The sequence below is a fragment of the Urocitellus parryii genome, chromosome 2 (genome assembly GCF_045843805.1).
Source record: "Urocitellus parryii isolate mUroPar1 chromosome 2, mUroPar1.hap1, whole genome shotgun sequence".
Classification (NCBI taxonomy): domain Eukaryota; kingdom Metazoa; phylum Chordata; class Mammalia; order Rodentia; family Sciuridae; genus Urocitellus; species Urocitellus parryii.
The window spans coordinates 179,495,192-179,567,280 of NC_135532.1; the positions used below are offsets into that span (position 1 = coordinate 179,495,192).

A 72,089-nucleotide genomic window follows, 5' to 3' on the forward strand; every position below is an offset into this window, starting at 1 on the left:
GTAATGAGAACTCTGTAGTATTTTTTTGTTCCCATTGACTAAAGAAGAAATGTCTAGCAAATATTTAAAAATATGTGCTTTCATTAAATATGTTTATTTAAATGAGAAGCAGTGATGAATTACTCTACTTTGAATGAAATAGTAGTAGAGATGCTCTAATAAATTCATTTGCTTCAATGAGTGAAAGTAATTCTAAAAGCATATCATGATCCTGAATTTTAGTAATCAGAATTTGACAGTGTCATTTCTCATTTTACAGCAAGTAAGATTATAGGGAATAACTTTTGAAACTTGAAAAAATAAGGATGTATTTTCTGTAACTTAAATATTCCAAGTTCTTTATTTTAAAGTTGTAATATATGCAAATATGCATTTATATAACTACTAAAGTTGGAATGAAAAAAATATTAGAGCCATGAAAAATCTTAATGTAGACTCATAAACTGTTATAAAAGGTAGGACTGAAAACAATGGTAATATATATATACAGAACCCTTGTGAGCCCAAAAGTGTGGATATAAGTATGGAAGTAAACAGAAAATTTCAACTAATAAAAGAAGATTAAAGAATGCTTGTGAAAATAATTATAAATAAGATTAAGATACCAGCTCATTATTTTAAATAATGCTAATCATAGACGATTATGATTTTGTTGTTGTAGTTCATATTTTTGCTCAGAGGAAATCCTCTTGTGAAGCAATCTAAGAATTTTGGACAATGCAAAGATTAGGGCAGAAAAACTCAAGATTTAAATATCCACCAAACCTAGGTTACTGTTCCTTACGAGTTTAGTATCAGCTTGAGATCTAATTTCATTGTCAATTACATAATCTCTGCTATTATATTAAATAACCATTGAGGTTGGCAATGTACTCAGGGGTCTTGTCAGAATGACATGTGGCTTAAAGTGAATTAAGATATGGCTTGGGACCAGGGAATTAGAAAACATAAGTCAAAGGGAAAATGCAGAAACCACAGACTGGTACAAGTTACAGGTAATTTTCTTAATAACTCCCTTTACAATAATGTTATACAAGCTATGTCAAGCGTCTTCCCTATCCTCTATGGGACAAATCAGTTAACAATCACAGCCACATGCCTGCTTTCACAGACAAGTGTCATACTAAAAAAAAAAAAAAACATATATTTTATAACTTAATTGTTACTAAGCAAATAACACTTATTTAAAACAAGAACAATCTGATAAAAAATGCCCACAGATTAATACATTTATTTCTCCAGTTTAATCTCTCCAAATTTTCAAATATGACATTCTAATTAAAATAAAGCCTGATTCAACTAAAAAATGCAGTCTCATTTTCATAGCCAAGGGTTTTATTTACAATTCCATAGTAGGAGGTCTTTATTTAGCTTTCAATGTGATTAACTTTTAAAATGAGATTTAACTTATAGCAAGTATTCTACTTAAGGAATATGAAGATATGCAGATTGGAAATAGGAAGCAATGTTGATTAGATATTGAAAATTGATTTTGAGGAGTCTTAAAATATTTAGGCCTACTGAAATAATAGTGAACCACTGAACAACAGATCATGGTGATCTAATATGATGAGCAGAACACTTAACACAAAACCAAGCAGCAATGTGCAGTGCAGATTGGAAGAAAATAAGATGCATGTTGAAGAGGTGGGTTCCAAGTTAGTGCTGAGCACCTGGTCAAGACAGTGTGAATGGAACTAGATAGGGAGATGACATTAGATATATTAAAGACTGACTCAGATGGTTGCAGACAATGAAAGAGGGAAATGCAAGACAATAATGCCTCAATTTTGTTGAAAAAAAAAAAAGAGTGGCAAAATGATGTGAAGGCAAGGAGGGCAGAGCTCAGTTTTTTCGACTTGGAAAATGATGAGTCTAGTTTTAAACTGGATTTGAGGAGTGATTTGTGCAATAGGAATGACCCCCTGGCAGGATAGAGCCCTGATGATCAGAGGGAGGACATCAGTTTGGAGGCCAGCATGGAGGTACACACCTATAATCCCAGGGGATTGAGAGGCTGAAGCAGGAGGATCACAATTTCAAAGCCAGCCTTAGCAATTTAGCAAGGCCCTAAGCAACTTAGCAAGACCCTTTCTCTAAATAAAATATTAAAAAGGGCTGGGGATGTGGCTCAGTGGTTAAACACCCCTGGGTTCAATCCCTGGTACAGAGAGAGAGGGACAGAGATAGGAAGGGAGGGAGAGAGAGAGGAGGAGGAAAAGAGAGAGAAAGAATATCAGTAGTTTGAGAGTTATCAGTGCAATGCCCAGGAGTGTATACAGGGGAAATACTGGGCTTTCTGAGGCAGAGAATGTGAATCCAGAAACAACAGGTCAAGCCCAGTGTGTTTTATTCCCAAAATAAAGGGGCCCAGGGAAAGAAGTCAAGGATGAGAACACAGGAAGAGTGTTAGGAAAAGAGTCAGATAAGAGAATCTACAAGATAATAAAATTTTACAGAACAAGAGAAAGTAAAAACGTCTTGTGGAGATAAGAGGTCAAGTGTGAAGAAAATAGTTAACAAAACAAGTAAACTCAAACAGCAGAGAAACTTCAAAAAGCTGCTTTTCAAATTTTGATATGAAGTTTCCACAAGGTTATGAAATAAATTGAGACATGTTTCTTTGTTTCTGTGCCCTTATTCTCAACAAAAAATTAAGATTATTATTTGAAAGTTTGATTAAAAACTAATTTATAAAAACATCCCAGTTTATACTTTGGAGGAAGAATTTCAATGATTCAGTTTGTTAAAGTATTCTCATAATATTTTATTTATTAGTTTATCTTGAGTTTTTTCATCTATAAGATTGATCAAAATCACCTACAGTACTAAATTCATTAAATTTTATTACTTACTGATTAATATTAATATTTAACCTTTTTCTCCTCATAATTAAATGATCTATATGCGTGGCTATTTGATAGCCTCATTGAAAAATAATTAAATAATTTCATTTATTAGTTACATATTTTTTAAGTTCCATTTGCAATTATTCCCATTCTTTCACTATTGTTTCATTTTTTACCGATTTTTAAATCCCGTTTTTCTCCTAGTTTCTCATATTAATAATTGATATTTGACTTTTCTTGTTAACTAGTATTTTTATTGAAGTTCATAAATCACCATTATAAATTCATTTTGCATGAATTTTTATACAAACCTTCATTTTATATATTTCTAAACATTTTATGACATTCAATGTAGTTTTCTTTAACATGTTAATTATTTAGGCATTTTAACATTGATTTTTAATTTTTTCACTTGTATTCACTTTGTTTTACATTATTGACCTTCAAACTTCATTAAGAGGTCAGTAAATTACCAGATACTACTTACTAATCTCTGAATTCTGCAATAATTTAGTGATGTTTCCTGTAAGAATAGCCCAAGACAAAAATTTATGAAAGCTAAGAGTATGGTGATAAGGCGGGGATGGAAATAATCAGAGAACAAGGGACAAATTTTTCAGATTAAGACTTCCTGTATGACTGTGAGGAAGGTGATAGTGAGAGAGCAGTGAAGTATGGCCATAGGGTGGTGGCATTGCCATTACTGATACGAAGACTGAGTGCTTGCCATGATACAACAAGGGTGATAAGCAACTATACCAATTTAACTTTGATAATCATAGGTTTGGAATTTGATTTTCTATAATATATTAAGAATCCATATGGTTTTCAGTCATCCACTTAACTTCATTGTTAATGACAATAGTTTGAGGCAATTGTTGCCTGTGTTGCCGGTGAGAGAAAAGAAGGGGATTACAAGAATATATAAATATAATGATCTTTCCTTAAAATAGAAAAGTTTAGGCTAAGTATACAAATTGTGAACCATCAAGATATAGAAAGTAATTGAAATTATGACAGTGGATCAACTTGGCCATGAAACATCTGCAGCATAAGGAAAAGAACAAGGCTAAAACCTTGAGCAATTCCCATGGTCTTTAGGAAGAATAAGAGTTGATAAAGGGGATTCTGAAGCCACAGGAGAAGACTGAGGATAAAAAGAGGCATGTGATACCTGGTAAGACAAGAGACTGGACTATTTGAAGAAAAGGGAATCATGATGAGAAAATTGAATTCTTAAACTATGATATCCAAACTGTAATCTCCATTAAAACCATTACTAATAATACTTACAGGGATTTTGATACAGCAGGTAGTTCTATGAAGTATATACATTTTCTGCTGATAAGATTGAAAGGCACTGTCAATACACTAAGACTGGATAAGATTGAAAGGCACTGTCACTACACTAAGACTGGTAGAAATCAAAATAACAAACTTCCATGTATTGAGTGCCTACCTTGCTCCAACAAGGGTGATAGGCATCTCATAGAAAATAAACTCTGAAAAATTGGTAATTTCCATCTAGAACACAACATGCTTTAGACAAATGTGTCCTTTAATAAACATATCAATGAATGATTCAGTTTTGTTTGCAATTTATAATTTGTCCAGCAACCTTTTACATGGCCAATCATCACTATTGTAGAAGGGAAAAAAATTATCTTCTTTTCACAAATCTGACTTAATCTATAAAGAGGGACAGACATTTCTGTCTACCATTCTTTCTGTATTCCCTTATTAACCAATAAGGTTTCTGTCCACAGAAACACAGGATAATCTTTTGACTGTTCTGAATGGGAGTCTATTGGTTTGTACTTTGCTAGTAGAAGAAGTTCCATTTATATATGAAGCAGGGAAATGCTGTGCTTTCTGTTTATTTATTTATATTTTACTTTTGCACTCAGGTGCTGCAGTTTTCTTGGTGCTTCCTTCTCTGTCCAGAGCACAGGTAGCCACACAGCTGTCAGAGTCCATCCTTGCATGCAACCCCCTACTTCATACTTGGTCTGGTCCCATCTGTGTGCTACAAGGCAAGGGTTATTTAATTCGTTTATATAAGTATTGAGTTAATAGACTTGGAGTTTGCTCCAAAAATACTAGCCACTCCAGATTCAAAGGAAGATATCTCATTTGAACAACCAGGTAAGTATATTACTCCAACATATTATACCAGAGGAATCCTGCATTGGAGATTTTCAAATAAACACCCAACTTAACACCCACATACACATACCCACACACACACACACACACACACACACACACACACATGCACATTACTTATTGACATATTCTTTTTATATGTGTGCATACTCCTTTGGCAGGTTATTTCAGAGAAGAAGAGATAAATTAAGATTTGTATTTTATTAACATAAAAATGGGAGTCCAAAGACCTTGATACTCAACCAAGGTGAAACTCTTAAGATGTAGATCCAGGATTTAAATCCAAGTCTTCTCAGTTTTCTTTTGGTATTCTTTTACCCAACCTGTAATTTCACCTACCATATAGCCACACTGAAATTATGATATGTTAAATTTGAGTAGTTTAAATGTATGTAGCATTTTCCCTTTCATAAAATATTGATTATACTTTATTATACATTCATTATTAACTGCTTTAAAATAGCTTATCTGTTTCACTAACACCCAGTAATACATGGGTTATATGGATTTCAGAATTATTAAAATATTGCTCCAAACTAAAGGAAAAGGTTTTTGAAAATAAGAACAAGAACAAGAGACAAGAAGAGAGAAAATGTTAAATGTTAGCATATTTTCCACAGTTGCATAAAAAATACAATATCATCAGTTAAGTTAGTTGGCTTCTCATCTTTATATTGGCATTATCCAAATGTGGGTTTCTGGCTGATGTTGCCATAATAAAATTTTGATAGGTCAGAAAAGGCCAAGAAATAGAACAAGTACAGAGTACCACTTTGTCAGTGGATCAAAATAACATCTATACCAACCTTGTAATCCTTGTCTCAAAAGGCAGCTGATGGTCTCACAGAATGAAGATGAATTCACAGTAAAATTCCTTGAGCCTTTTGAGGAGCTTGAACACTCTGGCAGAGAACAATTGGACTATGTGTCAACTGGAAAGAACAGAGGTATTGGAACAGAGGAAGTACTGTTTAAAACGTATGGATTTAAATATTATCCTATATAAGGGAAGACGCTAGAATACAAGAAGACAGATCAGGAGCCAGGTGTGGTAGCAGACGCCTGTAATCTTAGCAACTCAGGAGACTGAGGCAGGAGGATTACAGGTTGAAGGCCAGCTTCAGCAATTTATCACGACCCTGTATTGGGCTGGGAATGTGGCTCAGTGGTTGAGTGTCCTTGGGTTCAACCCCTAGTACCCCCTCAAAAAATCAATTTGCAATTATGGTTGTAAAAATATTTAGCATGAAATTAAAATAAACTGAAAGGATTGAGTGGTTAATGGAATGCATGGAGCTAAATAAAGAAATGGAGGTTTGACAGATACTTACTAACACTGTGTGTTAAAAATGCCATAAATGAAAGAGAATGTAAATAAATAATTAATGAAAAGAATAATATGATACCAGATTAAAAGCTTTCTAGGGTTTCAAGCCCACGAGAGAAGAAAATTTCAACATCAAAAATGTACTTAAATGTAAGACTATCAATGATAATAAGTAATAGATTCCAAAATGAATAATAGTGCAAAAAAGAAGCAAAGAATCCAAGTAACTTGGACCCTTCTTCATTAGAAATATGTTGGACTATGTAATAATTTAAGAATGCAAACTAATCATTCATCTCAACCTGCATCACTCTGAGGATGATGAAAAAAAATCATTGTGTATTCTTTAAAAAACTTCCTGAACCTAATTGCCATGGAATTTAAGAGATGAATTCATAAGTTTATTGTAAAATGGGTCTTCATCAAATTGTATTTGTTTCCTTTTCTGAAAGAGATTCCTCACAAAGGACCACCACAACTCTCCTTTAACCATATTATTAAGCAATGAGTTTTCAGTTGAGGAAAAATCACCTTCAGAATACTAATCTCATAAATAGACTTCTCTTCCATCGATTTCTAGAAGTGCTTCCCCACGTTTTCATAAATGTAAACAGAGCATGGAAAAATTCTAGGATTGGTTGGCATTAAATTAAATTAGCCCCATACTACAAGTCATAATAATATAAATGATAGGTTTATTAAATTTACATTAGGGGCTGGGGATGTGAATCAAGCAGTAGCGCGCTCGATCCTTAGCACCACATACAAAGATGTTGTGTCCGCCCATAACTAAAAAATAAATATTAAAATTCTCTCTCTCTCTCTCCCTCTCTCTCTCTCTCTTTAAAAAAATAAAATAAATTTACATTAAATGAAAAAAGTGAAATCACAGTTCTTAATTAGAATTTGTGTTTAAAAATGTATACTGTCATCAAGAGAGATTCAACCTTTTCTTTATTCTGTGAAATGCTAGAAAAGCCTTCAGGAGCCCCCTCTAGTGTCTTTAGGATGCAATAGCTCATCAACAAAGGATTTGCTCAAAAGAAAAAGACAAGAATTCTTTGTCCTGCTAAAAAAGTCTATAGAGATCTTCAACTCCAACACCTATTCCATCCAGAAAATGGCAAGACTGAAGGTCCAGCAAGAAGGCTTTATTCTAAGGTTTGAAGTAGGTTAGTGGTAGGTCAAGCAGTAGGACTTGATTTCCTCTACTACTAGTTAACAGAACATTCCACTGTGCTCTGTGGACTTGGATTTGGGGCTAACAGATCCAAAATACAATAAAAACACAGAATTTGGAGGATATGAGGGGTTTTTTTTAAATGGAAGAAGAATTATAGATATAAGGGAAGAGTCATTGAGATAAAGGAGGAAACAGAAAGGGGAAAATGTTAGGGGTCCACAGTAATAGGAACTCAGAGACAGGGTAATTAAAGGATTGATTGGATTTGTGATACTTGAGAGGATACTGATAGATCAGAAACAGACTCGTAAAATGAGCATGTATAAAAGTATGTATTTTATTTGTAGTTTTCAAGGTGATTAATGAAGTTTAGCTACAAATTCCCCACTTATTAAAATCTGTTACTTAACTCTTATACCGTTATTCTTTTTATCTATATCAAAAGAAATTACATTACCAGCAATGCAGAATATGAAGTTTTCATTACAGAGCAATAAACCTTGATTTCTCACCCAACTCTAGTTCATGGTAACAGAGTAGCACTGGAGATGTTGGTTAAAACATCATGATATATTATCCTTAAATGCAGTGCATAAATTTCTGTCTCCCTTCCTTCCCCCAGAATGCATAAAAAGCAATACTCTCTGGAAAAAAGCTTTAAGTACTACCTCTCTCAAAAGACACAAATCCAAACAGCCTAGTTAATTTAAGTTGCGACTTTTATTTGCATAGCATTGTTAAGAAATAGTTTGTGAAGAATGTTCAGCTATTTCTTTTTCACAAGTATTGAATGTGGGAATTTGCCATACAGATAAGACATGCATTGAAGAGTTCATAGTCTGATGGGGAAAACCCAAAAGTAGAAAGGAAAGAGGGGACATATTATTTGAGTCACCTTTCAATTATCAGCCTTTAGTCATGTTAGCGATTGTAGAATGTGGAGCTGAAGGGCAGTGGAGATATGGTACGAAAGTACATGCTGCCAGGTGTTAAGGATACCTGATACCTGAACAACTCTTCATTCTCAAAATCAGTGTAGGAGATGAGACAGACAAAAATGCTTTAGACAAGAAGCTCTCTATGGAATAACACAGTGTGAGCATTGAATTAAGAAGGTGCTGAGAATGCTGGGGAATAATTAAGTAGATGAGAATTCCTGCATTTATGTTGTTTAAAGGAAGGAATCACAAAACTCCTCAAGACTAACTTGTTCAGTCATTAATTGAACAGTTCTGTGCCAGACAGGAATGGTAAGGGATTTGGAAATAAATTTCTATGAGGTCACTTTTTAAAAGTGAGAAGACTTCATAGAAATCAAATACTCTTTCTCATCAATTTTCATGACTTTCATCATAAATGAAGGTTCAAATACCTAATAAGCTAAAATATATTGAGAACCAAATTTTCAAAATGCACTATTCTTAGTGTTTTTACAAGCATTATCTCATTGAATTTTTACAAGACACCTTCATCCCTGGGGCATTCCTGTTGGGCCACCAGCCTGGGAAATGGCCAAAGCATTACAGCATTCTCATAAAATTTCTTCATCATTTCCTTCAAGATGTTTTTATATTTAAAGGAGTATAAATGATGTTAGATGTTTCATTGTTCTTTGTATTTTATTTCATTTGAACCGTTGGAAATCAAACTCAGGGTCTCATGCATGCTATGCAGGTACTCTATCACTGAGCTACACCTCCATCCTGATTTTTTTGAGACATTTAATTGTTGCTCAAAGTACTATACTTAGAAAAGTTTCATAAAACTAATGGAGATGCTGTTAAACTTAAAATGATGGTAATGTTCTAACTGTTGTAAATATTTTCCAACCAATGAACCTGAAATTGATTGATTCAAGAAATTGGATACTTAATAGTGAATGCATTGGGTAAATGTAAATTGGGTGAACCATAGTAGTGATAGAAAACTGGACACAAAAGAGATCTAAGTTCCACTTGTGATTTTCTATATGTATTAGAGCTGTTCTCCAAGGCATTCTATAAAAGCTCTAATTATACAAAGTAGTGTTGCTAGTTTTAACACTTGGCCACATTCCCTTTTTCTTTCCCCATTCACCGTACTACCCAGGAGTATTCTACCACTCCTAAGAGGGCCCGCAGTCCAGTGAATCCTACACTGTATCCAAGAGGAAGGGATCTAAAGACATCTTAGGAACTTTGGGATTCCATTCCCAAGTCTACCTTGTTCCACTATCTGTCGATAAGCCACCATCCAGTAATTTGCTCACTTGACTATTTCATTTCCCCTGATTCTTGCAACCCTTTTGAAATTTCTTTCCTTTTTTACCCAGCATACTACTACTCCTTTACAAAAGCCTTCAAATCTTTCTCTCCATTGAAGTTCCTTTAAAACATCTCAGCAGATCCTAAAACACAGGTCAACCCTGATCATCTTCTTTTCTCTCTTTACCTCTATGGTTCTGATCACATAATTCAGTTACCACATCCACAGGCTTTCTCTTCATTTGAATTATTGGAGCTGATGGTCCATTCTCTCTTTTTCTTTCCTCTGTGACAATTTCAAACTTCATAGCAGTCTACAAGCCCTACTTTTGTCCCTCAATGGAGAAAAATTGAAATTATCAAGTGAATATTTCCTCAATTCTTTACCAAAATATGTGTCACAGAAAACCTTCCACAACTTCTTATCATCACTTAGTCTCTCTTCCTGTAGTATATGATCTCTATTCCTTGTCTTGATGTTGAATCTTTTATACTTTTGTCTCTGAGGGTAGATATCTATTTATTATTTTTTTGCATTTGGAATAACCAAACTCATGGTTATAAAACTCAATGTTTGAGATATTAATTCTTCCAAAGATGATATATAAATGTACTATAATTCCAACTAAAACCCAGAAGGCTTTGGTGAAAATGGACAGGCTAAAACTGAAAATGATGCTTAAGAAAATGATAAGATTTTAATACTTAATATAAAACCATACTGAGTATGACTGCATGGTATTGGAGAAAACTATCAAATGAAATGAACAGAACAGAATAGGATGCACAAAGTAGACTCAAATATATGATCATCTTCCTTATAACAATGGTGACACTGTCAAGCAGTAGAGAAAATGAATATCTATTTCATTAAGAATCCTCTATAAGGGAAAAGATGCATGGGAAGATGAAACTTAGCATCTACACCAAACAATATAAAACTCATACCTAGATGAACCACAGACATTAATGCACAAAGTAAAACAATAACAAACCTCAGAAGAAAAAGCAGGTGACTATCTTTCTTGGAGTAACTGAAGATTTCTAAAATAGGGCGCAGAAAGAATTAATCATGAAGGAAATATTGGTTAATTGAACTATTTTAAATTTAGAATTTTAGGGCACCAGAAGATACCTATAAGAGTACAAGGCAAACTATTTTTGTTTATTATGAAGAACGGTACTCGATAAGCTTTCGATAAGTTAAATGTATGATAGATAAGTTCTTGGTTCTTAATAAATATTTGATTATTTTTGGAACTATGTTTCAAGTGACTACAAAACACCAGGAACTATGTAGTGGTCTATTTACATATATTATTTAATCTATTCTTTACCACAACTGTGCAAAGTATGTAGTAATATTTACAGATAAAGAAATCAGTGCCCAGAAAGATTTAGCAATTTACTCATACTCACTTCTAATGGGAGAGAGAGCTACAGTTTAAGCCAGAAACTTCTCTAAAATCCAAATTCTCTCTACATTCTGTCCAGATTTTCTTAAGTCAGTACCTACAGGCAAACATATTTTATGTGATCTACTCAGTATTTATAGTTCATTGTAAGTTTGAATAGAAAGATCTAAGTATCATCTTTAAATCCCAGAACCTTTCAGTGGATTCTTGAATTTGACTAATCTAGCATCTAAGCAAGCTAGAGGCAACACTGAAGAGGAAGCAGAAGAGGAAAGGAGACCTCTGATAGAAAAGAAGTAAAGAGGACTCAGCAGGAGTCTGAGTAAGGAGTCATGGAAATGAAGAGGTAGACATCAGGTTACCCTGAGGCGGAGCAAAGTTAATTCTGTGAAATGCAAAGAGCCCGCTGGTCCAGAAATTTGTAGAATTTGTTCAAGAAAGAACTCTGCTAAGTTCTCTAGTGTGACCCTGGAGGAGTTCCAGAGTTTCTCTTCTACTCAGTTGCTCTCTGAGAGAATTACTCCAAGGGTCTGAAATCTTTTTCCACCTCTGATATTAAACAAATCTCCCTGTGATTCTACAGGAGGTCCATGTATTGAGCCCAAGAATACTCAGCCTTTGCAAAATAGCTGATACCGAATAACTGTTAGCATTTAACTGACACCACATTTATCTACAGCTAATGATTTTTTTCTGTTTATTTTCCAAAATATTGATTAGCTACACTGCAGTCAATGCTTTAAAGAGCTGAACTTATTTAAATCACAAAACTCTTCTTTTTCATTTTCTGTGAACTTCAGGTTTCATTTCTACCAGGTATGTGTGTTATAAATCAAATTCAAGTTGGTTGAATATTACTAGACCAGTAGCACTAATTCAGTGCTCCATGTGACTCTGTTGGCCATTTTAGCATATATTCCTTTTACATATGCACCTTACCCATATGTTTCTTTTTTTTAAAGAGAGAGCAAGAGGGAGAGAGAGAAGAGAGAGAAAGTGTTTTTAATATTAATTTTTAGTTTTTGGCGGACACAACATCTTTGTATGTGGTGCTGAGGATCAAACCCAGTGCCCCGCGCATGCCAGGCAAGTGCGTTACCGCTTGAGCCACATCCCCAGCCCCCATATGTTTCTTTTATGTAACTAAATACATTGTGCAACCTCTGCTCCACTCTTTTTTTTTTTTTTAAAAAGAAAGTTGTGAATCAACCAAAGTCCCACAGAGGGCAGTATGGTTCTAGCTGTTTCAGAAGAAATCCTATTTCATAGTAAAGAATATAACTCTAGTCAAATAAATGAATACAAAATGAAACAGTGATATGAAAATGTGAGATATAGAGATATAGGTTGAAAGATAATAAAAGAGTAGGGTAGAAGACTTCTGATTGTAAATTAATAAATAAGAATCATAAAATTTTTAGAAATTAATGAAATAAAAGTTAATTTAAAATTATCCATTATCCCTAAGGTCAGACAGAATCATTCTGATGTCTGTGTATGTGTGTGTGTGTGTGTGTGTGTGTGTATACACATACACATATATTCATAAATATATATACATATAACTTCTATCAGATTAGTTTTGCATTCTTATATTCTTTATGTCATTTAAGATTTTTCTAGATTGTGTAATTTGTATACTATTTTAAATGGATGGATAAAATTTCTTCATAGTTATATATGTTAACTAACCATTTAGTTCTTTTTTAAAAATTATTTATTTATTTATTTTAACCAGGAATATATGAGAGCAGAATGCATTTTGATTCATTGTACACAATTGCAACACAACTGTTCATTTCTCTGGTTGTATATAATGTATCATCACACCATATGTGCAGTCACACATGTACATAGGGTAATGATGTCCATCTCATTCCATAATCTTTTCTGCCCCATGCCCCCTCACCATTTAGCTCATGATTCAACTTTAGATATATTAAATGTTTTTTATAGATTAATGCTATGATAAATATTTTTGCTTAAATTTATATATTAATTTTTAATGTTTCCTTGTAACATGTTCTCCTAGCATAATGAATAGTTAATACCTATTTAGGTACTAACATGTAACTATTCCTTATATCTGTCACCAAATTCTTTACAGACATATACTCATTTATGCTGTGTAACTATAGATAGCTTCGACAACATGCAATTATACTCATAATTTTATTTAATACTAGAAAAATGATACTTCAGTTTGATTTTTGATATGATAAAACATTGGTTGGGAAAGATAGTCCAGAACTCAAAATTATAAATTATATCTGAAAAATCTTGGAATAAGTGGTGTTGAAATAAGAGTATAAAATCATTTCAAAGATCTCCTAGGAGAAGCAAATGAGAGAAGGGAGGTGAAAATAATTTTAAAATATTGTCTTATCTAAATGGAAGGAAACAATAAAGAAATAGAATACTTTTCCAAGATAAATAATTAAGTCTATAAGGTAATATATAAAAATGGAGTTTTGAAACTTTGTTTCGACTCGAAAATACTGAATCCTTTTCTTACTATTTGCATAACACTGGGTAAATGCCTTGATTTCTCTGGACAGATTATGCCCACTTTAGAAGAATGTTGTGAGGACTTAATTAGATACTATAGATTATTATTAACACTTGACAGGTACATAACATATACTCCATAAATATTATTAACATTATTTTCTTTTAGTCAATTATCAATAGAGAGACACATGTCTAAGTGTGAGCACCAGGAAGAAAAATTCATTAAGTAATGAAAAATATAGTATGATTTCCAAATTAACAAGGTAATAATATGGAACATATTCCAACTGTATCAAACTCACAGAATAAGAATTGAAAGGGGAAAAAGATATAGTAAAGTTAAAACTAAGACAGATATATAAAAATAGTTAATGAAAGAAAAGAATGCAAAGCAAGGGGATTTTTGAGCAGTGAAATTATTCTGAGTGATACTCTAAAAGTGGATATATGCCATCATGCATTGACCAAAACTCACAGGTTACAGCAAATCATAGAACTCAATAGCAACATATCAATTTTGGCTTATCAATTTTAACAAATGCTGCCTAATTAAAGATTCTAATAATGGGGAAAAATTGGGGATGGATAAAGTAAGCTTGTAGAAATTCTGTGTTTTCCACTCAACTTTTCTGTAAAGCTAAAAGTGCTCAAAAAGTAGTATATTAAGTTTAAAAAAATCTATACAAATCTCTGCTACACGAGAGACACTATTTACAACATATTTTTGTCAACTATGAAATATAATAAATTTATATTAGCTTTAATATGTTAATTGTTTTGAAATTAATGTTTCCATAGGGTATTATTAAGACCTTATGAATTTTAAACAATTCATATGTATGTAAATTTTTTTGTCATTATAATCTCAAGGAGATATTAAAGGAAAATATTGTGTTCATGCCTTATGAAAAAATGGCTAACTTTACAGAAAAAATAAGTTGTTGAGTGAAGATACAGAGTAATTCTTCTGATTATTTTTTGGATCCTGGAAAGAGTCATTGTTGATCAAGATGCAAAAAATGTTAAAAACAAAAAAAAAATCAAATAAATAAAAACATAAATGAAGACATAAAATAGTTTATCAATCATGACAGAAATTGAGGGTGAACTATAATCCATAAAAAGGTCTATGTCCTTAAACTTGGTTTGGAAAATGATAGTTCATTACTATTTATAAGAATCAAAATGAAGCCAGTCTCAGGAAGTCAGGGTCACATATTTCCTCTTATGTGCAGAAGCTGTGAAGAAAAATAGGAAAGAAAAAGAAACCACTTGGAAACAGAAGAGAGAGTGGTAGAATGGAGAAAGGAGGTGAGGAGGGAGTAGAGGAGAGAAAGGGGAGGTATTGAGAAAGGAAATACAGCATTGTATGCTGTCATACATCAATTAAATTTTTTAAAAAGAAACTATGAAATCTGAAAGTAGGTGCAAAAGAGAAAGAGAGGAGTAACAACATTAGTATCGGAAGGCTGACTGTAGGGTTGAAAGACCTACATGAATGCAAAGTAGGGATCCATGTATTGATAAAAGGGACATTTGTGAAGAAGTTATGCAATTGTCAACTTCTGTATGACAAACTATACAGTAGCTAAACATTAAAGGTAAGAACACCAATTAGTACAAATTTGATGAGAATGTAATTAAATGAAAACTTTTAATGTTTCTTTTCAAATTTGAGTAATCTAAGTACTTCATGAAAATTAACTCAGTCTTCACCCTAATAACCCTGTAAAGTTAGCATGATTATAAGATGTATTTTCAACCGAGGAAAAGAAAAATTATAAATAAATCACAGCTTGTTGTTTTAGAAGTTCCATTGAAAATGATGACTTCCTCATAAGTCAAAAGAAAGGGAGTAAAATACACAAGATTAGATAAAACTTAACCACAGAGAATATTAATAGAAAAATAAATGTTGTGCTACAAAATTTTAGGGAACACATTTGCAAATCAAAAGAAATGTATGATTTTTTTTGGGGGGGGGGAGAAATAATAAATACCACAAAAGACTAAAAAAATTGAAAATTTTTAAATGTACACTTTGAAAAATTTGAAGAAACAGATTCACAGGCAATTTCTCTCTAATATCTAAAAAAAAAGATACTTCAGCTGCATTAAGGCAAGAAAGTAGTATTCACTACCAAAAAACCTATAGAGATATCAAATAAGCACTTGATAAAATAGACTTAGCCATTCCTAACAATAACACTAAATAAAAAACAGACTGAAAAGAAACTATTTAAATTTAATACTTGGGTATTTGCAAATCACACAATAAGTATTATTGCTATAAATAGTAAATGTTTAAATAATTAATGATAAATAGCAAAGGCTGAAAGCAATGTCATTTTAAGGTCAAAAATTGGACAGAGAAGACTGCTTTTAAGATTAGATTTCAATATTGGCTGGAGGTACCCTGAAAGCAGTAGGGTAAAGATCAAATTAGCGTTGGTATTGGAAGACAGAATTTCATTTCTTTCTTCTCTTAATATAATTTTGTACAACTGAGGAGATTCTAGAAAAATCTATCAAAGTTAATATGGGAAAAAAGAATCTAGATACAAGACACACATTCAAAAATCGGTAGTTTTCTCTTTATCTTGCCGTCACCTTTCAATGAAAAATCTTTAGACTCATTTATAGGGTGTAAACACACAAGCGAAAATACTTAGAAACTAGCAGAGTGAAATTGATTATATAAATAAAAATATGCATATATAAATTTACCAATGTACATAATAATTTGTATAATACATTATATAAAAATATGTGAAAAATCTTATAGGGCCATAAAAATGTTCTAAATAAATGAAAGAAGTTGTATAGTGCTGGTTAAAATTGCAGCCAATTTAAATGAAGTCTGTCAACATCTGTTAATATTATAAAACCTTTAATTAACTCAGTATTCTCCTGAAAATCTTATACTAAATAAATAACCATTATGGATATATACGGAGAAATATTTTGTTATATAATATTTATGGAAATTAAAAGAATGGAAATAATCTAAGCATTCATTAGGAAAATGAATTGTTGACTATATTATGTAATATTATGTAGTCAATATAATATTTTAGACAATGTATGGTGTTGCAATCAACAAAAATAGAATGCTTTGAAGTTGTTCCAGTGTTCTTATTAGTACCTTGGAAACTTGATGAAAATATATTTACAATGAGAACTTTTAATATGTTTCTTTTGAAATTTGAACAATCTAAAAACTACATAGACAATTATGGAGTACCTTTCTATTCCTTTGTAAAATGATGTTATAAAAAAGTCCCACAGGAAAGGGAGGAACAAATTATCATGTGCTGCATCACAACTGACATCAAAACCTAGTGGCCTAAAGAAATGGTTCTTACATGAATTAAATTGCTTCTTGAGGAAAATTTTTGATTATCAAATTATGTGCCTGACACAAGTTAGTATATCAAATTAGTACCACAACCCAGACATTCTGCTTGTCTTGTCCACACAGTACTTGTCAAGTCAATAAAATACACAATGAGGACTGAGATGGAGCATGACAGCAATATGGTAACTGAGCTTCATAATAAATCAAGACTTAAGAAGACTGCCATCTATAGCCCACATGGCAACAGATTTTTTAGTAAAGGGCTAAAATTTGCTGCTTCCTCTTCCTCCTTCTCCACCTATATACCAATACTTTTTTTCATTAAAGACTTGGTCTGAGACAATAAAAACTATATTTTGATCATTTGTCATCTATTCTAATATAAAAGGGTTTGAATGGAACAGGGTCTGGAGAGGGGTCTTGTTGCCTTAATTAAAGGACCATTGGGTGGGTCTATCAGGGATGGCACACTTCTTTAGGGAACTCTGTTTCAATTCTTAGTGAGATGAAAAAAGTATATATTTTCTCTCCGATTTTCTGAGATGTATCCAGTTTAGAGTGGTGGTTGATGGGGAGTATCAAGTACCCACACTCTAGATCTAGGGTATTGTTAAGCATCCTACAATGTAAGATTAACCTTTTACAACAAAGAATTGTCCTGTCCGAATTGTCACTAGGACAATGTGAAGAAACTCTTAAAGAAATGACAGTGTTTATTAAATAAAATACAGAGCTATAATTTGGGCAGGTCAGGGTTGGGTAAGAAAGCCCCACTCTCCTCTACTCAGTGTCAGGATAGAGGGCTTACCTGAAATCATGTGAGGCTTCTCTGTTGGAGTTTAATACTAGTTGCAAATGAGACCTGGGCCTGTCAACTGGAACAATCCGCAGTTACCTTCTCCTTGTGGTCTTACTTTTGTCTTAAGGATGTAGCTAGACTCCGAGGTTGAGATTTCAAAAGAGTAAAAGAAAGAGAAAAAGAGACAAGCCATGTGACCTTTAAGAATGAGCTGCAGAAATTCACATGGGTCTACCAGATTCTTCTTGATTGGGTTAGTCACAAAGCTTCGTGCCATTCAAGAGGAAGGGAAATAGACCCCACCTGTCAATGGGCATAGCAAGGTTGTGGAAATGTGAGAACCGAAATACTGCTATAGCCATTTTGAATGTCTTTTTAAAATTTCTTACTGGCATATTATAATGAATTATGATTGTGGGATTAATTATGTTACATTCATAAATACACATATTTATTTGATCCATATCATTCCTCAGTACCTTTCAGTTCCCCACAGACTCCTTCCACTGATCCACTTGCTTTATTCTACTTGCTGTAGCCAGTTTTGAAAAAACTGACTTCCTATTTAAAATGAGACTAATAGTGTTTAGTACTAGAGTTATTAAAATTTCTAATCATCCATTAAAGAATAACATGGATTAATAACAAGTTTGGACAGGAGTTCAATGTTCCAGTTAATAGTTCTAGCTTTTTGCTAAAAAAATTAACAGCCTTGGTGTGGACCTCCTAAAAGTCAAAGGGAAATCAATGGAGGAAAATGACTAAGGTACGGGAGGAGGGGGGGAGGGAGGAAGTGCTGGGGAGTGATATTGGACAACTTATATACTGTGTTCATGTATAAATATGTAACGACAACTCCATTCATTATATACAACTGTAATGCACCAACAAAAAATGTGGGAAAAAACAAATACAGAAGTGTTGGAAATGTTAAAATTGGAGAGAATTTTAAAATACTATTACACAGACAAGGTACAGATGCTTAATGACTTAAAAGGTGGGTGTGATGAGTAAAGAGATGAGAAATATTGGTGGAAAAATGCAAATATCAGGGGCTGGGGATGTGGCTCAAGCGGTAGCGCGCTCGCCTGGCATGCGTGCGGCCCAGGTTCGATCCTCCAGCACCACATACAAACAAAGATGTTGTGTCCACCAATAACAAATAAATAAATAAATATTTAAAAAAATGCAAATATCAAGGAAATCCAGATGGAAATTCTAAAAGAGGAAAAATATGAGATTGTGGGGCTGCAGATGTTGCTCAGTGGTAGAGCATACAGTTAGCATAAGGAAGACCCTGGATTCACTTGCAAGTACTGAAAACAAGTAGGGAAAAAAAGAAGGAGGAGGAGGATGTGGAGGAGGAGAAGGAGGAAGGGAAAAAATATATAAGATCTGAATTGAAAATGTCAAAGGATAGATTTCATAGAATCATAGAATATTTAAAATCAAAGAAGAAATGATCAGTAAAATTGACTATAGGGTAACAAATAACAATTCAAACATAAGCTCAGAGGCAAAAAAAACAAAAACAAAAACAAAAACAAAAACAAAAACAAAAAAAAAACCACAAAACTGTCTTGGGAGAGCTCAGGAGATAAGGGGAATCAAATGAATCCATAGAGTCTAAAACTTTGGAAATAATACAGGATCAATGAAAAAGAAAATAGTGTAGTTCTGCACAAAGTCAAGGGACCTGTATTATTGCCCAAGGTACAATTTATTGGAGAAATTATCTTACTCAATTTTGTAAACTCAAGCATCTGGAAGGTCATGATATCACTAAGTAATTGATGATTTGAAAATAAATATGACTTCACTTACCTCATTAAGACCCTTTCATGTCTTTGAATTCCTCTTAACATAATGCCTAAATGATCTCAACTCAGTCTGTCTCTCCAGCCTCATCATGTTATCTGTTTCTCACGTGTGTACCAGGGCCTTTGCATGTGCTCTTTGTCATTCCCGATGCATACTTCCCTCTACTCTTCACCTGTAGAACTGTTTTTCTTCAAGTCTTGGCTAAAATGTCATTTTCTCAAGCAATATAGCCTTAACAGTTTAAACACAAGTCAAAGAGGGTAGCAATATACATGCAGAAGCCCACAGTGTTCTAAATTCTCCTTCCATTTCACTTACCAAAGTCTCCGTTTACATGACTAAGTGTGCAATATTTCCTCCAAAATATATAAACACCATTAAGGCAGGAATCACATTTGTTTTGTTCAGTGTTTTATCCCCAGTACTTATATAGCATAGTATAAAATGGAAGAGGAGAGTCTTGGAATGAATGTGTTTTTCTAAAAAATTAGTCACTTTATCACTTTTGATGGAACACTTCCAGGGGTGGACATCCTACTACTCCTGAAGGAAAGTCATTTTTTTTTAACAATTACATTAAAAATGCCTTTAATTATTGGCCATAAATCTGTGTCCTTCTAATTTTGGTTCTTTGGTTTCCAATTTTACATAACAAACAAGTGATTCTTGAGGGTCTTGAGGATCATATGAGACTTTTCTTGTTGAATACATTCATTTTCGAAAGATCAGAGTCACTTTCCACCGTGACAAGAGGGATATTACATGCTGATGCTTGCAAAGAAAAAGCTAAAGAGCCTGAGGTCAGCTCCGGCTCCAGGACGCACTTCCGCCCTCACTCGGCTGGACTGCCCCGCGCCTAAGCAATTCGCGCCCTCGGACCATGCCCGTGGGCGTGCCCATGACCACTTACCTGAAAATGTTCCCAGCTAGCCTCCTGGCCATGTTCGCGGGGGCCGAAGTGGTGCACAGGTACTACCGGCCTGACCTGACCATACCTGATATTCCACCAAAGCCTGGAGAACTCAAAACCGAGCTTTTGGGACTGAAAGAGAGAGAGCGCATTAAGCATGAACCTCAAATTTCTCAGCAATAGAAATTTCAAAATACAACTGTGCTAAGTACTCTGAGAATATTGTCTTAAATATGTATTTTTTTAAATTTATTGAGTCAAACTACTTGTCCTTAAGTACCTACCAATGCCAACTTCAGAAAGAGGTACTCAGTAAATATTGACTGATATGGTGACATTTTTATATTTGACCAGACTCTATTGTAAACTGCCAAAGTATACATCATCAGCTTCTTGAACATGGTTTAGAAGATACTGAGCCTTGGATATAATTATGCCTTAATTATAATGGCAACGTGTCCTGACATTATAATTCTGGTTTGTTTTTCTGAATAAGCTTCACTGCAGTAGTAAAATGGGAAATATAAAGTAAATATAATAAAAGCCATATTGGGAATGAATGCTTATGGAGTCTAAGTTAATTAACAGTTTCTAAATATTGGAAAGTACCATTTTTCGAATTTGTCAGTAGTTCAAAATTGACACAGATGCACTAAAATTGGTTAGGAATCACAGTCTTATTTTTATTAATGTTAATACTATTTTATTACAGTATTATTGCTTTATAGTTTTATTACTATTATATAATTATTACACTGTATCCTGTATTTCAGTTCTTACAGGTATTTGACATCTGTAATGATGGGACAAAATGGCTTAAGTCAAAACACTTAAAATTATTTTGGAATTGTATATGTAACAAAATTTGTAATATTTGTGATGGTCTTTCATAAGGTTCTTAATCCCCAATTGAGAAACCAAATTAAAATTTAAAAATAACTGGAAAACTTAAATGAGCATTATTACGGGTTGAATTATTCCCAGAATAATTGTTGCAGTCTTAGTCCTAGTACCTGTCAATGTGGCCTTGTTTAAAACTAATACAACCAAATTAAGGTGAGAGCCTAATCTGATACTACTGGTGCCTTCCTAAGAGGAAAATGCCATGTAAAGACAAACACAGGGAGGACACTGCACAACAAGAGAGACAGAGTGCGTGATGTGCAGCAAGCCAAGGACCACCAGGATTGAAGGCCACCACCACAGGAAGAGGGATGATTATACAGAGCATGTCCCTGCAAATGACACCTGAATTTGAAATTTCTGGCCTCCAGAACTGAGAAAATAGTTTCTGTTGTTTTAAGGTACTTAGAGGTACCTTGCTAGATATGTCAGCCCTAATAGATTAATACAAATATTTCAATCTAGGGGCTGGGGATGTGGCTCAGGCGCGCTCGCCTGGCATGTGTGCGGCCTGGGTTTGATCCTCAGCTCCACATACAAGGATGTTGTGTCTGCTGATAATTAAAAAAAAAAAATAAAATAAAAGTTAAAATTCTAAAAAAAAAAAAAGAAAGAAAAAGCTAAAAAGCTAGATAAATGGGAGGAAAGGATAAAGGCAGAGACGTTTCACACAGAGTAAAAGTAAACTATTGCATTTGTGGTTCCTTAGTCTCAATAAAAGAAAGACTTCATTGAAGTAGCCTTCACATTTTCCTTCTCTTCTGATTGCTCTCCTTTTAGCCCATCTTCTCCTCGTATATTTCGATTTTATATATTTATGACATTTAACATATGACTGAGGGTATTGACATCCACTATTCACTATGTTATTTTTTTTATTTTCTGGAAATATGGCTGTGCTCACACTCTGCAGTCCCCACAGGCATAAACAGAGCACCTTAGAAATAGAAATATATATAGAAATAAGGCTGAACTTGGTGACTTTAAACTTCTTCTTGGACCCTAAAGAGTTACCACCCAGTGTGACATAATCTATGAAGGTCTTGCACTCCCAAATCTTCATTGTTTGCCTCTAAAGCTTGAGCCCTTAATATCTGGGGTGGACGCTATATACCGTCTCTTTTATTATGCTGCTCCCATCTTTTCATGAAAAGTGCTATGGTTCCAGTGACTCATAAAATGAAGAAAAGACTCCACAGGAATGAGGATTTACAGTCACTTAGCCCTGCCACTAGCCTCCTCATACACGGCTGCTTTATCCTGTTTACTTGATCACTGTTATTCTACTAAATTTCAGCAATTATAATTTCATATATATATATATATATATATATCTTTAAACATGCATTCAAGTTAATTACAAAGACTTCTAATCTCAGAATTACATTGAATTGTGAGTTCTTTGCATTGGAAATAATTTTAAGGACTGTGTTTTCCTGGTAGTAGCACTGTATGAACAAGCAATAAAACATCTTGATAGTCTCAGTAATCCATCCACTCTGTGCTTGTCTAGTAACTAAGAGTTCACTTCTTATGGGATAGCACATTTTATATTTACACATTACTGAGCATTACAAATACCCTTATTTATTTTACACTAACATTTTACAGTTGGTTAGTGCTAACTAATGGGACTAGGTCTATTTACTCTCTTCAACAATTTTGTATTAATTTGAAGATTATAATCACACTCTATTTAATTTTCTACATCTAAGCAAAGCCTTCTTGTATTTTTTTTGCACCTTGATGTCAAAGCCCCACAAAATCTTATATATAAAGTACTTTTCCACTTTTATACAGATTTGCATAATTTTTAAAAACATAATTTTGAGTTTTGGGGTAAGAATGAAATGGAACATTTACCTTCTACCACAATCACCCCTCACCATGCAAATCTAACAACAGTAGGAACATACAAAATATAATCTGTCATTACTCTTCAAGGCACTCAGCTTTAACTATGTTTTTACTCCACAAAAATATATTACTTCTAATCAATTCTCTGTTTTTATATATATATAATTTCCATTTTTAAGACCTTAAAAGCAAAACATCATTCATATAAAGTTTCAGGAATGTACAGGATTATGAAGAATAGAATCATAATCACACTTCTCTTATGAAACAAGAAACATTATTTTAATGTCATTATGTTTATGCCTGTTTTTAAAATTTGTTTTAATACACTCATATACATTTCAATATAGTTAACATCATGCTATTTTTCTAGGTTTTTAGTTTAAAAATATTTTCAATGAATACACAATCCATACTATAGACATGCTCTAATTTACTGAAGCAATCTCTTATTGTCAAAACAATTTCTTATTGGCCATACTACCAAAAGCACTATACAGATTCTATGTGATTCCAATTAAAATTCCAATGTCATTCGTTATAGAAATAGAAAAGGTAATCATGAAATTCATTTGAAAAAAATGAGAGACCCAGAATAGCAAAAGCAATCCTTAGTAAGAAGAGTAAAGCAGGAGACATCACCATATCAGACCTAAACTGTAATACAAAGCTATAGTAATGAAAACAGCATGGTATTGGCACCAAAAATAGACAGGTAGACCAATGGTACAGAATAGAAAACACAGAGACAAACCCAGATAAATATAGTTATCTTATACTAGACAAAGGCACCAAAAACAAACAGTGGAGAAAAGATAACCTCTTCAACAGTAGTGCTGGAAATCCATATGCAGCAAAATAAAAATATTCTTGAACATTTTCTTATGTTTACAAATGTCCCTTATATTGATGTGATGAACTCAGTTGTAAATCGTGCTTAAATTTGTTTGCTTCATGAATTAATTTCTTTTGTGCTTGCTGGCTTAAAAGGATGGATGTTTTAAAGTTCTTAAAATATCTGTAATCCCAGTGGCTCAGGAGGCTGAGGTAAGATGTTCATAAGTTCAAAGCCAGCTTCAGCAACTTAGCAAGACCCTTTTATAAAATATAAAAAGGGCTGGGGATGGAGCATATATATACATATATATATATATATATATGTATATATATGTATGTTTGCGTAAAACTGAATGTCAAATATATTATAGTTTTTCTCCTGATTACTTTTACTTTTTTATGACAAAGTATTTGATTGTTTTGTATATAAATATGTTACCTTTAGCATTAAAACACAAAACTTTATGGTGAAGCTTTACTTGCATGTATACTTTTAAATAGGCTTCCTAATATGCATTTCTTATTAATATAGAATTTAATTTATTGTGAGTGATGCTGGGAGTACAACACAACTCCAACTGGCACAGAGCTACTTGAAACTTTCCACAGGAGAAGCAGACAGCCCGTCATGTAGACACTGACATTAGTGTGGGACCAAATGCTCCTTTCCTTCACCAATCAAAGAAATTTGCATTTATGTGAATTATTGTTGCTTTATAAAAAATATAAGATTGAAGAATAACTCTTTATTTGTCAACATCTGAACATTTCCAGGTGTAAGTGTTTTAAAGCCTTGGGTATCACTGACTGCTCCAGATGCCTGAATTTGTATATATGTAAAAACATAAATAGGCACATACAATCAAGATATATTAATAAATGCCAAATAATTCATAAAATCAATTACAAATAAAAGTTTTTAAAAGATGCACATTATGCAATTTGAGTTCTTCTCAGTTGTACTCATGAACAAAAACCACTTTTTTTTTCCTTTGCTTGTCTTTCAGTGCTTCCTTCCCCCAAAGGAAGCTATTAAAATGTATTGGTTTGTGTAAAATCATCAGCTATGATTCAGTCATGCAATGCTGATACTACCTAGAAGTGGCAGCTGGGAGGCTTCTGGTTAGATAAAGAAAAAATAAAAATTATATGTACTACTGTCACCAAAACATCATTTATCTCATGTCATAGAGGATATTTGGAATTTTACTTTATTGTTGATAGGGTACTTTCTTCATCTTATAATACTTTAATCCATTCTAATTTTAGTAAGCAGTATTAGTTTCATAACAATAAAAATTCTCTATATTTTTCACAGATTGCTTTAGAATATATAAATGATTCCACCGGCTATAGATTGACATTATGCTTTCATTTTCTAAAAAAGAAATATGGCAAACAGAAGTTGACTAGAAACATCCAAATTGTATTAATACCAGTATCAAGTAAGTTTCTTTGATTTGATTGTAAATAAGATGAACTTGTCAAAAATTTGTTAACTTCACAGATTTTATAGATTACAAAAATACAGAATTATACCTTTACTATAGCTGAACATTTGTATTTAAATACATTTACTTGTCTTATTTTCATGAAAGAAGTCAACTTATTTCAGGTTCGCTAATAATTCCAAGGCTAGAAGGAACCAGATCCCAGTTGTCCTATTTTAGTATTGAAATCTTAAGCTTTTTGACAAAAAAGGAAGCCTGACTTCCTTTTTCAGCATCTTCTAGACACACTTAGATATCACAGTCACTGCTGATTCACCATTCAGGCCTTTACTGCCTGATCAGCAAGTTATCCAAAAACCTCTGCGTCAGAAATCCTTGGGAGGAATCACTTGAGCAATGAAGGCACAGAAGCTCAGTTTGTGAAGATACTGCTCATGAAGCAGAGATTTATTGTATTTTAAGTTACAGCTGCACTAGCATAACTCTGATGTATATCAATCCTAATACCTGTTTTAATCATTTTCTACTACGGTTGAGTAAAGTGTCGGGGTTGAGATGTATCTGTCTTGTTTTGTTTGAAGTTCCACATCTATAACCTTGGTCACAATACAAGGTTCATTTCAATGTTTTGAACATATTTTCATAGTGGTATTGATATTATTTCATTCCATTTGAGCCAGATAGGTCACATGGAGCAGACTTTCCCAACTGTTTTACCCATGCATAATAGGTAACAGGCCTGTGAGATAATGATATCCTCTGTTCTCAGGGTGCCCTGGTGAGGCCTGGGGGAAATGAGAACTCCCATAACTATCAACAGCCAGGAGAAGCCTTAACAATTTATTCTAACTTGCCACAAATGTTATTTTGAAGTGCTATATTATGAGAAAAGCCAGAAAGCAATACTAGCAAGTACAGAAAAGGTTTGTCTCACTTTGCAATGAATACAGATTGGCATATATTTCCTAGTTATCTCTCAAAGATGAAGTGAATAGTTACCATTTGAAAGATATGCCCTTAGGCTGAAAATATTTTAAACTTGTGAGGATTACTATAGTATGTGATTTGCCTTGATAAAATAAATAAAGAGCTGAAGGTAGTTATAAAGATATTAAAGTAAATTCTGACTGAAACTTCCAATAAAACAATATCACAAATCTCTCTCTCTCTCTCTCTCTCTCTCTCTCTCTCTCTCTCTCTCTCTCTCTCTCTCTCACACACACACACACACACACACACACACGAGTGCACATGTGCATACATGTTTCCATACAGAGCTGATCTGACTCAGTTCCAAACTGAATATTTTATTCCTGAATGCATCCAAGGCCTTTCTCTTTTCTATCTAGTAAACTGCTAGAAGTTTTTCAGATTTATTATTTTTTACATTTTTGTTACTAGGATTAACAATTGACTCTATTTTTCATGCCTTTTGTTCAAGTAGAAACAGTTTTTATCACTGCATAGGTTACTGCATATATACTGGCTACTATGCAGACAAGGCAAGTAGTAAGTCTCTATCTATATTAAAATTATTGATTTCTGCATATTATTCTGGAGGGGTGAAATTCAAACTATGCTTCAACAAATGAAATATGTCAGATTCTTCAGACATTCTAAAAATTCAAATGTTAAATTTTCCAATGTAAAACATCTTCTCTAAATATACTTTATCTAAATATAATAATTTTCTTTACAAACAGGTGAAATAAGAAATATTATCTTTATCATTACCTGGAGATTCAACCATTGAATCAATGGGAAAAGCTGTATTTATAGAAAAAAAATTAGAAATTGTTTATTACATTTACTATCGAATCCACTAATGGGATAATCATGGAGTTAAACAAAAGAATATTCCATATGCCAACCTATTTATCTCCTGACCAAACTCTGCTCACGCTCTAACCTTCTCTGTCTGCAGACTTGTTTTTTTGTGCAAAATAAGAGGTCAAATTACCTCTTATTTTGTTATATCTTTGCCCAGACAGGAGGTGGTACCCTGATTCAACAACTGGGCTGTTTGGAGCCACATTCCCTTTAATGCCATTGCTTTAGGCACAACACAAAAGGCAGTTTTAACTAATCTTATTATTAGCAGAAGAAAAACCATCTATGTGGGTTACATTGACATCACTAAGAAATGTGAACCTCCTTCTTTCATAAATGTGGATAAATAAGTGCCATAGGGTTTCCCATTATGGTTTACGGGATGCAGGTTTCAAAATACTAGTCATCATCATAATAGTAACAATTAAGTTTATACCTTAGTAGTGGATGTTAAGTAAGATGTCATGCATAAATCAAATCTTAATAATTAGTTTTTTTCCCTTAGTTTTTGATTTGAGAATAGATTTATGATCTTATTTATGTTTAATTGTCAATAGCTCTTTGCTGTTTAGGGGTTCTCCACCATCATGTATACTCCCAACCTACCAAGATAAAGTATTAATGATTTGCCAAATATTGTTGTGCTTAAAACCAATCAAAAACTTCTTAAAATTATGTCTTACCCTCAGAAAACAAAAACACTGTTTTATAAATGTAGCATTCTTTTTCAGTTACTTTAATAAACAAGACACAGGAGCATATGTGTGTTCAAAGGCAGAGTCCCTCACCCCTAATAGTAAAAAGAGATACTATCCATTATTTAGTCAACAAATTAGGAAATAATTAAGCATTAATAAAAATGGCTGGTTTTTCAAGTAACTTCTAATGCATGTATTACTATGCTAATTTCCCAAATAAGAGGCTTAAGATAACCCCAAGTGACTCAATCTGAAGCTGAAATACTGAAGTGACTCAATACTGAAGCTGAAATCTGGGTATATTTTGATGCAAAGCTTATAGTCCTTTTTTGCATACCATGTTTAGTCAATTACCTACTTTGTATCATTTTGGGAGCCAAAAGAAAATCTATCTTGCAGAGGCTCTTGTGTCATTTGTGAAAGTTTCCAAAAACACAACTCCATCCTCCTTTTTCTGTCCCTGCTGCTCATCACAAAATGAATGAGGGTTTTGCCAAACAGATTGTGTTGCTGGCAGGACTAAAAGCATGAACAGTTCTTTGCCTTGAAAAAGATCACTGATTCTTACAAATTAAATACATTTTGATATGTTCTCCTTACCCATCATCTCAGGGCCTTACAGCCATTACATCTTTTTTTCTTGTTACAGTTAGAGCAGAGATGGACCAGTCCTTCATGTCACATACTGAAATGAGTCAGTGTTGACTGATCCAGTTCATCCACAATCCAGGCAGGGATCCCCAAACCTATTACTATTAATCTGAAAGTGTTTTTCAAATAAATGTCATTGAAGCAGGAGAAAAGGACTGCTCCAAGAGAAGCAGATTCCCCCTCCTTTCCTTTCTTAATTTTGGATATACAGTACTTAATTAACATCCATTCTGTCCTAGTCATTTTGCTGAGTGCTAAGGGTCATGAGTAGAGTACAAAGAAGAATGAAGAAAGGTCAAAGCCAGAGTAGAGAAGGGGCTGTGCAAGCCAGAATCAGACATTATTTTCAGTTCCTACACCTGTCTTGAAATACAGTAACATTGGGTATAGGGCTTCAACATATGACTTATGGGGAACACAACCCAGTCCATAACCATGCCCACTGATCAACAGCAATAACACGCAATAGAGAGAAGTTAAAGTCAAAAGCCATAGGCATAGTAGTTAGTCAGAGGTTTAAATCCAAAGCCTGCCACTTCCCAATTGTGTTAACATTGGTGAGTTTTCTTAACCTTAGTGCTTCCTTCCTTAGTGGATGTAACAAGGACAATAAGTATCCTTTCTCCTATGGCTATCATCAAGTATTTTATATCTAATTAGAAGGTAAATTGAAATGAGAAGCTACTATTAGTTGTAGATAAATAGTTTCAAGATGTTGTTACTCTTCTTTCTATGGTAGGCATGGTATTTTAGGAATTGTGAGAATCAAATGTAAGAGAAAAGACAGGAAATTAAATGCTTACACTATTTTTTCTTAATGAATTTATTTTATATAAATATAGTTGTGAGGCTAGGCCTACACAGAGAAAGATGCTTTAGATTTCAGAAATGTGTAGCTTAATTCATTCTTTTAAACAAATCTTTACTGAGCATTTATTATGTGTCAGAAATTGTGCCAGGCATTTTGGAGACAGCAGTGAGCAGAAATCGCTATTCTTGGGGAATTTATATTCTAGAATTGAAATATGTCACCTCCACTTCCAGAATTGGGCAAAATAAGGTCCATCAAATAGGGAAAATAAATTAATTAAAATAAATTTACAACATAATACAAGTTGGCATTACATTGTTATCATGTGGTCAAAAGATAGATAGGTATAATACTAGCTCTGGGGCTGTAGGACTGGCTTCCACAAGTGCCACCCCATCCCTGAAATACAGGTTTGAGACCTGCCATCCCTCACCATTGCCCAGGCAGACTTTCCGCCCCGCCCTGCCTGGCTGCGCGTGTGGCGCAGGAGGAAGCGCTGGCCTTAGGGTCCCTCAGGGCTGCGCTGCCACCACCAGCCTCTGACGTCCCGCGCCAGGTGCGCAGCCAGCGCGCATAGGCGCGCGGGTTTTGAAGCGGCGCAGCATACCCGGTAGCCAAGAGCAGGCCGGGAGCCCACCCGCAGGTCCCAGATCTTGCTGTCGTGGTCGCCAGAGTGAGAGTGACTCTGGCTTCAGCTGGTGTCTGCAAGCTCACGTCACCTGTTTGACAGCCTCCCACCAAATCAGAGGGCAGCGCTCGCCAGGAACCCCGAGCGTCACCGGCTCCCGCAGATTAGAACTCGCCTCTCATAGTTCCTCCCTTCATTCCATTTAAAGCTCCCACTGGCTTTAATAAAAAGTTAAGTGTGAGCTCAGTTTCTTCAGCGCTTTCTTCCACTGCAAGATGGTAAGTGAGGAACCGGCGTTTGCTAGTCCTCTGGCAAAACCTGGGGCTCTGAAAGCTAATAAACTTTGCACTGAGAAATTATTCCATTTTTAGAGCAAGCTTTCTTTGCTATCTACCAATTAAAATAGGTCCTCTCCTGTCTCCTTTTTATTATCATCTGTCTTCTCTTTCTCCCTTCCTTTCCCACTGCCTTTCTCCCTGTTATTTTTATCCTTCATATTTCCCCCAAATTTCACCTATTCACCTGCACTTACTTTTCATTCCTCCTCTTCTTCCAGATTATGCACATATTTGCAAACACTTGGAGTTGAACTACTGTAAGAGTATTTGGGGTTTGTTTTCTTCTCAGGTGTCAATTGCCTAATAGTTTAGCTCCGATTCCAATAATAACCTCAAGGAAGGAGTCTGCAAACATGCTTTTAAAATGAAAACAAGAAAAATAGCTCTTGATAAACTTTTGGCTTAACTTCTTTGGTCTGCACTCCCCAAGCTGCACTTGCTTCTGAACTGGTTTTTTTTTTTTTTTCTTTTCTTTTTCTTTTCCAAGACTTAACTCACTGGGAACATTAACAAAGTGTGACTTAATTGACTCATTTACCCCCTTTCTGTTTATGTTATGACCAAGAAAGTACTCAAGCCAACAAAAGATTCGTAGTAGTCAAAAAGAGTTTATCTAAACCTAGGCTCTGCTTGAATAAATGGTTTTTACCTGATTAAACATTGACAAATAATTAGGAATGGACTGTTGTACAAATTAACCCAGGAAGGCTGCATACTTGTCCTTGTTTGGAGATTTGGAAAGAGTGTATGTTTGAGGTTTAAGAAGTGGCAAGCAGGAAGGTACTCCCTGGATCAGAACACAGTGAGAACACACGCCAGGCAGTTAGTGGTGGCAGGATAACTTTGCAAGGACATTGAGCCCTAGTGATGGAGAGATCTAGAGCTTGCAGTCTTTGCTTATTTCTTTCAGCTTTTAGATGTTTACTTGGAGTGATGTTATGCTCCTCTGACTGGAGCTGGGGCAAAGTTTGTTTAATCACCTACAAGGAACAAGGTTTATTTAATTATCTATAGAACAGAGAGAGAGAGAACATAGGTATACATATGCACTTATGTCTATATATGTATATATCTATATGTATGTATATTATACAAGTATGTATGTACATAACTATATGTATGTGTATGTATATATATGCATATAACATATATATATTATATATGTATATATATATATATATATATATATATTTGCATATACATTATGCATGTGTTTGTGTGTATCTCTATTCAGATTCCCATAAGATCCAACAGAATGTTAGTTTGGAGGAGAAGAGGAAGGGAAGTATAAGACAATTATTGATTCAGAAGTTAGTCTATAAGATGCCATATTCTGCTTTTTCATCCTTTATAATGGGTTCTTTGTCTTCCAAGGTGATTAGAAATAGAAATATAATTAAGATAGTTCTGACTGGCTTATTAGGTGAGCTAGGCATTACAACAGAAAATATAAATATGATTCATCCAATAGTAGTCTATTCTTTGTTCAAGAGACCTGTGGAAATGTTAGGAAAGTCATAAGAGCTGATGCCTTTTAAGTTATTATAATTAAATCACCCAAAATTTAATCTGGATCTAAATTTAACACCTTCACTGTTTCTTGATTAACTGCATGTAATTTCTGTGTGTTTCTCCCACCCTTCTCTCCCTCCACATCTCCATCGCCCAATCTCCTGGGACACCCCCCTCCACCCCAACTCCTTATACTGAATTTCACAGAACACCATTCTGCCTTGCCAAGACCAGTATTTTGCAGGAGACCAGAGTTGTAATTGCCCGTATTCCACTACACCGTCAGAAACTAGTGTTGACGTTTCCACGGAGACTTGGGTCTCTTTCTGGGCTGCTGGTCTCCTGGACAACAGTGAGCCCCAACAAGCACCACAGGCAAAGGGTAAGTTCAGCTCTTCTGCTTTAGTGGTAGACCTGGAGCCCTTTTCAAGCAATGTGACTGCAAAGGATCATGGTCCGGGACTCTGGAAAAAGAGATGTTATAAACAATTTAAGTTAGTCCAAAGAGTCTTGAATTTTACAACCTTAACTTCTTCTATTTGTACTTGCCAAATAGTGAAAATGGGATTCTTCCTCTTTCTTGCTGGACAACACATGTTTCTCCCTCTACTTTATTGTACTTGGAGATTCCCAACTCACTGAAAGAAACTTTCTGGGTCATATTTTATAAACAACATCCTAGTAGAATGTTTTTGGAGTCAAGATACTAGTTACAACTTTTTTTTTTTTTGAAATTCAGGAAAGTTTCCAAAGTATGATAAACAAACAAGAATGAATAACTTCATCTTTTATTTCATAGAGGAGATTCTATAGACAATGCCTTATAAGTAGAAACAATTATTCTCTTACACACACACACACACACACATACACAGAATTTCAAAGTGGGAGGGAAGTATAATATTGATGGAAAATTATGGATGTATTAATCTTGACTTGAAGGTTAGTGAACATTTTTATAAAATTAAGTGAATTTCTGTATAAATAGTTAAGTTTCTCTAAAAAGTTTCAGATGTCTTAGAATTAAATACCTATACTATTATTTGCCATATGCTCCTTTGGTGGACACAGGGGTTAAGGAAAGGCACACAAAAAATGAAAACCTAAAAATGTTGAAGCACACTTACATATCATGGATAAAGTTGTTCAGTTTTATTTTTTCACTATAAGCAACAGCAAAGATAAAATGCCCAAAATCTGAACCCAAACTGTTTATAAAATTGGATTCCTGTTTTCTTACTCATTACTCTATTTTAATAAAAAATACTTCAGTAACAGCAGTTTAAGTAGAACAGGGAAAAAGAATGGTATTAATGAGGGGGAATAAAGTAAAAAACCAATTAAGCATGCCCAAATGCTTTTGATTAACAGGCATAGCTTGCTGTCGAATATGAAAAAAAAATTCTTTGTAAAAGCATAAAAAAATACAGATTGAAACAGAGAAGGTAGAATTTTTCAATTTTTATCATGGTCTTCAGAGAAACAAGGTGCAAATTATTTAAAAGTAGAAATTGCTACTACATCAAATTCTGAATTCTATCCATTAGATTTAACAGGTAGGCAGACAGAAAGGGAAATAATAGCATAAAAATGTTATTAGATTATCAAGCCAAACACTATATTATTAAGTGTTGAAGCTTAGAAAATAAAATAAAAATTATAAAAAGATAGTGGGATTGCAATATTATGGCTAGTGGGAGGGAAAGGTTAATAAACATTTGAATGAATTAATGATGCAGCTGAGAGAGTCTTTATTAATTTAACCAACAAGAATATACATATAAAGGGAAGAATGTGACCACTTAGTTCCAAAAAGAAAAAAAAAATCCCACCTCTTTAACCACTTTGGCATAGATTGTATAAATATTTGTCTGTCACAGCTTGCTTCCTTCTTCTGAAAGCTTTAAATATTTTGTTCTATTGTAAGAAGCAATAGCTATTTTTAGAAAGGTAATTGAACCTATTGCACTTTGGGAATGGTTTGGTGAGTTCATTGCATATAAGTCAAAAGTGTGTTTCTATGCTACCCATTTTGTATTTTCTCATAGAGTCATCTTCTAATTCAAGTTTTCCTATTCTGAACTCATGTTCCTGGGAAGAAGCTCAGCTTTCCTCACAGCTCTACAGAAATAAACAGGTATGTGTGGATAGTCAGAACATTGAGACTGGCCATGTACCCTGCAGTCCATTCTCCACTTGCATCCTCCCTTAAGTTCACGCTGCTCCTTTTTTCTTTTAAAATTCACATTAACTCACTTTAGAACTAAAATGAGCATATGGAGAGAGAGAGAGAGAAAGAGAGAGAGAGAGAGAGAGAGAGAGAGAGAGAGAGAGAGAGGTGTTAGATGAACAATCTCTTCCCTCCCTCCTTCTTTATTTTCCTCTCCCCCTCTCTCTCTCTCTCTCTCTCTCTCTCTCTCTCTCTCTCTCACACACACACACACACACACACACACACACACACACACACACCAATAAACACACACACTCATATACACAAATGACACTTTAGGAAGACATGAAGTCAGGCTCTCACTATATCACATTTTAGCTGTGTGACCTATCACGTCCACCTTTTCCTCATCCATGAAATTGGAATATTTATGCGGCATATCTCAGAGGGCTAATGGAAAGACCAAATGGAATCATGTCAGTATTTTAAAATGATAAACATGGATAATTGCCTGGAGAATTAATGATGATGAAAAAGGTTTTTTTCCAGATATTGTTTCATTTTCCATATTTTATTCTTATTTGTTCCCCCAAAGTAATATGATCTACTGAACATACAGACAGATCAATCAGAGTGTGGCACAAGTCAACTATCTTTTTCTTTCTTTCTTTCTTTCTTTCTTTCTTTCTTTCTTTCTTTCTTTTTTTTTTTTTTTTGATGTGCAAGGAAGGAGTCCAGGTAAACGTTTCTAAACACCTTTTTCTATATTTAAACAGTTGAATGCTGCTCATTTTCCTTTACACCTACCTGACTCCCTTGTGGTTAAAATTTTAAAAGTCATATAATACCCTCAAATACTTTGTAATGAATGAAAAATTCAGAGCACAAAACTGAACAATCAGGTGGTAGGGGGTTGTTGATTTCAGTCTTGGAGGATGAGAACTCCCTGAAATTGTGTTCATAAAACAAACAGAAGAATAATCAAGTTTAAGAAGGCTGAGGCACAGTGGCATTATTATAAAGTTACAAAGTCAATACAGTGGAGCAACCTTCACCATTGTCTGCTTTTTGCAGCTCCAAGATACTCTGGTTCAGAAGGAAGAAGAACTTGCTAGGCTACATGAAGAGAATAATCACCTCAGACAATACCTGAATTCTACTTTGGTTAAATGTCTTGAAGAAAAGGCCAAGGTGTGTAATAATCTTTTTTATAAGGTCATGGCAGTGATTTAAGAAAGGAAACCATTTATGTAAAATTTCTTAATTAAAAGCAAGAAGTGTACTCAACAACATGTCGTGGGATATGTGAACAGAATGGATACTATTTCTTAAGAAAGTACATGACTTTCACTAGAACTTTTATGTATTGTTTCTTAGAAGTATCTAGATTGCAGATTCTTTCCAGACATTATTACAAAAGGAGTTTCTTATATATCAAAAGCTAGGGGATTGCTGAGGAAACAGGTTGATCAAAAGGAGAGTTAGGTGGAAGTCAGAGATTTAAAAACTCAGTTGTTTCAATTATCTTCTGACTTTAGGAAAATCATTCTCAATTAGGGATTTGGTTACCTTTAGCTACAAAAACTAAAAATCTGTGAAAAATCTCTCTCAATCTAAGATGCTATGATTATTACTGGAGCCTAGTATCTTGAGCACCAATTCAGTATATACAATTACATTATCTTTTATTCACATTTTCTTATACTTTTAAATGAGCTATTTCTAACTCAAAGATAGCTTGCCTATAGTTTCTTTGTGTTCTTTTTTTCTTTAGTTTTATGGTTTTTTTTAGTATGTGTTTGCCATTATGTTATCATTATTGTTTCTATGACCAATTTCTACTTTACTCTTAGACAAACTATTATTTGATATTATGTAATCTAAATTGATTATGTGTCTGATGCCTTTACTGAATCTAATAGTTCAGAGAAGAAAAGATATTAGATTTGACTACTGTATAGTAAGCTTTTTTTTAAAAAGGACTAGCCTGGGCTTCTAACTCCAGCCAACATTCCTTGAAAAAGACATTATTAAATTATTAAGTGACATTAATTAGCTTTACCTTTCTTGACCTCAGTTCTCCAAGATTTAAAATAACTTTTGTCAAGGGATTGCTTTGAAAGTTAATGAAATAACATAAAGAATGTTGTATAGTGTTTAAACAAGAGTTTTGTCTATATTCAGATAACTTAGGTTTAATTCTAGGCTAAGGGATACTTAGCAAGTCACAAATATGTCTGTGCCTTAGTTTCCTCATTAATAGAGATTTTTAAGAGTATCTATATCCAAAGAAATAGTGCATGTGATCAATTATTCATAAATTATAACAAATGATAATTTGTTTACTTTATCAGTAATAGTTCAATAAACAATTGCTTTTATTGTCATCATTGTAAAAATTATTACTTCCCTGATTTGAAATCTTCAAGACATTATCTGCTTTTTTCAAGTTTCAAACTGAGAGTAAGAAATGAATTCAGGTTCCTAAGAAATAAGATGTTATCATGGATTTTACTTTAGTAACAGACACTAATCTAATCCATTTTACTTGTATGTGAAAAAATATTAGAAATTTAACCTATTTTTTCTAAAGAATGAGGGTAACTAGTAGATACTTAAAGGAAGTATAATTTTCAAATGTCACTTCTTCAGAAATTGTTGTCATCAGATGAGTTCTCCAAAGTGTGTGGAAAATTCAGAAAGGGGAAGAGGAAACCCAAAGAGCAGGGATACTCTCCTGCTGAGATCCCCCATCCCAAAAATGTCAAGAGAAACCTCTTTAGTGAGTTTGCTAACTGTGAAAAACCACCTGGGCCCCATGTTGATCCCTGGGTGCTTCAAACACTTGGATTGAAAGACCTCAACACCATTGATGACACCTCATCAGCTAACTACAGTGCCCTCTCCTCTCATCCCAGAAGAGTGACTAGCACATACTCCCATTTTCTGAGTGATGCCATTGATTATGAAAATGTCCCCAGAGAGGATGTGCCAATCAACTATGGAGGTGAAAGAACAACCCCCTTGCACAGCACTGCCAGCCATGAGGAAGACTTCCACTACTTTTCTCAACTTTCAAATCCCCCAACAGAGGTGCAAACACTTCCTTATCATCCAGCTGATGTGTCACCCAACAAGACAGAGATGGCATTTTCCACATCCCTGAGTCCTCACTGTAATGTCAAAACTCATTCTTTCCACCAGGGACAAGCCTTTGTGTGTAGAGATGAAGAAGGAGGCTGGAAGTTTACCTGGGTCCCTAAACAGTCTTAGTGACCCCTCTTGTATAACAGAGCACTGCCAGGAACTCTGTTTACAATGACCTCTCTTGCACTTGAACCTGACTATGTGGAGCACAGAAGCTATTGTCCAGACAATCTTTAGCCACTTTAAATGTTACTCTCAACTACCACTTAAATTTGTAGGGAATAGCTTCCAAGAATCCATATGAGAGGCATATGCTCTTCCTCCACCTGAACTTGACTAGTTTGCACATCAAGGTCTGCTATCAACTTCTTCTCTTTGCCCTGTACTTGAAAAGGTGTTTTCCAATCTTTTGTAGATTTCTTCAAGACCTAGATATACTTTGCTTATCATGACCTGTTTAACACCTTTTGTTCTCTTGTCAAGTAGTTTAAATATGTATGGTCTTTATTTCTCTCCCTCTTGTACATTTCTTTATTTCTGAAAACTGCCTTTAGAATGAGCCCTATTTTTGCTTCAAGTACTTCCTCCTGGTTGTTTAAATTGCTACAGATAGGGTAAAAGCAAGTGTCTGCCCATCACCACTGCTGAAGATGTATTGTGGATATGAGTAAAAGTATGTCCAGGGCAGAGCAAAGAGTCAAGTGTTGCAGGGTGGCTTTGGCAAAACATCTCTAAGACAGCTGTGACTCCACTGATAAGCAATACCACTGAAAAATGACAAAAGTTAAAAAGAATTAAAGTTACTTCAAAATGTCCCAATACCTGCTTCCATTGGCACCTGGCCATTGTTTCTTTAACCGACATGGCTCAAAAATGATATTTTTGAGGAACTGTTACACAACAAATCATCATCTTAAACTGCACAGATGCTGGCAAACTCATCACTAGCCCAGCTCTGACAATGTCACATTCATTCCTTCTGTCAGTCATGTATTCATTCAATTCACCTAAAATATCTATAGAATACCTCATGCTCACTTTGTAACAGGCATTGTAATTTGGGATGGTGATAAAATGTGAGCAGTTTGGGCCCTGTGCCCACACTCATGAGACCAAGAGCCATTCATCTGCTGTCATCCCTGACAAAGCTATTTCCCTCTTATGAAAATTCAATTTTCTCAGCTGTGGAATACAGAACTTGATTAAATAACTTCTAACGTTCTATGAATGAAGGCTGGATCCCATCAGCTTTATTTCTATTTGGTCATTCAAGGCCATTTTTCCCTTAGATAGGTACTGCATATACTAGGTAGGGTGAACTTTATCTGCAATGGAAAAAATAGAAAAATAAATATGAGTCATTTGTAATGAGCATTAGAAATCATTTCTCTGATTACAGGATTCTTTTTTTCCAGCATGAGCCCACTTTGTAGGTTGATTCAGTCTGTGTGAGAGTAACCTCTATCTAAAAAAAGATTCATTTTAATTTGTAAGTAAATGTGAATAGATCGAATGCAAGCATGATATCAAAGATCTCTTCTTCCCTAAATTTTTAAAGAATATTTTTGGTGTTCTTGACTGTTTCCTTCCTTTCCATCCTTCAAGCTCCCTATTGTTCCCAGAATAAATTATGCATCAATGTTGGGCACCTATGCTTTTTTGGACAACATGATTAAATTCACCAGGTTGAAAGCCATCTTTCTCTTTCTATTCTCCTCTCAATACTTCACTTTGCACAATCAACTTTTTTGTGTGTGCTATTTGGAATTCTTTGTAACCAAGACATTTCTTTTGTGTTTGATCATTGCTTTATTTATGTTGTGTGAGCAAATATCTATTTTATAAAGCTTTGTTACCCATTAGTTTTCTTTATAATTCATGAAGGGGAATACAAATTAGCAATTAATATTATTCTCGGGAGTATTTTAAAACTAAGGAAGAGATAGAATATGTTCTACTCCCCCTCCAACACAAAAAGTACCTTTTACATTCTGGTATCTATGCCTCTTGTGGGTAAAATTTATCTCTAGAATAACAAATTTAATTAGAATTGATTATACTTTACTATACAAGGAATTAAGTAAGCAATGGAACTTTTCAAACTCTTATAATCAAGCTGTAAAACTAAATTTACCAGTTAATACATATTTATTTTGCAATATCCATGTGCCATGTTATATGTTAATTACCATGAGGAAACACCCAGGCTTCTCACAGTGCATTTGGTGCATAAAAAAGTCACCAAAAATATCAAAGCTTTTGAAAGCTTTTAAATGAAACTTGGTTTCAGCCTGGGTAAAGAAACTATAGGACATTTATGTGGCAAATTATGATATCTTCTTCTAACTCATATCATGAATGATAGTATGGAAGAAAATTACCACATATGCTTGCAATTATATTTATAAACATTTGATATTCATTTGAATAATGTATACAAAATTTTTTTGTTAATGTTTGAGAAATTGGAAATTCATTTCACTCAAGTATATGTTCTAACTTTTATAGTTTTATCATGCATTTCCAGTAAACCAGTTAATATTTTATTAAGATAAAGTGGGAAATGAAACTAAATACCTTTGTGATTATGATGAATAATTTTATATTGTACATAACATTTTTAATAATGGACTTTTTTCTCCTGGATTTTTTGTGACCACAATCCTGTATATTTGACTCTCTTTTGTATGATATATGATATGGCCAGATTAATATCCTCCGAATTTAATGGTTCCTTCTCTCCTCTTGGATACATTAATGATTTTTCCCATGTTAGGTGGCCTGAAGAGTCAAATGCCTTAGGAGTACAGCACTCTTTTACTTAATCTCACAGATAAATTAGAATTCAATTTTTTAAAATTTGATTTCACTTCCAACATCCTCTGATACTCTGAAAACAATCCTGTGTCTTACTAGTATCTGGAAAATATGGACAATTGGAAAGTCTGAGTTCTATAGGTGATGTTTAATAAGTAGGGTTACTTAAAATTGCAGTGATGTTAAACTATAATTTTGAAAAGATTAAAAAAATATGAATAAATAAAAAGACTTTAATGTACTTGATGTAATTGAAGAAAGCAGAATATGTTTTTAAATATGACAAATGGATTCAACAATAAATCAAAGTAACACAGGTATAGCAGAAAATATAGTTAGTACATTTACTGATAACTACTTTTATTTTGTACTAGGGATTTAATCCAGGCAGGCTTGTCCACTAAGCCCCATCCTTAGCCTTTTTAAAATATTTTGTTTAAAGACAAGATCATGCTGAGTTGCTTAAGGCCTGGCTAATTTGCTGATGCTGGCTTTAAATTGCCTCAGCCTTGGGTGCCACTGGAATTACAAGTATGCACCTGGCACTTGGCCATCCACTGATAACTTTTTAAATGTATAACTTTTTGCCTGTTAAGTTCAGGTATACAATTAGATATTGGTTTCAGTTTACCAAAAGATTCACATATGGTTAAATAGTAAATGCCTAATTTTAATTTTTTAAAATAAAACCACATATATTTGGTTTTCATGCTAGAAGTTTATGGTATGATTATATTTCTTAACAATCTTTTCATATTTTTATGTACCTTTTTGTTACATGAATTCAATTTTAATCCTTATATTGGATATTCTGCAAATGTAAAATATAATTCAACACTTAATAATAAGCACTTAGATGATATGTTTTCTTTTTGATTTGAACTTTTTTAAATTATGGAAGTCAATTTTGTGATGAACTTATGACTAATAAATAAATGACAAGTCATTTAATTTTATGTTCAGCCCTTAATTTGGAAACATGTTTTCAGTGAATGGAGCAATGAACTAAGAAAAAGGTTTTGTTTCTCCTATAAATCCTAAGTCATAAAAATATGTATTTCAAGTTACAAATGTGTGAAATAGTAGTATGATTAATAACTGAGGCAATTATTCAATAGATATAGCTGGTGTCAAGCTCTTCTGAAGATATAAAGATGATGTTATATAAAAAGGATATATATATATATATATATATATATATATAAAATCTAACTTATGTATAAATGAGAGAAACATAACTTCAACATGATTGATTAAAGCAAGGGTGTAATAGGCTCTCATAATGAAAACGTCCACATTGCAAGTATGGAAGTATGGTTGATTCTATATACCCAAAGCATACTGTCAAGAATCTGGTTTGGGATTTTAAGGGAGGTGATATTTGGAGATGGATTCTTGAATGGTGATAAATATAAAAGCACACAAAAGTAATAAAGAAACCAACTCTGTGAGTTTGAAAAGGAAGCTACATCTCATAAAATATTTTCTATTTTTGGACATTCTCCTTATTCTTCCAATTTATAATCCTGTTAAATGAATAAAAATTGAGTTAAAGGTTCCAGACTGGTCTCACTTATGCCATTGATAATTGTAAACATATTGGATTATCTGCATGTGAGAATTGTGAGCAGGATTTCCTTAAGGCCATTATCTAGACTATGTAACAGTAAAGGGGAGAATAATATCAAGAGAAAATGGTTTGGGATTTGCATATCAGGCCATTAACCCTTTCTATTTGGACATTCTTTTGGTATCATTGATGGATAACACTGATTTTATTTAGTTTTTTTTTTTTAAACAGGGCTGTTTGATTTTTTTTCTTAGAGAATAGTGCTTAAACCTTGCTCGCTCTAAATAACTTTTGAATATGAATGTAGTCAATAGAGATTATTAAACACAGATCATCAGAATGAATTAGATGGTGTGAATTTCATTTGAAAGATAAAAAACCTTGTCTGAAGTGTTGTGCAGGTAATAAAATAATAAATAGGCGAAGCTTAAGAAAAGCTCTGGCATTGACTTTAGATCTAATGCTCTTTCTACTATAAGACATAATAATCATTTTGGGGACCAATCAACATACTTACAGGCCACTGGCTGTTACAGTGTATTACAGGCTTCAGATATAGAGGCCTCACAAGTATAGGGGGGTTCTTAAATCTTTATTTTACTGTCACTGGAGGTCTATTTCATAGCTTAAAAATTCCATCATTGCTAACAGACATTGTTCACAAGAGACCTAATTCACCTTCCATCATTTTGAAATAAAGTAGTGTGTAATTTGAAGCCCATTTCAAAAATTGGTATGACTAGAGTGGCAAAGCATGAAAAGGCATCATGGTCAAAAGTATTAATATGCTTCTTAAAGGCAAAAAGAGAAATTCTTTCCCAATTACTACTGCTAATATTCATGCCTAGAGTAGCTATGTATAAGCAATCCTTGTGAAACTTCTCTTCCTCTCGTCATAGGAAATAGACTTTATATACTTCTTCAGGTGATGACATTATTCCCTTCCAGTCAATCCTTTTAGGTTTAACACCAGGGGAAAGTAAAATCATGATATTTACAATGCTGAACCCACTGGTTCAGACATGCCATTGACATTCTATCTTCTCTTTTTGGAAATCAGGAGTTAAATGGTAACTTTCAGGAACACAGCAGATTTTCCCTCTCATCTCTATCCAAGGTTTATAATCTGAAATAAAAAGGCAGAGAAAGTATTTCAAGGTAATTTCTCACTTCAAAAGAGTCTTTAAAACCAAAAGGATAGTCCCCCTGGGATAAGGTCCAGCTCTCTCAGGAATTTTCTGAAGGTAATGTTCCCCCAGAGCCCTCCAGTTGCAGTGAATCTGAGAATAAGAGAAGCTCTTTAATGAATGTGCTGTGACAAACCAGAACACCTGGACACAATGAGGCAAAAGATCCAAACATGTCCTCCTTTCATTTTTGTCTCCTGAGATTTGCCACTTCACAGAAGCCTCAATGTCATCCTCCCTCCATCCCTGGCTCACAGGGGAGATCATCCCAGATGCAATCTGAAAGTGGCATCTGTACAGGACCGCCCATGGCCCCACCTACCTGGTAGAGCTGGGAATATAGCTCAGTCATCCTAGCCTCCATTGAGAATTAGAGCACATATTGCCAGAGACTTAGCCTTTTCTTCCTTTTCTTTTAAGGACCACCACTACTCCCACCAAATCCATCCTATCGTCCTCACTCCAAATTTAGACAATCATTTTAATTAACATACTTCTTCTTTTGAAACAATACAGAATGAATTCAGATTCTGTCATATATCCTTAACCTTCACACAGAGTAAAATATACATTTTAAATTCTCAAATGAAAAACTTCATACTTCATAAAATACAGCATTCCAAAATAATTTATAGCTATTTCTACTGACTCAGTTAAATGAATATTCAATGTTTTCATTGAATATTCAAAATATAAGATCACATTTCAAAATGTGATCTTATATTTTATGGACTGTAGTCCATGTCTAAAAGGTTGATAAGTAGAGAGAAACTAGGAAAGGATTCATTGATGGCATGATGTTAGAGACATTCATCAAATTATACTGACAACAAATACAGATAGAGGTAGGAGGAAAAATAGAAGAAAAGGTATGGGGCCTGTTGGGGAAACGAAAACTAGCCCAGGTGGCTGCAGGGTAGCATTTTATAAAATAAAGCATGTGTTCTGGGGATTCAGCAGAAATTTCTGTATAATGAGACACACTTCTGCTTCTTTGGATGTTCTGTAAATACAAATGGAGGTAACATATACTGAGTCCAAAAGGGCAAGAACAATAACTTACACATGTTAGTTGTATCCTTGAAATAAAGCATCATCTCTCATGCTTATTTATACAGTTTCCATTAGAGTCTGGTTTCTCTTCATATCATATAAATCTTTTGTATTTTATTATTTATACTGGTTCTAGTACAGTAATTAGTAAAAAGGAAAAAAAAAAACCTTCAACTTTTATAGATTTTCTTTAATAGTGCTCTGAATTTCTTCAGGCTAAAATGAAACCTTCATAGACAAACCTATGGGATGTTTTCAAATCCCTAAGTTCTTTTTAAAACAAACTGCTATTGTACTTTTTTTTGAAAATCTAATATGTACTGCACCTACAGCATAAGGACTAAGGAGGCTACATGGCAGGGGGCATCATCTTTTTGGAATATACAATGGAAGAGTGTCTATCCAAATCCCTTTCCCACTACAGGAAGGAGGGTGCGAATGTAGGTAGAGACATTCAAGATAATCATGTGAAGAGTAGGAGTGACAGCAAGAAAGGGTATGTGAATGTTTTTTTCCTTAACTAGACACTGATGCAGAAGCACAATATGCAATGCAGGGCAACAAAGATGAGGCAGCAGAGTAACCTGGATCCTCGGAGTCCTTTAAAACAGGGATTCCTAGGGCAGAACAAACACTATAGAATTTCTCATTTCTGGGTTTTAAAACATCCCAAGTGTACCTGGTCCCACCCATCTCTAAAGTAATGGGCATAAGTAACAAGAAGCTCCAGAATTCACATCTGGCAGTCTAAGCTGAAGGTGGGGAGAAGAGGAACAGATTGATGTGGTCAAGTCAAAGCTATGTGGAAATTCTTGGGTCCTAAAATGATGTCATAAAGGCATCCCACAAAAATGTAATTATCTAATTTATTGCCCAAAATATGACAAATAGTAAACTGGAAAAAATGCTGGAACAATAGATAAAATCATAGATTACTGTAATTAACCAGGACATATTTCCACAATTGAAAGGAAATACAGCATCTGAATGCCTGTCACAGAGAGGAAGGACACCAGCAACCAGTCATTTCACCTAGGGAGACCACAACTGCGAATAAGAAGAGATTAAACTTCATCTGTTTATGTAGATGTGCATCATCTTAAAAGAAGGAAGCAGATTTGTCAAAAGTGGACCTTCCTCCATTCTCATGTGCCTTGAACCACAAGTTTAGCCCACCCTGAGGGAGGGGAATAAGTTATAAGATTACCAGATTAATCAATTAAAATATTATATTTATTTATTAAATAAATACCCATATTATTTACTGGAATGCATTACAATTTTTCTTACTCATATAGAGCTCAATTTTTCATATCTCTGGTTGTATACACAGTATATTCACACCAATTCGTGTCTTCATACATGTACTTTGGATAATAATGATCATCACATTCCACCATCATTTATAACCCCATGCCCCCTCCCTTCCCCTCCAACCCCTCTCCCCTATCTAGAGGTCGTATACTCCTCCCATGCTCCTTATCCCTATCCCACTATGAATCAGCCTCCTTACATCAGAGAAAACATTTGGCATTTGGTTTTTTTGGGATTGGTTAACTTCACTTAGCATTTTAAAACTTACCTGGACTCTGATTCATGGACTAAAGTGACCTAATATTTATATTGAAGTGGAAATGTAATTCAGTAAAGTTGAACTCAGAAAAAGGAAGAAATAAAGATAGTCCATTCCAAATAATATAAATCACAATTAGTCAAGCCAATATACCACTGACAAGTGGTGTAGAGAGTGAAAAATGAGTTGAAGAGAGAACTAGAGTGGGCTTTTAGAGATGAACTAAGGCTCATTTGCAGCTGGTAATAAAAATATATAGTAAAACAAATTTTAATGGTCAGAAAAGAAATAAATTGCCACAAATTAACCTATTTGATATGCATTTATACATTTTATATCAGAAAATAAGTAATAAAATGTTATAGATATGAAATATTTTTAAATTTTTTTCTTAAAATTCTGTAACTTTTTTCAGGTTAATTGTTTTTTACAATATGATTTTCACTAGTTGTGGTATGGTCAATTGTGTGAATGTGCTATAAGATATTTAACTAATTATTTCTCATATATGAATGTTGTATTCAATTTTCCTTATTATACATAATGAAACTGTGGAAACACACATGTATTTTCCAATGATTATGCTTGGAACTGTAGTTGCTTTGTGAAACGGTATTTAAACTTTTAAAAGTTTGCACATAAATAGCAAAATGAAAAAATGCCCTAAGCCTTATAATTCTCAGTTATCTATTTACATAAAAATAAAAAGTTATTGTATGTAGAAATAACAGTGAACAGAAAACTCTCCATATAAAACATAATTAGCTACTAATGCTTAATTAGCTACTAGAATGCTTCAGAATGAAACCGCTGATAAATGTTTTGCTTTATCATGCAAAATCTTGCATCAAATATTAAAACATTTGTGAATTTGCTTTTGGCATGTCTCTGGTGCATTGAAATAAAAAAAAAACTCAGGAAAATTTTGATGGACATGGAAAATTTCACTTTCTGATTGAAGGGTAACAAATATAATTACTGTAATCAACAGAACTCGTATTTAACTACTTTTGCTTAAAATTCTCAGATACCACTTAACTCTTTTGCTAATTCTGTCAATTGATAAGAGTGTTGAATTTTGAGTTCTGAGTGTTTAATTTCATAAATAATCTCCATTATTTTATCATTATCGATGCAGCTCATGCTCATTTTTTCATGGGCCACATTTTACAGGAAACTTATCAAAGGAAGTTCTATGAATCATCTTCAAATTAGTTTTATAAGAGAGTCCCTAATATCATATTGTATGTGATTTTGTGTGTGTGTATATTTGATGTACTTCATATTTTACTCCTCATATGGAAAAGAAAATCAGTAATATTAAGTTATAAAATGAAAAAATTAATCTCACCTTCATTTTATGAAACAAATTACTTCTAAAAAACTAAAACTGAGAGAAACAATAAAAACCTTTTAAGTGGGGAGCAGTGAGAGAAGAATTTCGCATGATATTTTATTTTCATGTATATTTATGTTACTATCCAAACCAAAAAAAAAAAAAAAATCACAGAAAACCTAAAGAGAGATAAAAAACAAAAGTAATGACCAGAAGTCATGGTCACAAACAAGTGATGGATTTTCATTCTCCTAAATTAATGGATCATCAAATACATACAAGAGAAAGAAAAAAGTTACGTGACTGAGTTAGACATCTAAGCAACAAATACTTGAGACATTTTCTTTCTTTATGGAATGACGATTTTAGTGATAAGAATTTCAGATCTTTATTTGCTTATGTCATTGTAATAGTCCATACCCAAGTATGGATTCCTAATTCTTAAAACATTTCACAAGTAAATTAATTTCAATTTTTCATTTAATGAAATTTAAATACTACTTTCTGGGTTGGCAAAAATCAAGAGTGAAAACATACAGGAATGTAGATACAAGTTTCCAAGAAATGTAAATAAATTTTATAAACTGTTATAGGAAATGCAATAAAACAGCAAAAATCAGCCATAAACATTCTATAGTTTTATGTGGATGCAAAATGTAAAATGAAACTCAATTTTTGGAAAGGATTCACCAACCTCACTTTGCTAAATCAGAAGGAACCTGGTACACAATTTCTTTCCAAAAACTCAGAGAAAGCTGGGAAATAATCTTTTTGTCCTTTATGTCATTGATTTTTACCTTAATCTTTTAAATGTGCTCTGTTCTCCAAGATTCCAACCAGAATAGAGAAAGTATAAAAAATATATAACCATCTGCTTTCTCTTCCTTTTCTTCAGGTGTGTCTATGATTAATTCCTACAGTCCTACCTAGGATATATATTTTTTCTGAGGTGTGACTATTTTATCATCTTTCTGAAATATTTTTTAATGTTAAAGCTGAATTTTAACATTTTTCTTTGTATTACAGGTTTAATAGTCCTTATCCAAAATGGTTAAAACCAGAAGTACTTAACATTTCATTTTTAAATTTAGGAATATATACATATAAATAAGTGAAATATCTAAGAATGGGACCCAAGTTTTAAAGTTAAATTCCTTTATTTTTAATTATTATTTATTATTAGTAGTAATAGTGGTAGTATTTTGGCACTGGCAGTTGAATCCAGGAAACTTTACCACTGAGCTATATCCCCTTCTCTTTTCATTTTTTATTTCAAGATAGGGTCTTATTAAGTTACTTAGGGTCTCACTAAATGTTGAGGCTGGCCTTGAACTTGCAGTACTACTGCTTCAACCTCCCAAGTCTCTGGTATTACAGGTGTGTGTCACTATAACAGTTGTTCATTTATGTTTTTTAAAAGATATTTTGTATGTTTAAAAGAAAATTTGAGAAACATGACAAAATGCTTCATTGACTACTTTTCACAATAAAATATGCAACATATTGTTTTTCAAGCACACACTGAGGTACTCTAATAACAGATGCAAAAGCATAACAGTTATGAGCAGACAAACCATATCCATAAAGAAATAGGTCAAGCCAGGTATAGTGGAGCACACCTGTAATCCCAGATACTTGGGAGGCTACATAGGAGGATAACAAGTTTTAGGCCAGACTCAGCAACTGGGAAATCTTGTCTCAAAATACAGCATAAAAAGGGCTGGGAATGATGCTCAGTGGTAGAGAACCCCTGGGTTCAAGCCCCAGTACAAGAGAGGTTAAAGAAAAAATCAAAAATAGGTCACAAAGTGATAAATATAAAATCACAAAGAGAAGTAATGTTGTGCACCTGGCTTAATAAATGCCATCATCTCAAATTCAGTGAAAGACTCCCTAGATCTTTTGAGGAAACATCAAAAAACATGATGGGTCAACAGCACAAAACCAATTGCTCAAAGATTGGAAATTGAGGAATTTTTATCTGTCACAAAAGTAGATATAGAAAAAAGGACATTTCTTAATTTACAAAGGAATTTTCAATTTTTTAAATGTAAAGTCACAATGCTTCCACACTAAGTCAACATTGTGGTAATGTACTTTTACAGAATCAAATTTGCACAGAAAAGCATAAAACAAATTATACTTCATCTAGAAGTATTTATACTATTTATAACTCCAGTATGGAAAGTAATATGAAGATGAAATACACAACAGCAAATTATAAGAAATAATGCTGACAAAAATTGTGGTAAAAACCTGAAAGTTCAACATCAAAAAAGTACATTACAGGGAGAGATTATGGGCAATTACACAGCAGTAGTCTGTAAGTGCTGACCAACTTCCAAGATCATTAACAATGTTTTGAAGCCTTGCATTGAGATAAATAGCTGATTTTTCTTAAGGCATGCTCTCCTTGAAGAATACATCCATACTCATTTTCTAGTGATGCTTCTCTTTTTGAAATTCTTCAATGATTCAATATAGAGCAAAATAAGCATTAAAATTTCCCATTTTTCTGCATCATGCTTATATGTTCTTTTGGGTGCATAGAAATCCATTTTGCATGCCTTCATATATAGACCACAAGTTTGGCAGAAAAATACTGATCAAATGGCAACATCATTGCATATATTTTTCCCCACTTTTATAGTACTGGGGATTGAACCCACAGCTGCTCTACCACTGAGCTACAGCCCCAGCCTTTTTTATGTTTTAATTTGAGACAGGGCCTCACTAAATTGCAGAGGAAGGCCTTGAACTTGTTATCCTCTTGCCTCAGACTCCAGAATAGCTGGATTTATAGGCATGTACCACTGCACCCAGCCATCCTTGCATTATCTTCTTTTCCCACGGTGCACATAATTATTTTCGAATCAGTGACTTTGTGGCCTCTTCAGGCAAATATGGTTTCAATCCATTAGAAAATCCTGGAAGTTTTCATCCTTGCTGTATCTCATGACCAACACACTCATTTGAATATTCTCACATGTGCATTGAGCTGAATCGAAAAAACAAATTTTATTGGTAACACCTTGAAATTTTCTTTTAGAAGCCTCGTTCATACCTAATTCCAAATCTGTCATTATGAGAACTCAAACCTATTTTCTTCAGCAAAGCACACCAAATCTTCAAATAAGTCTTTTAAAACATTTCACTTTTGCCCAGTCCTTAATACATAAAGGAGCCAATAAGTTCTTGATTTTTCAGATCCAACAGGAACATGAATTTTATGTATTTGATAAAAAAATTAAAACCTGTGGGACAGTTTTGAAACATTAGCAAAAGGGAGATATATGATTTTTTTAATGCGTCTATCTTCTTCAATGGTCAAATAAATAACAAAGAACAGTTCACATTTAATGGGTTTTGTGACAGTAGAGGAAACTGTCACCAAGTGTCTTCAATTCAGAAGGTCCCTAAGATTGTCAAATTCTTTTTTTTAAGAGAGAGAGAGAGAGAGAGAGAGAGAGAGAGAGAGAGAGAGAGAGAGAGAAATTTTTAATATTTATTTTTTTAGTTTTTGGTGGACCCAACATGTTTATTTTTATTTTTATGTGGTGCTGAGGATTGAACCCAGCGCCCTGCGCATGCCAGGCTAGCACACTACCGCTTGAGCCACATCCCCAGCCCCTCACATTCTTTATTCTCTGACAAAGGGCAGTTTTTGAAAGTAAGCATGGTGCTATATGTAAAAGGACTGAAGCAGTATACAACTGAGTAACTTGGCAGGGTGAACTTCTGGTATTTTCACCTGCATTTTCATTCCTTCTGTGATCTTTGAGACAATCACTGCACTTTTATTTGATGAGTGGTTTTGCTCTACAAACTTTTTAAATACATGTTGTACATCTGAAAGTCTAGTTATTACTTGGGCATTACTATTAAGAAATGTTCTGTTTTCACAGCACCAATAATAATTGGCTTTAAATTTTTAAAAAAATTTTCACCATTAAGTAGACTATTACACTTAAATTATGACAGCCTTTTTGGGGAAGAAACAATTTCACAGATTTCTTCCTTGTGTTGTAAAGAATACAGTAATAGAGACCAAAGTTTGGCTTCCATAATACCAGATCTGTATTGGCCAGGATCTTCCAGTAAGATATAGATATGTAGGTAGATGAGTGAAAGAGTTATTGGAGGAATTAGCTTACACAATTATGGTACCTAAGAAGTTCCAGGACAGGTTATCTGCAAGCTAGAGAGTCTGTACTGCCAGTAAATAGGTTAGTCCAAGCTCAAAGGACCTAGTTAGGGGAAGCCAATAGTGTTAACTCTCCCTACAAGTCCAGAAGCCTGATGACTCAGGGACCACTGATGTTCTGGAGTCCACAGGCCAGGTGTTTTGGTATCTAAAACAGCAGAAGAAAACTCCGACCTAGCTTTCAGAAAAAGATCAATTCACCTTCTGTTTTGTTCTCTAGAGTTCCCCCTGCCTACTGGATGATGTTGTTACCCACCCACACATAATGGAATCTTCCCTACCTACTCAGCCTGCCTTACACTTTAATCTCTTCTGCAAACATCCTCAGAAACACATCCCAAATAACACTTGACCAAGTTTCTTATTATTCATTCACCCTAACACAGTGCAATTATCATGCATAGGACTAAAATCATATCCATCTCTTCCCAGAATTCAGCTTTCTACCCCTCTTATATAGTTATATATATATATATATATATATATATATATATATATATATATATATATATATTTATTTTTTTTTTTTTTCAATAGAAATTGAAGTTTTAAGCATTTTAGCTTCCAGGATTTCAAATCTTAAGATTGTACTTTCAGGATTATGATATGATTTCCGGGTTTATGGACTTTAGGGACTTTGGTCTTTTGGGATTTCAACATTCAGGATCACAGCATTTAGATTCTGACTTTTAGAATTATGTCTGGCACCACCCATTTAGTGCTTTCTCCCATTCTATGCAGTCCTTATCATGTGACTTCTCAAAAATACATGGTATGACAGCTTTACTACTTTATATTCACATGGTTAATATCCTCTACCACAAGACTTAAGAATTTCATTAAAAACTTGGCGTAAACACATGAATACTAAAAGTACCAACAAGTTCAACTAGGAAAACACCATTTCCAGGTTCAATATCAAACACTGAAACATCCAGTGCAATTTTGTGTTTCTGCATCCACCTTGATAGTCGATTTATATTCTCTTTCCCAAACCAGATTTCTCTGGGAATGATTTTGATTCTCTCACAGACAGCATCCCAAGGCTCAGGAGTCCTAAGAGCAGAAATGACCAAGCCATACTTCGCAGAACACCTGTATTCGGACTGCACAGCCGTCAAAAGTGTCCTGACCCTCGCTCAGGAATCTTATTGGCTTCCAGGGCCGCCATAGAGACGCAAAACGCGGAAAGAGCAGTCTCAGGCCTGGCACCTCTAGGTGGTGGGAGGCAGCTCTCTCTACTGCTTTGGATCTTGTGTGTGTGTGTGTGTGGGGGGGTGCTCTTATTTGTGTTTTTTGTGCACCTTGCACACAAACTTTTTGTTATACAATATTTATAAAAATTTACAATATTTCTAGCATGCTTGTTTTGACTGCAACCCATCCCTGTCAGTGCGGAAAATGTTTAGACTTTGTGTCATTTTGAATTTCTAGTTTTTGAATTAGGGATGCTTATCCTGTTATACTGTAATGGTTATAAAATCCCTACCATCTGGAAATGGATGACTTAGCTTTCCTAAATACAAGGTCATGTACATAAAATATTTAAGAAATAAGTCACATTATTATAAATAAAATCATATCAACCTTGCAAAATATAAAGGAACCAAAAGTGTGGTTATTCCATACATCCTATCCCATGGATTTTTTTTTTTTTTTTTTTTTTTTTTTTTTTTTTTTAATTTTTTTTTATTGGTCGTTCATAACACTACATGGTTCTTAATACATCATATTACACGGTTTGATTCAAGTGGATTATGAACTCCCGCTTTTACCCATATACAGATTGCTGTATCACACCAGTTTCCGTTCCATTAATTGACATATTGCCTTTCTAGTGTCTGATGTATTCTGCTGTCTGTCCTATTCTCTACTGTCCCCCCTCCCCTCCCCTCCCCTCCCCTTTTCTCTCTCTACCCCTTCTACTGTACATCCTTTCTTCCATTTGTATTATCTTGTCTTACCCCTCCTTTCCTCTTATATGACATTTTGTATAACCCTGAGGATCGCCTTCCATTTCCATGCAATTTCCCTTCTCACTCCCTTTCCCTCCCACCTCTTATCCCTGTTTAATGTAAATCTTCTTCTCAAGCTCTTCGTCCCTACCCTGTCCTTGTTTACTCCCCTTATATCAAAGGAGTCATTTGGTATTTGTTTTTTAAGGATTGACTAGCTTCACTTAGCATAATCTGCTCTAATGCCATCCATTTCCCTCCAAACTCTATGATTTTGTCATTTTTTAATGCAGAATAATACTCCATAGTATATAAATGCCACATTTTTTTTATCCATTCATCTATTGAAGGGCATCTAGGCTGGTTCCACAGTCTTGCTATCGTGAATTGAGCTGCTATGAACATCGATGTAGCAGTGTCCCTGTAGCATGCTCTTGTTAGGGCTTTAGGGAATAGACCGAGAAGGGGAATAGCTGGGTCGAATGGCGGTTCCATTCCCAGCTTTCCGAGAAATCTCCATACTGCTTTCCAAATTGGCTGCACCAATTTGCAGTCCCACCAGCAATGAACAAGAGTGCCCTTTTCCCCGCATCCTCTCCAGCACTTACTGTTGTTTGACTTCCTAATGGCTGCCAGTCTTACTGGAGTGAGATGGTATCTTAGGGTAGTTTTGATTTGCATTTCTCTGACTGCTAGTGATGGTGAGCATTTTTTCATGTACTTGTTGATTGATTGTATGTCCTCCTCTGAGAAGTGTCTGTTCAGGTCCTTGGCCCATTTATTGATTGGGTTATTTGTTATCTTATTGTCTAATTTTTTGAGTTCTTTGTATATTCTGGTAATTAGGGCTCTATCTGAAGTGTGTGGAGTAAAGATTTGTTCCCAGGATGTAGGCTCCCTGTTTATCTCTCTTATTGTTTCTTTTGCTGAGAAAAAACTTTTTAGTTTGAGTAAGTCCCATTTGTTGATTCTGTTTGTTAACTCTAGCGCTATGGGTGTCCTATTGAGGAATTTGGAGCCCGATCCCACAGCGTGCAGATCATAACCAACTTTTTCTTCTATCAGATGCCATGTCTCTGGTTTAATATCAAGCTCCTTGATCCATTTTGAGTTAACTTTTGTGCATGGCGAGAGATAGGGATTCAGATTCATTTTGGTGCAAATGGATTTCCAGTTTTCCCAGCACCATTTGTTGAAGATGCTATCCTTCCTCCATTGCATGCTTTTAGCCCCTTTATCAAAAATAAGATAGTTGTAGTTTTGTGGATTGGTTACTGTGTCCTCTATTCTGTACCATTGGTCCACCCGCCTGTTTTGGTACCAGTACCATGCTGTTTTAGTTACTATTGCTCTGTAGTATAGTTTGAAGTCTGGTATCACTATACCGCCTGATTCACACTTCCTGCTTAGTATTGTTTTTGCTATTCTGGGTCTTTTATTATTCCATATGAATTTCCTGATTCTTTTATCGATTTCTACAAGATATGCTGTTGGGATTTTGATTGGCATTGCATTGAACTTATATAGGACTTTTGGTAATATCGCCATTTTGATGATGTTGGTTCTGCCTATCCATGAGCAGGGTATATTTTTCCATCTTCTAAGGTCTTCTTCTATGTCTTTCTTTAGGGTTCTGTAATTTTCATTGTATAAATCTTTCACCTCTTTTGTTAGGCTGATTCCCAAGTATTTTATTTTTTGGGGGGATATTGTGAATGGAGTAGTTGTCCTCATTTCCGTTTCAGAGGATTTGTCGCTGATATACAGGAATGCCTTTGATTTATGCGTGTTGATCTTATATCCTGCCACTTTGCTGAATTCATTTATTAGCTCTAATAGCTTCTTTGTAGACCCTTTTGGGTCTGCTAGGTATAGGATCATATCATCTGCAAATAGTGATAATTTAAGTTCTTCTTTTCCTATTTTTATGCCTTTAATTTCTTTCGTCTGCCTAATTGCTCTGGCCAGTGTCTCGAGGACTATGTTGAACAGAAGTGGTGAGAGAGGGCATCCCTGTCTTGTACCAGATCTTAGAGGGAATGCCTTCAATTTTTCTCCATTCAGAATGATGCTGGCCTGTGGCTTATCATAGATTGCTTTTACAATGTTGAGGTATGATCCAGTTATCCCTAATTTTTCCAGAGTTTTGAACATAAAGGGATGCTGTACTTTGTCGAATGCTTTTTCTGCATCTATCGAGATGATCATATGGTTCTTAATTTTAAGTCTATTGATGTGGTGGATAACATTTATTGATTTCCGTATATTGAACCAACCTTGCATACCAGGGATGAATCCTACTTGATCATGGTGTATAATTTTTTTGATATGTATTTGAATCCGATTCGCCAGAATTTTATTGAGGATTTTTGCATCAAGGTTCATTAGAGATATTGGTCTGTAGTTTTCTTTCTTTGAAGTATCTTTGTCTGGTTTCGGAATCAGGGTGATGTTGGCCTCGTAGAATGAATTTGGAAGTTCTCCCTCTTTTTCTATTTCCTGAAATAGCTTGAAAAGTATTGGTGTTAGTTCCTCTTTAAAGGTTTTGTAAAACTCTGCTGTATACCCATCCGGTCCTGGGCTTTTCTTAGTTGGTAGTCTTTTGATGGTTTCTTCTATTTCCTCTATTGTTATTGGTCTGTTTAGGTTGTCTATATCCTCCTGGCTCAGTCTGGGCAGATCATAAGACTCAAGGAATTTATCTATGCCTTCACTATCTTCTATTTTATTGGAGTATAAGGATTCAAAGTAATTTCTGATTATCTTCTGTATTTCTGAAGTGTCTGTTGTGATATTGCCTTTTTCATCCCGTATGCTAGTAATTTGGGTTCTCTCTCTTCTTCTCTTCGTTAGTATGGCTAAGGGTCTGTCAATTTTATTTATTTTTTCAAAGAACCAGCTTTTAGTTTTGTCAATTTTTTCAATAGTTTCTTTTGTTTCAATTTCATTAATTTCAGCTCTGATTTTAATTATTTCTTGCCTTCTACTTCTTTTGCTGTTGTTTTGCTCTTCTTTTTCTAGGATTTTGAGATGAAGTATGAGATCATTTATTTGTTGGTTTTTTCTTTTTTTGAGGAATGAACTCCAAGCAATGAATTTTCCTCTTAGAACTGCTTTCAATGTGTCCCATAGATTCCGATATGTTGTGTCTGTGTTTTCATTTAACTCTAGGAATTTTTTAATTTCCTCCTTGATGTCTTCTAAAACCCATTGATCACTCAGCAACCTGTTGTTCATTCTCCAGGTGATGCTTGATTTTTCCTTTCTTCTTTTATCATTGATTTTCAGTTTCATTCCATTATGATCAGATAAGATGCATGGTATTATCTCTACCCCTTTGTATTGTCTAAGAGTTGCCCTGTGACATAGTATATGGTCTATTTTTGAGAAGGTTCCATGTGCTGCTGAGAAAAAAGTGTAGCTACTTGAAGTTGGGTGGTATAGTCTATATATGTCAATTAAGTCTAGGTTGTTAATTGTGTTATTGAGTTCTATAGTTTCCTTATTTAACTTTTGTTTGGAAGATCTGTCCAGTGGTGAGAGAGGTGTGTTGAAGTCTCCCATGATTATTGTATGGTGGTCTATTAGACTCTTGAACTTGAGAAGAGTTTGCTTGATGAACACGGCTGCACCATTATTTGGGGCATATATATTTATGATTGTTATGTCTTGTTGGTGTATGGTTCCCTTGAGCAGTATGAAGTGTCCTTCTTTATCCCTTTTGATTGTCTTTGGCTTGAAATCTATTTTATTAGATATGAGTATGGACACTCCTGCTTGTTTCCGCGGTCCATATGAGTGATATGCTTTTTCCCAACCTTTCACCTTCAGTCTATGTATATCTTTTCCTATCAAATGCGTCTCCTGTAGACAGCATATTGTTGGGTCTTGTTTTGTGATCCATTCTACTAGCCTGTGTCTCTTAATTGGTGAGTTTAAGCCATTAACATTTAGGGTTATTATTGAGATGTGGTTTGTTCTTCTATCCATAATTGTTTATTGATGTTACTAAACCTGATTTGTTATCCTCTTTGACTACTTTCCCCGCTTTACTGTCCTACCTCCCATTGTTGGTTATCAATGTTAGTTTCCATTTCCTCTTCCTGTAATGTTTTGCCAAGGATTTTTTGAAGAGATGGTTTTCTAGCTGCGAATTCTTTTAACTTTTGTTTATCGTGGAAGGTTTTAATTTCATCTTCTAACCTGAAGCTTAATTTCGCCGGATACACGATTCTTGGTTGGAGCCCATTGTCTTTCAGTGTTTGAAATATGTTATTCCAGGATCTTCTAGCTTTCAGAGTCTGTGTTGAGAGATCAGCTGTTATCCTGATTGGTTTACCCCTAAATGTAATCTGCTTTCTTTCTCTTGCAGCTTTTAAAATTCTCTCCTTATTCTGTATGTTGGACATCTTCATTATAATGTGTCTAGGTGTGGATCTCTTATGATTTTGCACATTCGGCGTCCTGTAGGCTTCTAGGATTTGGGATTCTGTCTCAATCTTCAATTCTGGGAAGTTTTCTCGTATTATTTCACTGAATAGACTGTTTATTCCTTTGGCATGGAGCTCTGTGCCTTCCTGTATCCCAATGACTCTTAAATTTGGTCTTTTGATATTGTCCCATAATTCTTGGATGTTCTGCTCATGGTTTCTTAGCAGACTTGCTGAGCTGTCTATGTTCTTTTCCAGCTGAAATACTTTGTCTTCATTGTCTGATGTTCTCTCTTCTAAGTGATCTACTCTGCTGGTAGTATTCTCAATTGAGTTTTTAAGTTGGTTTATTGTTTCCTGCATTTCTAGAATTTCTATTTGCTTGTTTTTTATTACTTCTATCTCCCTGTGAAATTGATCTTTTACTTCCTGGATTTGTTTGTCAATGTGATCTTTCATTGTCTGATTTTGCTGTCTCATGTCTTCCTTGAGACTCCAGATCATCTGAAGCATATATATCCTGAACTCTTTATCTGATATTCCATCTGTTGCAGCTATTACCTCTTCTAAAGTTGAGTTGACCTGCATTGCTTGTGGTCCTTTCTTTCCTTGTCTTTTCATACTGCTCGCGTTTCTTTCTGCTTGGTGCAACTGTTGTGTTTTTGAAATTTAACCCCTATTTATTTATGTTGCTCTTGTATAGTTGGGAAGTCTCCCTTGCAGGGTGGGTAGTGGCTGTGCTCCTCCTCTAATTATGGTGGTCTGTCTATCACGCTGATCGGTCACAGGTCTGCCCCCCTGCGGGCACAGGAGGCGGCTTTGCTCTGCCCCCACTCCAATTGTGGTAACGTAACTACCACGCCCTGGGGTCGTAGGTCCTGATCTGGATGTGGGTGGCGGCTCTGCTGGGTCCCCACTCCAATTGGTGTGACGAGTCTACCACGCTGGCATACTTCTAGGCCGGTGGGTCACAGTTCTGCACAGCCCCCACTCCCAATGGGAGTACCTGACTACCTCTCCAACGGGTCGCTGGGCCCCCTCCGGACCCGGGCGGCGACCCTGCTCCGCCCCCACTCCAACCAGTGTGACGCAACTGCCTCGGTGTTACGTGTCCACCACTCTGGCAAGCTACCTGGCCTGTCTTGCCAGTGGGCCGCAGGTCTGCCTGCCCGCTCTGCACAGCCCCTACTCCAAATGAGGTTACTTGGCTACCGCTTCGCGGGGCCGCTGGTCCTATTCTAGGCGTGGGCGGCTACTCTCTTCAGACCCAGCTGCGTTTGGGGTGTCATGCTACCACGCCGGCGGGTCACTTGGCCTGCTCTGGGTGCAGGTGGAAGCTTCACTCTGCCCCCACAGCACCCAACAGGACCCTGACTGAGAAGCAGACACCGCTGGTTCACTAGCCTTGGGTCAAAGCAGCTTCGGTAGCCAGAACCCCGCCTCTCCTATCTCGATACACTCTCCGCTGGGAGCTGGCTCCAGCGAGCGACCCCCACGGGTTCCCTAGCCCCAGGCCAAAACTGTTCCGGGAGTCAGAACCCAGTCGCCCCTAGCTCAGCGCACGCTCCACTTGGAGCTGGCCTCCACCGGCAGTCTCCGCAGTTTCCTCAGACCTGGGCCAGGTTAGCCCCGGGAACCAGAATCCAGCTGCTCAGTGCCCGGTACACGCCTTGCCAGGCATGAGCCTCTAGGAGTATTCTCCACAAGATCCCCAGTCCCGAGCCTGAGCAAGAAATCTGTCTGCTAGACGCAGGCAACTACCAGCCTGAAATCACCTGTTCCGTCGCTGGATGAGCTGAGATCAATAGAACATGGGGATGATTACATCATCTCTCCGAAATGGCGGCTGCTGTCCTCCTCTGTGGTCCGACCGGTGTCTGGAACCCAACTGGACCGCTTCTCTCCTCTGTCTCAAAGCTGGAACTCAGCACTAAGCGCTGCCAAAGTCCTAGCGCCAAACCGCTAGAGGCAGTTCACAGACTCAGGCCTGCGGAGCCTGGTCTGGCCGCCTCCGAGCCGGCTGGGGGTGGGGTGGGGTGGTAGGAATGTGGATCCTATTGCTGGACCGCCGGGGGCCGTTCACAGACTCAAGCCTGTGGGGCCCAGTCTGGCCGACGCCCGCGGCCGGCGGGATTGTGTCCCTGGTCCGCTTTGCTCCGAACTGGCTGGGGGTGGGGTGGGGTGTTAGGAGTGTGGATCCTAGCACCAAGCCGCTAGAGTCAGTTCAGGGACTCAGGCCTGCGGGGCCCAGTAGGTTCCTATGTTCGCTGCAGTTCAGCGGCGGCCGGCGGGATTGTGTCCCTGATCTGCGATGCACCGAGCCGGCTGGGGGTGGGGTGGTAGGAATGTGGATCCTATCGCTGGACCGCCAGAGGCCGTTCACAGACTCAAGCTTTCGGGGCCCAGTCTGGCCGCCGCCCGTGGCCGGCCGGCGGGGTTGTGTCCCTGGTCCGCTTTGCTCCGAACTGGCTGGGGGTGGGGTGGGGTGTTAGGAGTGTGGATCCTAGCACCAAGCCGCTAGAGTCAGTTCAGGGACTCAGGCCTGCGGGGCCCAGTAGGTTCCTATGTTTGCTGCAGTTCAGCGGCGGCCGGCGGGATTGTGTCCCTGATCTGCGATGCACCGAGCCGGCTGGGGGTGGGGTGGTAGGAATGTGGATCCTATCGCTGGACCGCCAGAGGCCGTTCACAGACTCAAGCCTGCGGGGCCCAGTCTGGCCGCCGCCCGTGGCCGGCCGGCGGGGTTGTGTCCCTAGTCCGCTTTGCTCCGAACTGGCTGGGGGTGGGGTGGGGTGTTAGGAGTGTGGATCCTAGCACCAAGCCGCTAGAGTCAGTTCACAGACTCAGGCCTGCGGGGCCCAGTAGGTTCCTATGTTCGCTGCAGTTCAGCGGCGGCCGGCGGGATTGTCTCCCATGGATTTTTCAATCTGTTCAGATTTTGTGATAACCAACACTTTAAGGAATACTGACATTTTATGAACACTATTCCTGGATTTTACAAAAGCCAGTAAAAAGTATCCCTCACATTGATCTAGATTTAACTGAAACTTAAGATTATCTGCTGAAGTTCCCCAGAAGGGTTATTTCTGGTAAAATTATAATGGATTATTATTTTTTTCAGTTCACAGTTGTTTGGTTTTAGACAAGTTACTTAAACATTTTAGGACTTAGTCTCATTTGTAATATTGGCAAAATCAAAGTAACTAATTCAAGTTTTTAAGGTGACAATTAATTATTCTTATTACATATAATTAATAATTTAAGTTTTAAGACGGTACTTGAATTATTTATAGATGCTCTTGACTCATAGTAAGCATGGAGAAATTTTAATTATCATCATCACCTCTATCATGATAACCTATAAAGAGACACATCAATGTAGGGTATGATATTTTGAAAACACAAGTTATGAGAACAGAGAGATTTGCAAAACAGTCTAGAGCAACTGAATATGGCTCCTATGACAATTACAAATAGAAAGCAAGTAGATTAGTAAGGAACAGAGGCTGTGAAAGGAAAGGGATGATCAACGAAGTTTCAAAGACTGTTCCCTATTTTATCACCTAACTTTGGTCTTTTTCTTTGTATTGTTACTGCTGCCACCAACATATATTGGAACCATAATGTATGTTCCCTACCTAAAGTCTCTGGTAAGATGCTTGCTTCCCTTAGCATTATGAAAGAATGCAAACAATTTATTTTTACAAAACATTTGTATAATTTTATATCATTCATGCTTTTTCTAATATTAGAGAAACAAAAATAAGCAAAAACAAATATACAGCTATAATTCCAGAATCACTATGCACATTTCTGTATAATTATTATATTTTCTTTAACATGAGTATTTGTTTTACAAAAACAAAATCCACTGTTATTTTCTTTCTATTACATAAATTTTCAAACATTTAAACATACATGAGTCTTCGGGCTGGGGTTGTGGCTCAGTGGTACAACACTTGCCTATCATGTGTGAGGCAGTGTGTTTGATTCTTAATACCACATATAAATAAATAAATAAAAGTCCACTGACAACTAAAAAATTAAAAAAATACTTTTATCTTTAAGAGTCCCCTTTCACTTCAGCAATAATCAATCTATTCACATCTTATTTTATCTATTATTCTACATATTAAGTCTTATTTTTACGATTACTAATAATAACATGACAAGCATATTGAGTATTTTAAAGCAAATCTATCATTCCATCTACAATATGCATTTTTTAGCCAATAAGTACTTTCTATATAACCACCATCCCTTATTACATCTAAAAAAATGTTCCAAATTGAATGGGGAAAAACTGAATGCATTTCCTCTAAAGTCAGGAACAAGACAAGGATGTCCACTTTCACCACTCCTCTTCAAAGTAGTCCTTGAACTTGACCAGAGCATTTAGACAAGAGGAGGAAATAAAGGTGATAAAAATAGAAAAGGAAGAAGTCAAATTTTCTCTGTTTGCAGATCATATGGTCCTATACAGGGAGTTCCTCAAAGCTTCACTAGTAGACTTCTAGAAGTGATAAACAAATTCAGCAAAGCAGCAGGATACAAAATCAACATACAAAAGATTAAAAAAAAAACATGTCATCTGAGAAAAAAAAACAAGAAAAAAAATTCTATTCATAAGAACTTTAAAAAAAAGAAACCTTAGGAGTAAATCAATCCAAAGTATGAAAAACTTTACAAGAAAAATTACAAAACCCTGAAAAAGAAATTGAAGAAAACACCAGAGGAAGAAAAGACCTCACTCTTTATACATAGGCAGAATTAATGCCATTAAAATGGTCATATTACCAAAAGATATCTAGAGATTCAATGCAATTCCTGTGTAAATACCAATGAAATTCTTCTCAGAACTAGAAAAAACAATCCTAAAATTTATATGGAAGAACAAAAACCCCAGGATAGCCAAAGCAATTATAAGAAAAAGAATGAAGTTGGAGGCATCACAATACCTGACTGCAAATTATATTACAGAGCTATAGTAACAAAACCAAGATGGTACTGGCACAAACACAGACATAGCCCAATGGTACAAAAGTCACCTCAAAAAGCATCAAATACCTAGAAATAAGACAAACTGTTAAAAAAAAAAAAAACATAAGAGAAACTCTCCAACATATAGGAATGACAGCAACTTTCTCTATAGGACTCCTATAACTCAGGAAATAATACCAAGAATTAATAAACGGGATGGTATCAAATTACAAGAGAACTTAAGGATGGGAGAAAATCTTTGCCAACAATTTTTCTGACAAAGAATTAATATTTAGGGTATGTAAAAAAACTCAAAACCCTCAACACTCCCCAAATAAACAATTCATTCAATAAATGGGTAAATGAACAAAACTGACACTTTTCAAAAGAAAAAGTACAAATGGCCAATAACTATGTGCAAAAATGTTCAACATTTATAGCCATCAGGAAAACACAAATCAAAACTATTCAAAGATTGTGTCTAACTCCAGTTAGAATGGCAATCGTCAAGAACACAAATAAAATAAATGATGGTGAGAATGTTGGGGAAAAGGAACAGTAGGACTGGAACTATAGCTCAGTGGTAGAGTACCTGCCTTGTGAGTGTGAGGCTCTGGGCCAGATCCTCAGTATCACATAAAAAATAAATAAATTAAGATATTGTGTCCACCTACAACTAAAAAAATAAAAAAGGAATAATAATACACTGTTAGTGGAAATGCAGATTGACACAAAGAAACACAATAGACAACTATGAGCATTCTATAAGTACATACTGAAGTCTTCAAGCAGTTTAATAAGCATTGAGTTAAGCGAAATGAGCCAGATTCAGAAAGTCAAGAGTCATATTTTTTATATCATATGTGGAAGTTACGAAGGAAGCAGGAAAAATAGGTAATTTTCATGATAATAATGGGGAGAACAGTAGGGTAGACATGGGGAGGTAGGAGGGGGGAGGACAAGAGGAAGTATGGGGATTAAAATTGTTATGTGCATATACAAATAAATCAATGAAATCCACTCTTTTGTATAATTATTATGCACCAAGAAAATATTATTTTATTCTATAACAGCTATGTATTTTTTGTATGTAACATTGATTTACTGGAGAAATGACAATTTGTTATGTTGAATTGGCTGGCTTTGAATATATGAATTCATTATGGATATGTTTTTGCATCAACATACATAAATATTAGCATTTTATGGCTTCATTGTGTGTAATTTTACAATAAATCTCTTTAAAATATCGAAAATCCCAAGAGACCATGAAATAAAATAAACATAAGACAGAGTAAAATAATTCATCTACAACATACATATTTCTTATCTTCCCATGGGTCTTTTCCTAACACTTCTAGTCCATGTTACGTTCTAATCTGCTTTTAAGATAATAAATATGGAAGAGTAAGAGAGAGAAAGAAAATGGGGCGGTGGTAGGAGCTTCAGCAAAAGGCAGTTTGCTATCTTGTGCTTTTTACTTAAACTTAACTGAATTACTAGATCCTAACACTTGGGTTTTTTCTACATAGAAATCACTTTAAATCCACCATTCAGAAATTCTCTACTAATCACTTTGACCTTTATATGAGTAAAACAAAGAACTTATTTCTATATGCACACTGAAAAGTATTATGGTACTTAATCTGAAGAAGCACATTACGAATTATTTCACTCCTCATTTAAGATTCTAAATTATTAAACAAGTATGTGCCTCTATTATTCAATTGTTCTATTAAAAATATAAACAGTTCTCTTCTGGCCCTTGTGACCTTGGGATTAATTTTTGTGCGTCAATTAGTAGGTATCAAGCTCAATATTTTCTCCATATAATTATGCATTTGACCTTGCCCTATTTATTTAAAAAGCTATCTTTTCTATACTACCACCTTTACCATAAGTCAATTTTACATAAAAGAATAAATCTGTTTATTGACTTCCTATAAAACCTTACTGGCAATATTACACTGTTTGAGTTACTGTATATTTAAACTCTTGATATTGAGTAGAGTAAGTTCTCACATCTTGTTGGTGGTATTCCAGAATGGGTTGACTATTCTTGACATTCATCTGATTAGACCCCCACAAAAGTGTCCATAGTAGTCTACCTTAAAATTTGATTTGAACCTGTAACTTACACATTATAGGAGGGCAGGAGAAGTTTCAGGGCACCTCCATTATCTTGAGCCCTCTAATGCAAAAGGAAAAATAAATATTAAAAGGTATATATATTTAAGATTAATGGAAATATGTTTAATATTTCGAACTATTAGAATCACTAGCTTTCCTGGTTATTTTTTAGATTGTGGAGAATTATTTCTAGAATGTTTCTGTACTACAGCCCCTTGGTATACTCAAACGTTTGTATTTTATCAATGCAAATAAAATATGAATTAATAATTAAAAAATATAAACAGTTAAGGTTGGCAAATATTTAAAACCTGATAAAGCCTGTCAGTGCCATCCAAATGAAGTATGCTAACAGATTGTGAGTCCTGACCATAGCATAATATACTTTTACCCTGCCACTTTCATAAGATAAGTATGTAATTGAAAAAATAGTATTCTTCAGAACTCAGTGGTAGAGTGCTTGCCTAGCACATGCAAGATGCTGGGTTTAATCCTCAGCATCACATTAAAATAAAATAAAATAAAATAAAATAAAGGTATTGTGTCCAACTACAACTAACAGTATTTTAAAAATAGTATCCTTCTTTGTACAGATGAAAACTTAAATATAAAATTTTAATATTGCTTATTCTAGTTCACATAAATAACTAGATCTAGAACACTGCTTTCTTGAAAGTTTTGAGTATATAATCCCTTGCACCATGGCATTTTAAGAGGTGTATTTACAATGATAAGGATAATTTAATTTTATGGACCAATTTGAAAAAGTCAAGCAAAAACCTTTGTCCATTTATAATGGAAGGCAGTGATTTTGGATTAGGTTATCTTTTATGTTTTATTTAGCCCTAGGGCTGAATAATAATTGATTAATTTATTTAAAGGATTCATATTTAACTGCTTGAAGACTTTAGTATATACTTATAGAATGCTTATGGTTGGCTATTGTGTTTCTTTGTCAATCACTTTTGTATATATAATTTTTGCTTATTATCAATGGCAATAATTGCCCTATTGAATCCAAGGTATACAAAATGTATGAAAACATCCTTGATTCCATTGCTCTGGCCAAGGTGCTGAACTCAACCTGGGAAATTTTATTTCAACTATCAAGTAGCCTAAGAAAGTTCTGATTGCTGTTCATTGTATTTCTAATCACATACCAATGAAGTATATATCAAAGTGCTAAAAATTATCTCAACATCCCCCATAGTTCCCAAAGTAGAAAACTAAAGTCAAAATTACAGCATACAGTAAAAAAATTAAACTTTATCATGGCCTGTTTAAAATGCTGCCTATCTGTAAAACAAGTAAATTTAAAGGATATATTTAGTAGAACTTAAAGCAATCATATACACATAACATAAATTACAGTATTTTTAGAATATGATTTATAATTACAACAAGAGTCACATCAGCTAGATGGCAGAGTAAGAAGACTTAGGCCCCATCTCTCCCACACCCCACAATGTTCAACTCATAATTATTCACAGACTAGACTATACTTTGAAAATACCTAGAAACATGATAGGTATAACTGATTGAAGTCTGAATTAGGAGGGTAAAAGGAATAGTCTCACTCTGACCACACCACCCGCTTCTCCTTCCAAAGTTAGGATAGTACCAGATGGAGGGGATTTCCAAGAGGTCATGGTTCCTATAGAGGGGAAAGAGAACCACAAGCAGGCATCTTCTTTTCTAGCTTTATGAAATGCTTCCTGAAAAGCATGCTGTAATCTCACTTCACAGAGGACACTAGGAAAATAGAATGGTGTGACTGCATAGAATTCAGGTAAAAAGCAAAGAAAGTGGCTAGCATATAGATTGTGTCCTTGCTAGATGTGACAATCAGGAATAACAGGAAACAACATAGAACATTTGCAAAATTGAGTGGTCACCTTTAAAAGCATGGTGTGAAGCTCACTCTAGCTTGAACTATTAGATGGCTAGCCTCCCTAGTCAGCCCACCCCAGCAACCTCACTTGGCCCTGTTCATCTTTGTTGACTTCAGAGAAGCAAAGTGGCTGTAATGGTAAGATTTGTAAGGCAAGCTCAACTCAGCCATAAACCCATTCTGTGTCTCCACTTAGAGAGAACATTTTCAATTACATATTTCTAAGGAATCTAAGGAACATGGCTATCAGTACCACTTGTCTAGAATAGTGACTCCACTGAAACTCAGAGTTCAGTCTGCATACCTATTCAACTGCAGATTCCAAATACATGGATTACCCAGTCATGGAATGCATTTTGTTGCAATCCTGAACAAAATTCATAGCAGTGACTAGCTTACAGCTCCACCTGATATTACAGTTTAGCTAAAGTTCTCTCGATCAGGAGAGCCCCATCATACATCAGAGCAAAGGCAATAGCCCAATCCACCAGAGAACTCCCAACAGGCTCTTCCTGCCTGAGTAATCACAAGCTGTCTACACTTAATTGTATGATGCTCTCTTTCTGCCTAAAAACACTCATAAAAGCCAGAAGACAGTACTGTGTCCTCAAATGCACAGGTAATGCAAAATCTTAAAGATCATAAATAATCAGAAAACCATGATATTTCTCAAAGAAACAATAACATATCTAATAATAAAACACAAAGAAAACGATGTCTATAAAATTACAATAAATTCAGAGCAATGCTCATAGGCAAGTTCACCAAACTATAACAAACAAATGGATAGAAAACTTAATGTAATTTAAAAAAATAATACACAAAAGTGAAAAGATAGATGAAAAATAGAAGCAATAAAAAATAACACATAGGAATCCTAGAGATGACGAATACAATGATTGGCTAAAAATTCAATAAAAAGCTTCAACAGCAAAGTCACTCACCAAAGGAAAAAAATCAGTTAACTAGAACACAAATCATTTGAATTATCCAGCCAGTGGAGCAAAATGAAGGAAGAATGACAGTCTATAGCAATTATGGAAGACTATCAGTTTTGATGTGAGGTATCTCCCAGAAGTTCACATGTGAGATGGTGTAAGAAGAGAAGAAATGTTTGGGTTGTAAGAGTCTTAACTCAATCAGTCATTTTATCCTGTGATAGGGATTAACTGATGAGTGGAAACTGAAGTGGTAGGATGTGGCAGGAGGAGGTGAGAATTGGGGCATGGCTTTGTGTATATATTTGTATTTGGTGAGTGGAATCCCTCTCTGCTTCTTGATCTTGATGTGAGCTGCTTCTCTCTGTCACACTTTTCCGCCATGATGTTCTGCATCACCTCAAGCCCCAAGGAATGGAGCAGGGCTTCTATGGACTAAGACCTCTAAAACCATGAAATGTAAAATAAACTTTTCTTCCCTAAAATTGTTCTGGTCAGATCCTTTAGCCAAGACAATGAAATAGCTGATGAAACAATCAGGAAGTCAAATATTTGTGTAATATGTATTGTAGAGAGAAGAATGAGAAAGGGGCAAAAAAGCAGCTGGGTGCAATGGCATACACTGTGATCCCAGCAAAGGGGTGGCTGACGCAGGAGAATTGCAAGTTCAAAGCCAGCTTCAGCAGATTAGCGAGGCACTTAGCAACTCAACAAGACCCTGTCTCTAAATTAGAAAATATTAAAAAGGGCTGGGAATGTGGTTCAGTGATTAACTGGCCCTGGGTTCAATCCCTGGTATGGGAAAAAAAGGATGGGGGACAAAAAAGCATATTTTTAAAATAATGGCTGAAAATTTCCCTAGGTCAGTGATAGATGCTAATACATAGGAACAGGAAGCACAGAAATCCACAATCAAATTAAACCAAAAGAGAAGTCCACCTAGACATATAATACACTATTAAAAATCAAAGACAACTTATGAAAGCTGTCAGAGATAAGAAAAATATTACATGTGAAGGAAACCAACATGACATCCATGCAGCTCATAACAGAATTCAAAGTGATGAAAGGAAAAAAGACTAATTCATCATATCTTTCCTGTAGAAATGAATGAGAGATTAAGATTTACCCAGATAAACAAAAACTAAGAAACTTCATCATTACCAGATCTATTTTTCAAGAAATGCTACAAAGAATCATCCAAGTTGAAAGACAAGTATACTAGTGAATAACATGAAAACACTTGAAAGTATAATGGTAAAAGTAAGTACAAAATTTAATTTAGAATTCTCTAATACTGTAAACGTGATGTGCAATCATTTATATGTACTATGAAAGCTAAAAGGCAAAATTATTATAAACAATAATAATTATAATAATACATTACCAGATATGCAATAGAGAAATATGTGAATTATACTACTAAAATTTCAAAATGTAAGAGGAAATATGAGGTTAATATATAGTCTTATATTTTCCTCTTATTATTACAAAAAACTTAAGTTGTTATTAGTTTAAAATAACCTGATATAAGACTGTTTTGGTAAACTTTATGGTAACCACAAAGCAAAACACTTACAAAAGACACACTAAAGATGAATAAAACATATAACTAGAAAAAATCACTTAACTACAATGGAAGATAATTATACAGGAAGAAAGGAGTAAAATATCTACAAATAAATTAGGAAACAGCAAAATAAGTAATAAATCATGATCTATCAATAACCATCCTAAATATAAATGGATTAAGTTCTCTAACTAAAAGATAGTGTGGCTTAATGGGTTTGAAAAAAAAAGACTCAACTCTCTGTTGTCTGGAAGACTCCCTTCACCCATAAAGATAAACATACTCTGAAAGTGAAGAGATGCAAAAAATATTCCATGCAAATTGGAACCACAATAAAGCAGGGACAGTGACACTTATATCACATAAAATAGATTTTAAATTAAAAGACATATAGTGAGAAAAAGAAGCCCACAGCATCATGGTAAAAAGATTAATTCAGTAAGAATATATAACAATCACAACTATATATGCACTAAACATGGGGAAATCTTAGTATAAAAAGCAGATATTAATAGATTTAAAGAGAGAAATTGACAGCAATATCATACTAGTAGGAAACTTGAATACCTCATTTACAAAAATGGAATCATCCAGAGAGACAATCATCAGAAAATATTGTTAAAATAACTATGCTATACAAAATAATCTATGGATTCAACAATGCTTATCAAAATACCTATTGCATACTTCAGAGAAATAGGAAAAAAAATCTTAAAATTTGTAGGGCCCCACAAACACACACACACACACACACACACACACACACACACACAACCAGCCTAAGAAGTTTTGATTAAAATAACAAAGAGCTGGAGACATCACACTACCTGAACTCAAAATATAATACAAACCTATGATACCCAAATCATTAAGGTCTTGGTATAAAAACAAAAATGTAGACCAATGGAATGGAATAGAGGATTACAATCAATTGATTTTCAACAAAGGTGCCAAGAGCACACAATGTCAGAAGTCTTTTTTCCATAAATGGTGCTAGATATACACATGCAGAAAAAAAGAAGTTAGATCCCTGTCTCTCACCACATACAAATCTTCAGAGTATGATCTGAAATGATAATACTTACAGAAAGGCTACAGGATGTTGGTCTGGGTAAGGGTATTTTTTTGAATAAGATCCCATATGCACAGAAAGCAAAAACAAATGTGCTAATATTATTTTCTAAAGTAAACTTCTGCATAGCAAAGGAAACAATTGACAGTACGAAAAGACAATATAGAGAATGTAGAAAATATTTGGAAGCTTCGTATCTGACAAGGAGTTACTATTCAGAATATATAAGAAAATGAAACAACTCAATACACCCCAAAATAAGTAATGAAATCAAAGTGAGTAAAAGATACAAATAGACAATTCTCACTAAAAACACATAAGTAGCCCATATGTATTAATATATAAATATATTTACATACAAATAACATATAAATATACATTTACATGAATTTTTAATACATGAATTTTTAACATCATTAATCAGGAAATGTAAATCAAAACCACAACAATATACCACTTTATCTCAATTAAAGTGGCTATTATCAAAAGACACATAGATGTTGTATGATGTGGCATGGAAGTGGGGTAAGGGACACTGTCAATGGGAATGTAACTTAGTATATCTCTTATAAAAAATATTATGGAGGTTCCTCTAAAAATTGAAAATAGATCTGCCATATGGTCCAGCAAGCTCACTACTGGGTACATATCAAAAGGAAATGAAATCACTAAATCAAAGAGACATCTGCACTCCTGTGTTCTTTGCAGCACTATTAAAAATAGCAAAGTTATTGAATCAACCAAATTGTCCATCATGTATGAAGCAATAAAGTAAACATGGTATATATCCACAATGGAATACTGTTTAGTAGTTAAAAACAGAAATCCTGACACTTTCAGAAACATGGATAACCTGGAGATTATTATCTTAAGTGAAATTAGGCACAGAAAGATAAATACCATGTGATCTAACTTATGAGAATTCTAAAAAAGCAAATGTCATATAAGTGGAGTGTAGAAGAGTGGTTGCCAGAGGTTAGGATGGGGAGGAATGTCAATATACACTAAGTCAGGCAGAAGAAATAAGTTCTTGTGTTTTATTTCACAGTGGCTGGCTATGGTTAAAAATATTATATTAAATATTTTGAATTTGATCTATTTAATATTGAATATTTCAAAACAACTAAAAGAGAAAATTTTGATTGTTCTTCAAATAAATGATAAATTTGTGAGGTGATAGAAGTGCTAAATACCTTTACTGTTATACAATTTATACATGTGTTGAAACTTTGCATGGTACCCCATTAGTACTTACAAGGATCAAACTTGTAAAACTTATTAAACAATTTAGAATGACTCTAATATTAATGTCATTATTAAAACATTACATTAAAATAATTTATGAAACTGTATTGTGATGCATTTTCTCACTATTGTCACTGAATTTAACAATTGAATATAGGTAGGAGGCAAAGATCCTTTTCTGTGCCAATGCCTTTGTTCTACCTGGAATCCACCTGTTTTCAACTTCTATCCTTAATATCTCTCCTCATTATATATATGGGTGCCACCTAATTGCTTTAATTTGATACACATCTCTTAAGTGAAACAAATCAGTTGTACAGCTTGATCATCCATTTATTATGTTGTCAGCATCCACTTGTACCTCATCATTGAGGGAGAAAAGGGAAAACATGGGGGATAAGAAAACAACTAGGGCTGGGGATGTGGCTCAAGCGGTAGCGCGCTCGCCTGGCATGCGTGCGGCCCGGGTTCGATCCTCAGCACCACATACCAACAAAGATGTTGTGTCCGCCGAGAACTAAAAAATAAATATTAAAAATTCTCTCACTCTCTCTTAAAAAAAAAAAGAAAACAACTAACCTGAATAATCTGCATGTCATAAAATGATGCCATACAGAATAGAATCAAAAAAATAGAATCAAAATCAAAAAAATAAATGTAAAACAAAATTATTTTTATCATGGGAGTAAAGTTATTAGAAAAATATGTGCATTAAGAGGATAA

At 34.8% G+C, this 72,089-nt stretch overlaps 1 protein-coding gene and 1 pseudogene across 1 annotated transcript; both read left to right on the plus strand.

Moving 5' to 3' along the window:
• Window positions 1-20,473: 20,473 nt before the first annotated feature.
• On the plus strand, window positions 20,474-20,948 carry LOC113176919 (ubiquinol-cytochrome c reductase complex assembly factor 6 pseudogene; annotated as a pseudogene).
• Window positions 20,949-27,842: 6,894 nt separating this feature from the next.
• Gmnc (geminin coiled-coil domain containing) lies at window positions 27,843-37,544 on the plus strand. Its single transcript, XM_077795542.1, has 5 exons — window positions 27,843-27,848; window positions 32,306-32,480; window positions 34,147-34,235; window positions 35,346-35,462; window positions 36,924-37,544. The coding sequence occupies exons 1-5, from the start codon at window positions 27,843-27,845 to the stop codon at window positions 37,542-37,544; spliced, it is 1,008 nt and encodes a 335-aa protein (XP_077651668.1).
• The last annotated feature ends 34,545 nt before the right edge of the window (window positions 37,545-72,089 follow it).

Coding starts and splice junctions, on each gene's coding strand:
- Gmnc (XM_077795542.1), top strand. Junction 32,481..34,146: donor ACAAGCACCACAGGCAAAGG/GTAAGTTCAGCT, acceptor ATTTTCTCATAG/AGTCATCTTCTAATTCAAGT. Junction 34,236..35,345: donor AGCTCTACAGAAATAAACAG/GTATGTGTGGAT, acceptor TGCTTTTTGCAG/CTCCAAGATACTCTGGTTCA.